Genomic DNA, 60948 nt, shown 5'->3' with positions numbered 1-60948 from the left:
AGGACCTTCCCTCATGAAGTCCTCTCACCTAATTATCTCCCAAGCTCCTCTCTGAAGTCCCGTTGGGAATTAGAGCTTCCACCTGTGAATTTAGGGATAACACAGATATTTAGTCCATGTCACACCTCATTCAGTTGACTTTCCCATATTTATGTCCTCTGTCTCTGAGAGAGAGAGAGACCTAATTGAAAACTTCTTAGTGCAAATTTCCATCTCCATTTAAGCAACTCACAATTGATTTGTGTGGTTTGAACTTACTTTCCAATCCATCACCCTCCTGGCCCATCCCTCTAGGCCTTGGGCTCTCTTGCTTAACTTATTATGGAGATCCCTTGACTCTATTGATGTGGTGACCCCCAATTCCCGTGTCTCTATGATCCCCACTTCCAGCGACTTGAGAGGCCCATCCAATGACCATATGAACCTTACCTCTGCTGACCTACAGCCCTGGCCATCTCTAGTCCTGTGACCCACAGTGGGCCCAGAGTCTCCCGCTTTTGCTGACCAAGTGAATCTCATTCCTACTGGCTCCATTCACCCTACTCCACTGTTCCTACACTCTCTCCTGTGTGACCCCATCCCACTGACCCTTTCACCCTGCCCTCATCTTGATGGCACTACACTCTCCACTACTATCAAGAAAGCCACATTCACACATAGGCATGGTCTGTCAGTCCCAACTTGTTTTTTGCCATTTGAGGTGGGGGAGTTCTGGATACAACTTCTGAATTTCACTTAATAATCATTCTGCTTAAATGCCTGAGGAATTTATCAAAATTTTTTATTGATACACAAGTTTTGCTGGAAATTCAAAGTTAATATATGATGTACAATACGTCTTAGTTAAAAGTTTTAATAGATCCATTAAAGAAATATGAAAGGCATTCAGCAAATGTCAGCTTTGCACAGTTATCAAGGATGCAGTGATATCAGAGACAGGTGCTGTATTATGCATGGGTTCTGTTTTTATCACCAGTACAACTTCGTCCTATTAGTAGGTCCTTCCAACTCTCACTGAGACTATTTGTCAGGGAACAAAAGGCAAACTCTACGTTCAAGAACATCTAATTCCCTTCTAAGTTGTCTGTTCAGGATTTCTTTGGCCATCATGGTCATTTGGCCTGAAACTGAGAGTATGTTAGAGACCCTTGGAGCACAAAGATAGCAGAGTCAGCACTCCTAATTCTCAGCTCTGAGGATTCAAGTCCTTTGACTGCTGTTCTTTGGACTGTCTGTTTTTGCTGGTGGTAGAGGAGTAGAGAGTGTACCCTTGAATGAGAGCCAGTGGATGCCCTTATGTCGGGCATGGAGACATTTTCTTCTTTGCATCAGGATTCCTTCAGGTCACCAGCATTGCGAACCTAGCATAAGTCCCGGTTTCAGAAGCTATAGGTTTGCTGAATGGAGGTTTCTTTTCCCTCTCAGGTGCTTGGTTGTCTTCAGTAGGTTCTTCCTTTTTATTTCTGATCATGACTCTAAAGCTCAAAGAGTGAAAAGTCACAAGGGTGCCTGACTTGGAGATAAGCATTTTATGACATAAAAAGCATTTCTTACTGACATATCACCGCACAAAACTATATATTTTTTGATATTTTAATCTTGAAGGAGTAGTTTTATTTTATACATTAAGATCAAATGATCATGGCTTAATCAATTTTGACCTTGTCTGTAGGCTTGATTAAAAAGTCCCCCCTTTTCCTGGTAATAAATTTTGTTCTGTAAACCAGTCCTTCTTAGGCTTGTACATAGCTCCAGGCTTTGAATACCTAAGCTCTTATGAGTTTTTTCTTTTCTTTTTTAAAAAAACTTGCACAGGTAAGTATCAAGGTGCCAGGGAAGAAGAAGGTAGTCGTCAAATGAGAAAAAGTATGGTAACTTCTATTTTCCATACTTGTTGGATAATGTTCCTGAATTGATTCAAGCTGTATCCTAGTTATGTTTCTGGTATTTTTCTTCCATATGACAGAATATCCCTAAATAGCACTATATTTGAGAATTGGGAATCTTGAACTTTCTGCGTATGTTTTTGCATTCACGTATTAATAACGCTCCCTCTCAATTTCAGATGGCAAAAAATACCTGTAGAAATGAAGACAACTTGTAGCTTTCAGTAAGAACTGGATATTGGTTGAAATATTCAAATGATTAGTCTATAGACCTTATAGTAGTCTGCAACAATTTTAACTTCCCTCTATCAAAATGACTTGCTTGAGACATTATATAGCATTATATATTTAAAAAATAGAAAACAGTGCTCAGAATAATAGTTTAAATGATGAAGTGGCTATTATTAAGTGGTTTTATTTGATTTTATCATATGCTCATATATATTAGTAACTTGCTTTTAAACCAGAAGGAACTGAGACAAAGGAAATGAAATCCTTTCAGAGCAAATCTTCAACTTCTTCTTGTTAATTGATTTAGTTTTAGTTGTTTCATCTGGAAAATCAATACAATGAAGATTTTCATGATAAGGAGGTGGTATTTTCACATTGATCAGTTAAGGTACCTCTTTTATTCAGATCCCGGGGCTCTCTTTTGGGTGTTGAGTATTAGTTTTATTTCAAGTCATCAAGCACATTCTGTTTTGTGATTTTTTCCCATGCATCAGGAATTTTACCTTTACCTATAAATCCCTTTTGATATTTTTCTTCAAGTGTTGATCTGAAGTGGCAGACAAACCACTTCCAGTATGGCTGGGCGGATGTGTCTGGGGTGATGCTCCACGTGGCATAGTCCCCTCCCGCCTGTCGATAATTCTTATATGGGATGCGCCTACCATCGTCCAAAAGGAAGAAACAATCACTTGCCACCAAACTAGTGCAGTAATCAAGGACAAAGTTGTTTGTTTTGTACCAGAACTTTCCATTGACAGCCTGCGGACGATGGAAGGGAACACTGTGGTCTCCGTCATGGGTAGGGATTGTGTTTGTACAAATTGCTCTACAGTAGGGACACTGCTTCCAGCAGCCAGAGAGATGCTCAGAGAGCATTTTCTGGATTTCAGGAACCATTTCTTCTACAGGCATATACAGACAGTTCTGTTCTACTCTGTTCATTTCAGGATCCAAAGCTTTACACATGGCTTCTTTGAGAAACTCCATATCTTTTATCTCCTGGTGCTCGATGCTTACCAGGTCTTTTCGTGGAAAGATCAAGTCACTCCTCAGTTTATCACAGAACAAATCCAACCACCCAGACGCGGGGCTCCTTTTATCTTTAGCTATTTCTGTGGCTTCGTGAATAGCTGAGAGGATGTCATTCTTGATGGCATCTAAACTCATTTTTAAAAAAGTCTTCATTTTTTCACTCCCTTCGTCAGAACAGTAGCTTTTAATCTGGTTTTCGATGTAATTTTTAAAAAACGATTGAGGATTATGGAGGTACTGCCAGTAGTTATTAAAATTTTCCTCTTGTGCCAGAGAGATGAGAATGTGTTTCTCCAGGTTAGACCTGTTTCCACTGAATGCTGGGCAGGTGGCTCGCATGTCCCCAGCAATTTGGGGGGCCATTTTTTTCCTTATGGTGTTGGAGACAGCAGGGGTGAGTTTGTTCCACAGAAAATCGACAAATGTCTTGATTGAGGTTGCTCCTTGACAGGAGATCTTAAAACTCATGAAGGAATCATCTTTCTTGCTTTCCAGATAGTTGACAGGATCATTTGCTCTCAGGAATGCCTTGTGCATCTCCTTAAACTTCACCGATGCTCTTTGGAATAAACACAATGACAAATCTATTTCATAGTTTCTTGTAAATGTGTATCTTTCCTGAGTGGGTGCAGATTTCACCTCCTCATCTATTATTCTCAGGATTTCATGGAAATAGATTGGATCATAATCATGCTTTTGCCTACAGATGTTGTTAATCGTCTCATTAAATTTTGAAAGAATGCGGTCAGTAGTCATATGTATGGATGCTTCATCCTGGGCCTCTAATGTCATTTTAGAAAAGGTCCAATATTTTGTTTTCATTTGGACATGTTTATCATATTTAATCATAAACTCTTTTCCCCAGGCTTTCTTCAGTTTATCCACCATCTTTTTCTCCTTTTTGAAATAATCCAAAAGGATGTTTTCAGCATCCACTTCAATCGCAGGCTCTGTGACTGGAGGGAGAGTCGAGGACACATCATAGACCCATTTTTTCCAAAGTGGGTTGAATTTCTTACGTAGCTCTTCCTCACTCCATTCTGTGCCTTTTACAGTTAAAGCCAAATTTCGGCTTTTTTCCAATAATTCCTTTTCATAACCTGATTTTTTGTTATCCAGTTTTTCTTGATTTTTTTTGAAACGAATAAGTTCTTTGGCTTTTCTTTGGCTGTCTGAAATTAGTGACTCTTTAAGGATCATTAGCTTATTTTCAAAATTTCCCTTCCATTGAACCAGCACTTCACTATCTGGATCTTCACTGAAATATTTTTCAAGTTCTTGCTTGATGGCCTCATACTTGTCTGTGACGGGAGCCGCAAGTGTGTGTGCTTCAAGTGTGTGGATTTTTCCATTCTGAATCTGGTTGATCAGCTGGTCCTGCAGGCTCAGCACATGACTCCTCAGCTCCCACGTCCATTTGTTATACATGGTTTCCAGCTTGCTCATAGCCGTAACCTCTCGGGTATTCCTGAAGCTGAAAACAAAGTTCTCATTCAGCAGGGCTTTCCACAGATCCTGAACTCGGAATTTGACATCTGATATCTTCATGATGCTTCCCCTTGCCTCCTGTTTGGCAGTTGCAAGGATCCTGCTTTTCAGTTCCTGGGCATTGTGGCTGTAGCGAGGATTGGGAGGGGCCATTGGGGGGTTGCCATCCCAGAGGTGAGCGAAGTAGTAGACGTGAGTATGGACATCAAACTTAATGACGTCACTGAAGCGGCCGACGTCAGAGCACTGTTCCTCCTCAGCTGCTGTGGCTGCCATTTCATCCAGTCTCTGCTCTAGCCGCCTCCGTCCTTCCATGGTGTGGTCTTTGGCTGTAACTTCGCCCACATTCTGATGGACAAAGAGGCAGCTGGGAGAGATTTTTACTTGTTTCATCCTCAGGAAGGCTTGGACAGCTATTTGTAGAATATCTTGCATTTCCGATGGATTTTCCCCAAAAATATTGATCACAGTTAAGTTGCCAAGGCCGATGACAAAAGTTGCCAACTCATTGTCACGATTCTGGGACTTGTTGCTGAGTTCAGGTGCCCGAAGGCCTTCCGTGTCCACAACAAGAAGAAAGTCAAAGCCAAGTTCGTCTGTGAACGTCTCCTCCACCTCCAGGAGCTGCATGTAAGCCCCCCGGGTACACCTCCCAGCACTGACAGTGAACTGCAGCCCAAACATTGCATTCAGTAGGGTGGACTTCCCTGAGCTCTGCAGACCAAGGATAGAGAGAACAAAGAGCCGTTTGTCTCCAAGTTTCTCAGAGACCTTGTCAAAAACAGCTGCCACCCACCTCAGGGGCACATATGAAGCATCGCCATCCATCAGCTCAATGGGAACACCAGATAGCATCAGATCTGCGGCCATGTGGGGAAGGGAGAGAAACAAGACATCTTTTGTGGAGGAACCTTCTTCAAGAGCTTCGTAGATCTGGCCAAGTTCTCTGAGAATCTGCTCAACTCCCAAGGTACAGTCACTAATCCTTCTGGAGATAGCTTCCAACTCATTTTGCAGGCCTTTCAGGGAGCTGCTCTCTTGTGCCTCTTGCTTTTCTTTTTGGACCCGTGACCACAGTTGCTTTTTCTTCTCATTTAGTTTCTCCAAGTGTCCTGCAGTCAGGTTGTCTAAAAACACACTCAGCCATTGCAAGAAGTAGAGTTTGGTGTGAGTTTCGGAATGTTTTTGGAGAATTCCCAGGACAGAATGCATTAAGTCATTGAGAGGAAGGGCTTTCATCAACTGTTGACATCGTATCATTTGTTTGTCTGTCTCGATGTCACTCTTGTGCTGTTCAATGCTCCGATTCCCCTTTTCTCTCAGGTGATAGAGTTCTTTGTCTTTTTTGCACCAAAGTTGCCACAGTTCTCCCTGAAGGGGCAGTAGGTTTTCCTTCAACTGAGCTATTTCCATGTCTTCCAGTAGGGCCATTAGAACCTCTGCCTTGGTTTTGGCTTCCTTGCAGTCTTCCTGGTCTTCATCAATAAGCATTCCTTGCTTGCGAGCAACTTGAGCACAGTTTTCCAAGCTGAGAGCAGTGTCAGAGGGTTTTAGCAACCCTCTGATTGTAGTTGCGAGCTCCTCTATGAATTCTGCCTCATTTCTGTTCCTGATCCCAATTCTCACTCTCGGGCCAGAGGTACTGGACATGGCTTTTTCCTTATCGTCAAGCAAACAGATTAAAGGTTTTGGCGACTGACACAGCGCCCGGACAACTTTTCGGCTTTCTTGACTGTCATCAGAAGTTGACATGAGGACCACAATGAGCGAGGAGACCTCCTGCAAAAAGGTGAGTTGCTGTTTGTGTTCCTTCGCATCTCCATGGAGATTGGTGAAGGTCAAGCAGTTGTCAAACCTGTCCTCATCTCCCGCCCCAGGACAGAACCAGGTGACTTCCACCACACCTGCCATCAAGAGACAGTCCCTGCTGCTCCCTTTGCAGTGTCGGTGAAAAAAGACATCGTGCTTCCGTTGACTGAGCAGACAGTTCATGATCTGAGATTTGGAGGCAGAGAAGCCCTTTCCGACTCTGAGAAAGGACACAATGGGGGTAGAGACTCCACACATCTGCTGATTCTTGTAATTATCCTTCTCCTGTTCTGTTGGTTTCCCTGCTTGCTGCCAGCTCCTCCTAATTTGACGGAGGGACCAGAGAGAGAATTCTATTTGAGCATTGCAGGGATGAGGTATGAGGAGGGGGAGGGCAAACTGACAGATGGCAAGTTTGGCGAAAATATACTGTCTGGCAAAGTCATCTGCGCAGTGAAGGATCGCCATCTGAATGTCCATAGGGTGAACACGGGGCTTGACAGCAGTGGCTGAAGGATGAGTGGGACCGTCCTTGTCTTCCACCAGGTCTTCGTACGGATCAAAGTCTGCATTTTCTTGACCTGTGTTGCTTGAGCACACCTGCTCCTCTGTGTACTCCTCATCTCTGATGACCAGGTATCTCAGGCCGTAATCCAGCATCATCAGCTTCTGCAGGAAGTAGAAAGGAAGCTCTCTTTCAGAGCAGGGCTGGGTGTTGTACACGGAAGTCTTATAGATCAGGTGGAAGTTAGATCTGCTCATCTTTTTTGGGTAGTAATGTTCTAGGCCTAGACGCTGGAGTAGTTCTAGGAAGGCTCCGTTCTCTATGACCTCCGGTCTGTTGGGCTCCTTGTCTTCATGGATGAGACTTTGCAGTTGTTTTCTCACCTCCTCCATTTGCAGTGAAGAGACAGTGGCTTCATAATCTCCATCAATGAGCAATCTCAAGTCTTTTTCTAGGTTTTCCCAATTAGAATCTGTTCCCAGTTTGGTGAGAACGTGAATGACTTCTTTAGAGAACGATTGTCCCATGTGATGTCGTATGAATGCCAAGCGTTGTTTTTTCTCCTCTGGAGAAACGGCTTTGATGCCAGCTGTAGCTGTCAGACCTGTGAGCACCAGGAAAGCCTGAGCCCTATAATCGCAAATCGTTTTGAGCTCTTGATACTTATCTTGGGCAGTTTGCATTGTGTGCAGTAGGAAGTCTATGTCATCGTAGCCCAGAAGGCACTGAAATGTATTGTTTACCACGTGATATCCTGCCCCAGCTGCAATGGAGAGTAGCAGGATGTATGTGTCTGCCTGCCCCATTTCTTGGAGGTGATTGAAGAAGCAGCCGAGAGACATGCTGACCTCGTAAGTTGCCTTTCTTTGAGCTTCCTCCAGGGATTCTGTGGACTCCGATGTGGCCTTCACTTCCAGTAGGTCATCCTGGGTTTTTTTAAAGGTTTTAATTAATTCAGAGAACTGGGTGATGGTGACAGGTTCTTGCTCTGGTTCTGGCTGATATATCCACTGCATAATGGAGTGAACCTGCGGAAAGTTTGACCCTCTGTAGACGTGAGGATCCAAGAGGCTGCACAACTGAGATTTAATAAATTTCGTCTCAGAAATGGAAGACGTTTTGCAAAAGTTGACAGTGTTCACCAGAAAATTCTGCAGACCCGAATCTGTGAGGCATATATTAGTCCAAGTGTCATGACTTTTGGTTTTGTGGCTCAAGGTTTGCCTGAAATTTCTTAGCTTTTTAAGCTGCTCTTCAGGATCAGATACCTCCCAGGATCTCACATCCTCTAGGAAAACCCTGGCCTCCTCCTCCGCACTCAGTAGTTCTTCTCCCTCCTGGATCTGGGCAGTCAGACCAGTCAGCGCGGCGTAGCTGTCTTTCAGGCAGTTGGCCACCTGAAGAGGATCCTTAAAGTCGCTTCTGTGGTTAAAGAGGATCATGTCCCAAATGGGCACCAGCTGAAGTCCCCGGTCAATGACGCACCAGGTTTGGTTACTGGCGACCAGGCCAGCTTTCCACTCCAGCAGACCGTTTGCTTCAGGTGGGCCACCTGTGTGGGCCACAGATAAGTGGACCTTGGTTTGAAGATTTTGGACGTTTGTTCTCTGAGAGCCTGTTTTTGAATGAGCGTCTGACACATCCACACCTGCAGCAACGTTCACCCCAAAGCCATTGTAGCTGCCCGTTATGTAAGCATCCAGGGCCTGTGCTGACTGCTGCTTCACTTCTTCCAGCTGCTCTCTTTGGAAACCCTCTGAAACTGCTTTCCACCAGTAGATTCCTCCCAGGTGCAGAGGGCCCTGGTCAGCATGAGAGCCAAACCTGCGGAAGAAGGCTTCAGTCCTGCGCCTCAGCAAGGGGAGTCTGTCTGGGTCCTCGGGCTGACCCATTAGGTCCTCAATGCATTTCAGTTCCTGGAGCGCAGCCTTGGAGAAGTGGAGCTGATCAAAGGGAAAGTGGTAGGAGGCCAGTGGGATGTAGCTGAACTTGGTTGAGCAGAAGTAAGGGAGCTCAGCCTGTGACTGTTGGGTTTCCTTGGATTCTGAATGTTTTCTGTGATCCGTACTAGATTCCAGGCTCCATCCCCAAGCTCCACCCTTTGCTGAGGCAGTTACACTGAAGCCCAGCTTCTCCATAGTCTCTGTGAACATGGATTCTGCTTGAGAAGATGTAAATTGTTTTGTTTCCATCCGTGTACCCTGCTGGGGGCCACAGAGGGAGAACTCCTTAGGGACACTGAGTAGCTCCTCCCTTTTCTCTATCAGGGCCTTTTGGTCACTGGTTTTGTAAATTCCTTGCAGGGCTAGTCCTCCAGATGCCCATCTCAGCAGTTCTCTATCTGAGAGTATTTTCCTGGGAGACAGTCTCTTCTGCATGAGGTCGAGTTGTCTCTGCATGTTTTCCATGACTTCTCTTAGGGGATTTTCAGGAGGTGGCCAGAACTCTTTGGGGATCTCCACTGCCTGCCTCAGCTCTGCCTCCTTTCTCCTCACTGCCTATTCATTTCGCTGCCTCCCTTCTGACAGCAAGTCTCTTAGCTCCTCTAGTTCCTGTTCTGCCTGCTTTTGCTTTTATTTATTGTTTCTACCCGAGATTCTTGTAACTCTGAATGATTGAGTGTGACAAGTTAAGAAGCAGCTTGTCCAGGGCCCTTTTCTCCAGGGATGTTGTGCCTAGTATTTCAGCCTTCGGAAGTCTTTCTCGTTAGGCCTTGGTACAGGTCAATCCCAGGTGATCCTGCAGCTTCGGCAACCCGTGCTAACTTCTGGTCCTGCTTCTCTCTGCATGTCTTGGAGTTTTTCCTCTTGTTGCCTCTGAGCAGGGGCTCATTAGGGGTAGACTCTGCTGTGTCTATGGCTGTGGAAAGAAAATACACTCAGTTTGTGTTATGATGTGAAGAAGTGTTAGCCACTCACAGAATAGTGAGTGTACTAAAGTACAAGTCTCCAAGGCCTCATCATCCCCTCCTTTCATTGTTCCAACAAATATATTTCGTGAACACTGTTTTCAGGTTTTTATTGTGTGTTTGCAAGATGTCACATTAGTGGTCTCATCACGGATTGTCTTTTTGTTTTGAGTTTTGGCACTTCTTATTACATAGAACCACTTGTATGAGTAGCATTAAGCTGAGGATAAGAGTTTGAAAATATGCTCGATTTTGATAGCTAGATGCTTATTTCTTAAAAAGACTGTACCACCAATTATCTTTTCTCCATTAGTTTCTGTCAAGCCAGTGTTAAATGGTTCTCACCCAAAACTTCTTCTCTGTCAATTCTTCTTAGTCCTTCTAATTAATTACTCTCGCATACTTTAAAACACACTGGTTAAAAATCCTCAAAAAGTACTATCAAACTGAATCCAACCGTAGAGTAAGAATTATACACCGTGGAACCATCAGCTTTTGAGTTTGATCCCTAGCCTCGCTCAGTGAGTTAAGGATCTGGTGTTACCGTGAGCTGTGTTGGTTGCAGACATGGCTCGGATCCTGTGTTGTGTGGCTGTGGTGTAGGCTGGCAGGTGTAGCTCTGATTTGACCCCTAGCCTGGGAACCTCCATATGCTGTGGGTGCAGCCCTAAAAAGCAAAAAAAAGGCAAAAGTTATACACTTTGACAAATTGGGTCAGTTGGGATTTATCCCAGGAATGCAGAGATTCTTCAGTTTTTGCAAATCATTCAGTGTTTTATATCATGTTAACAAAGTGAAGCATAAAAATCATATGATTATCTCAATAGGTGCAGAAAAAGCTTTTGACAAAATTCAGTGCCCATTTGGGAACCTACCTCAACATAATAAAGGCCATATATTAGAAAACCCATAGGTAACATAATACTCAATGGTGAAAAGCTGAAAGCATTTCCTCTAAAATCAGAACAAGACTTTTATTCAATATAATTTTGAAAGTCCTAGCTGTGGCAATCAGAGAAGTAAAAGAAAGGAATCCAAATTGGAAAAAAAGTAAAACTGTCACTATTTGCAGATGACATGATACTACACATATAAAATCCTAAAGATGCTACCAGCAAACTGCTAGAGTTCACCAGTGAATCTGGTGAAGTTCCAGGATACAAAATTGATACACAGAAATCTATTTCCTTTCTATACACTAACATTACAAGATCAGAAAGAGAAACTAAGGAAAAAAATCCCATTTACCATCACAAGAGAAAGAGTAAAATACCTAGGAATAAACCTACCTAAAGAGTCAAAAGGGCCTGTACTCTGAAAACTGAGATGCTGATAAAGGAAATTGAAGATGACACATACAGATGAAAAGATAATACCATGTTCTTGGATTGGAAGAATCAGTATTTTCAAAATGACTATACTACCCAAGGCAATCTATAGATTTAGTGTAATCCTTATTAAACTACCAATGGCATTTTCAGAGAACTAGAACCAAAAGTTTTTAAATTTTTATGGAAACACAAAAGACACTGTATAGCCAAAGCAATTCTGAAAAAGAGAAATGGAGCTAGAAGAACCAGGCTCTCCGACTTCAGATTATAATATAAAGCTACAGTCATCAAAACAGTATGGTACTGGCACAAAAATAGAAATATCGATCTATGCAACAGGATAGAAAGGCCAGAAATAAACCCACGCACCTATGGTTTATTCTGTGACAAAGTAGGCAAAAATATACAATGGAGAAAAGACAGTTTCTTCAGTAGTTGTGCTGGGAAAACTGGACAGCTTCATGTAAAAGAATGAAATTAGAACATTCTCTAACACCATTCACAAAAATAAACTCAAATTGATTACAGAAATATTATAAGACCAGATACTATAAAACTCTTAGAGGAAAACATGGGCAGAACACTCTTCAACATAAATTATAGCAGTATCTTTTCAGATCCACCTTCTAGAGTAATGAAATAAAAACAGAAACAATTGCATCATCTCAACGTGGATTTCCTTTTTGATTCACAGTGTGAGCTGCAACTTTAATAACCTGGCTTTTGGCACTCTTATTATGTAGAACCAGTTGTATGAAGAACATTAAGCTGACGGTTGGAGTTCAACAACATTTATGATTTTGATAACTAGATTTTTTTTTTTTAAGGACTGGTACTTCCATCTATTTTTCCTCCATTAGTTTCTGTCAAATAAGTGTTGAATGATTCCCTTCCTGTCTGTCACTTCTTAGTCTGTTTATTTACTCTCCTGTCCTTTAAAGCACACTTATAAATGTCAATGTCATGGTAACAGAAGATGTTCTTCCTTGGAGTTCCCGTTGTGGCTCAGTGGTAATGAACCATACTAGTATCCATGAGTTTGTGGGTTTGATCCCTAGCTTCACTTGGTGGGTTAAGTTTCTAGCATTGCCGTGAACTGTGGTGTAGCACACAGACATGGCTTGGATCTGGCATTGCTATGGCTGTGGTGTAGGTTGGCAGCTCTGATTTGACACTTAGCCTGGGAATTTCCATGTGCTACAGGTGCAGCCCTTAGAAAAAAAAAGTTGTTCTTCCTTTTTGTCCCCCCTTTAAAACAACAAATTTGACATCCATTCATGAACAAAAATGCCTCTTTGGGTGTTGTGGGCTTTAGACTACATGCCAAGGGATGCAGGAGGAGTCTTGCCCACCTGTGCATCTGATAATAAGACCTGGTATGGGCTGTAGAAAGAAGGGAGTCAGTGAACCGTCCCCAGAGCCAACTTCACAGATGGGAAAAACCTACAGAGTGCTTTCCCAGGCATATATCCACAAATAAGAAAGAATTAGGAGAAGTCCATTCTTCCCAAGGGGAGATTCCAGCACAAGCTTGGTGACATCGCATGAAACTAAACTATCTGGTAACAGTGACCACTCCAGGGGGAAAAAGGAGAATCATTATTGAATGCTCAGCTATCCGAGTTATTTGGGACCTGGCTGGTGAAACCCATTTCTCTCCAGCAGCACCCCAAGAACTGAGGCAGGACTTCTGTGACTGCCAGGACGGGAGAGATAGGAAATATCAGAGACAGGAATATCAAAGGGTGTTTAAGGGATGCAGTTCCTGCTGATTTTTCTCAGGACCTCATCAGGAAGTCTCCCCATGAATATTTGAGAGAACTTTACTTGATTGCCCTCTAGGGATGTGGGCACCCCTAATCTCCAGAGTGGTAAACCTGCAACTCCTCCAACTCTGTGGCCAGATACTTGTGTGCACTCCTGAGTTTATCAGCAAGGGCTAGTCTGAGAAATAGAGTGCTACCAGAAAATAGGCTGGGATTTTTGGGGAAGAGAGAAACCACATACTTGAGGTATATTGCCACCTTCTAGAAAACAGAAGTTTCTAGTAGTCAGCCTGGTGAGTTGTAAGAACCAGAGAAGATATAAAAGTTAAGGGGGGGCTGGCAAGATGGCGGAAGAGTAAAAGGACATGCTCACCCTCTTTCACAAACACATAAAAAACCCACAAACACATCTGTATGTAAAATGATTCACACAGAACATCAGCTGAATGCTGGCAGAAGAACTTAAGCCTCCAAAAAGGCAAGAAACTCTCAACAGAACTGCATAGAATACAAGAATAAAGAAAGAAAAGGAATCAGGACGTGTCTAACACTCCAGTGAGGGAGTTGTGAAGCAGAAAGGGAACCTACACCCTGGGAAGCCACCTAACCAATGGAGAGATCAGCTGAGTTGGAGGGAACTCCACAAAGCCGTCTGATATCCAAAAAGCAGAGAGAGATATGCACAGACCATCTGAACCACTGGCATAGACACCACAGACTGAGATGCTCGGTGGGGGCTGGGCACTGAGACTTAGGCTCCAGAGGTCAGTCCTGGGGAGCGGGCTGGGGTTGGTGGTATGGAGACAGCCTAAGGGACTAGGAAGTGGTGTGCTGCTGGTGGGGGCAGTGGTACGCTAAGGGCTGGGGAGTTGAAAGCCATGGCAGAGGGAACCCGGGAGTAGGTCCAGACCTGCAGGAGAGGCAAGCCACCACTGTTGGGAAGGGGAGAGAAGGAGGGGCAGGCCGCCATAGAAAACTCCTTGGGCCCCAGTGTGCACACTTGCCCACTGGATCGCAGAGAGCTGAGCACTCCTTCCTGGTGCTTGCGCCCTGCCTGTGCAGATCCTGCCCTGCCGGCACACTAGTGCGTTCCTGGTGCCTGTGCCCAGCCTGTGTGGATCCAGCCTGCCAGCACCTTCGCGCACTCCCAGTGCCACGCCCCACCCTCACGGAGCCGGCCCCGCCAGCCCACCCTGGACTGTGCCAAACTACAGTTTGGCTTCCCCAAATTTGCAGAAAAAGAAAAACAAGCATGGTGAAGAAGCTCAGAAACTATTCCCAGTTAAAGCAACAGGAGAATTCACCTAAAGCAGTCAACAATGAAATAGACCTCTGCAGTCTGACAGACTTTGAGTTCAAAAAGAGAGATACTGAAAATGCTAAAAGAATTAAGAGAGGATATGAATAGTAATGCAGATTCCCTCAGAAAGGAGCTAGAAAATATAAGGAGGAGCCAAGATAAACTAGAAAATTCATTTGCAGAGATTCACACCGAGCTAAAGGCAATAAAGACCAGAGTGAGTAATGCAGAGGAACAAACAAGTGACGTGGAAGATAGAAAATGGAAGTCACCCAAACAGGACAGCAGACGGAAAACCAAGTGAAAAAACATGAAAGCAATATAAAAGACCTATGGGATAATATAAAGCAGGCCAATCTATGCATAATAGGAATTCCAGAAGGAGAAGAAAAAGAAAAGGGGGTTGAAAATATATTTGAAGAAATTATGGCTGAAAACCTTCCAAATCTAAAGGATACTGATATCAAGATACAGGAAGCACATGGGCCCCAAACAAATTGAACCCAAACAGGCCCACACTAAGACATATTATAATAAAAGTGGTAAAAGTTAAAGAGAGGATTCTAAAGGCAGCAAGATAAAGGCAAAGTGTTAATTATAAGGGAACCACAATAAGGCTATCAGCTGATTTCTCTACACAAACACTATAGGCCAGAAGGTAGTGGCAAGATATATTTAAAGCACTGAAAGGAAAAAAATATGCAACCTAGAATACTCTATCCAGCAAGAATGTCATTTAAAATAGAAGGGGAAATAAAGAATTTCACCAGCAAACAAAAGCTGAAAGAGTATATAGCAATACGAAACCCATTCTAAAAGAAATACTGAGAGGACTTCCCTAAAAAAAAAAAAAAAAAAAAAAAAAAAGAAGAAGAACTAGGGAGGATGAAACCACAACTGGAAAGCAGTAACTTAAATAAGCCAGCATACAGATCCAAACATGAAGATGTTAATAAAAAAAGATCAAAATCGTGCAATGCAAGAGAAGTAAGAACAAATACATGTATATTTTTTTATCTTAATGATGTGTTTGAGCCTATATGATTATCAGGCCAAAGTAAGCAGATATAGGAAGGTGTTAACATACTTAAAAATCAGGGCAACCACAAATCAAAGCCAAACATTACATTCACAAAAACTGAAAAGAAAAATACTCAAGTATAAAATAAATGGAAACCATCCAACCAAAAAAAGAAAAGAAGAAAAGAGAAACATAGAGTCAACTGGAAAACAAGGCTTAAAATGGCAATAAATAAATATATATCAATAATCACCTTAAATGTGAATGGACTGAATGCTCCAATCAAAAGACAGAGAGTGGCAGATTGGATAAAAAAGCAAAAACCTTCAATCTGCTGCCTAGCAGTAACTCACCTTAGGGCAAAGGATACAGACTGGAGGATATAGACTGAAAGTGAGGGGATGTTAAAAGATATTTCATGCCGGAGTTCCCGTCGTGGTGCAGTGGTTAATCAGTCCGACTAGGAACCATGAGGTTGCCGGTTCAATCCCTGCCCTTGCTCAGTGGGTTAACGATCCGGCGTTGCTGTGAGCTGTGGTGTAGGTTGCAGACACGGCTCGGATCTTGCGTTTCTGTGGCTCTGGCGCTGGCTGGTGGCTACAGCTCCGATTCGACCCCTAGCCTGGGAACCTCCATATGCCGCTGGAGCGGCCCAAGAAATGGCAAAAAGACAAAAAAAAAAAAAGATATTTCATGCCAATGGACAAGACAGGAAAGCAGGAGTTGACTCATATCAGACAAAATAGACTTTAAAATGAAGGCCATAAAAAAAGACAAAGAAGGACACTATTTAATGGTCAAAGGATCCATTCAAGAAGAGGATATTACAATCATCAATATATATGCCCCTAATATAGGAGCACCCAGATACCTACAACAAATACTAACAGACATAAAAGGAGAAATTGATGGGAATACAATCTTAGTAGGAGACTTTAACACCCCACTCACATCAATGGACAGATCCTCTAGACAGAAAATCAACAAAGCAACAGAGATCCTAAAGGAAACAATAGAAAATTTAGACCTAATAGATATTTTCAGGACATTACACCCCAAAAAATCAGAATACACATTCTTCTCAAGTGCACATGGAACATTCTCAAGAATTGATCGCATACTGGGGCACAAAGCTAACCTCAACAAATTTAAGAGTATAGGAATTATTTCAAGTATCTTCTCTGATCACAATGGCATGAAACTAGAAATCAACAACAGGGAAAGAAATGAGAAAAAACCTACTATATGGAGACTAAACAACATGCTACTAAAAAAACCAATGGGTCAATGAGGAAATCAAGATGGAAATTAGAAAATACCTTGAGACAAACGATAATGAAGACACAACCACTCAAAATCTATGGGATGCCACAAAAGCAGTGCTCAGAGGGAAGTTCATAGCAATACAGGCCTTCCTCAAACAAGAAGAAAAATCTCAAATTGGCAACTTAACCCACTACCTGAATGAATTAGAAAAAGAAGAACAAGAAAAACCTAAAGTCAGCAGAAGGAAGGAAATCATAAAGATCAAAGAGGAAATCAATAAAATAGAGATTTAGAAAGCAATAGACAAAATCAATCAAACCAAGGGCTGTTTTTTTTTTTTTTGGGGGGGGGGGGAGTCTTTTTGCCATTTCTTGGGCTGCTCCCACGGCATATGGAAGTTCCCAGGCTAGGAGTCGAATTGGAGTCATAGCCACCAGCTTATGCCAGAGCCACAGCAATGTGGGATCCGAGCCACATCTGCAACCTACACCACAGCTCATGGCAATGCTGGATCCTTAACCCACTGAACAAGGCCAGGGATTGAACCCGCAACCTCATGGTTCCTAGTCAGATTTGTTAACCACTGAGCCACAATGGGAACTCTTAAGAGCTGATTCTTTGAAAAGGTTAACAAAATTGACAAACCTCTGGCTAGATTCACCAAGAAGAGGAGAGATAAAACCCGAATAAACAAAATCAGAAATGAAAAAGGAGAAATCAAAATGGATACTACAGAAATACAAAAAACCATACGAGAATACTATAAGCAATTATATGCCAACAAATTTGACAACCTAGAAGAAACAGACAACTTTCTAGAGACTTACAACCTGCCAAAACTGAATCAAGAATAAATAGATCAGTTGAACAGACCTATCACTAGAAGTGAAATTGAATATGTCATAAAAACACTCCAAGACCAGATTGCTTCACAGGTGAATTCTACCAATCATTCAAAGAGGAAACTATACCCATACTCCTTAAACTTTTTCAAAAGGTTGAAGATGAAGGAACACTCCCAAAAACATTCTATGACATCAGCATCACCCTAATTCCAAAATCAAAGATACCACCAAAAAAGAAAACTATCAGCCAATATCTTTGATGAATATAGACGCAAAAATTCTCAACAAAATTTTAGCTAACCGAATGCAACAACATATCAAAAAGATCATACACCACAACCAGGTGGGATTCATCGCAGGTACACAAGGATGGTTCAACATACGGAAATCAATCAACATCATACACCAGGTGGGATTCATCCCAGGTTCACAAGGATGGTTCAACATACGCAAATCAATCAAGATCATTATCCACACATTAACAAAAGAAAAGTCAAAAACCACATGATAATCTCAATAGATGCAGAGAAAGCATTTGACAAAGTCCAACATCCCTTCATGATCAAAACTTTCACCAAAGTGGGTATAGAGGGAACATTCTTTGACATAATTAAAACCATTTATGACAAACCCACGGCAAATATAATACTCAATGGAGAAAAGCTGGAAGCCTTCCCACTAAAATCTGGAACAAGACAAGGATGCCCACTCTCACTACTGTTATTCAACATAGCATTGGAAGTCCTAGCCACAGCAATCAGACAAACGAAAGAAATAAAAGGCATCCAAATAGGAGGAGAAGAGGTAAAACTGTCACTGTATGCAGATGATATGATACTATATATAGAAAACCCTAAGGACTCAACCCAAAAACTACTTGAACTGATCAACAAATTCAGCAAAGTAGCAGGATATAAGATTAACATTCAGAAATCAGTCACATTTCTGCATACCAACAGTGAAATATTAGAAAAGGAATACAAAAATACAATACCTCTTAAAATTGCACCCCCCAAAAATCAAATACCTGGGAATACATCTGACCAAGGAGGTAAAGGACTTATATGCCGAGAACTAGAAAACATTCATCAAGGAAATTAAAGAAGATGTAAAGAAATGGAAAGGTATTCCATGCTCCTGGATTGGAAAAATTAATATTGTAAAAATGGCCATACTACCCAAAGCAATCTACAGATTCAATGCAGTCCCTATCAAATTACCCATCGTATTTTTCACAGAACTAGAACAAACAATCCAAAAATTTATATGGAAGCCACAAAAGACCCAGAATTGCCAAAGCAATTCTGAGGAACAAAAACCAAGCAGGAGGCATAACTCTTCTAGACTTCAGGCAATATGACAAAGCCACAGTCATCAAGACAGTGTGGTACTGGTACCAAAACAGACAGACAGACCAATGGAACAGAATAGAGAACCCAGAAATAAACCCAGACACATATGGTCAATCAACCTTTGACAAAGGAGGCAAGAACATAAAATGGGAAAAAGACAGTCTTTTCAGCAAGCATTGCTGGGAAACCTGGACAGCTGCATGCAAATCAATGAAACTAGAACACACCCTCACGCCATGCACCAAAATAAACTCAAAATGGCCTAAAGAATTAAATATAAGACAAGACACCATCAAACTCCTGGAAGAGAACATAGGCAAAACCTTCTCTGACATCAACCTTCAAATGTTTCCTCAGGTCAGTCTCCCAAAGCAACAGAAATAAAAGAAAAATAAACCAATGGGACCTAATCAAACTGACATGCTTTTGCATAGCTAAGAAAACCAAAAAGAAAACAGAAAGACAGCTTACAGAATGGGAGGAAATAGTTTCAAATGATGCAACTGACAAGGGCTTAATCTCTAGAATATACTAGTAATTTATACAACTCAACAGCAAAAAAAAGCCAATAATCCAATTGAAAAATGGGCAAAAGACCTGAATAGACATTTTTCCAAGGAAGATGTACAGATGGTCAACAAGCACATGAAAAAATGCTCAACATCCCTGATTATTAGAGAAATGCAAATCAAAACTACCATGAGATACCACCTCACACCAGTCAGAATGGCCATCATTAATAAGTCCACAAATAACGAATGCTGGAGGGGGTGTGGAGAAAAGGGAGCCCTCCTGCACTGTTGGTGGGAATGTAAATTGGTACAACCACTATGGAGAACAGTATGGAGGTACCTTAGAAATCTATATATAGAACTACCATATGACCCAGCAATCCCACTCTTGGGCATATATCCAGATAAAACTTTCCTTAAAAAAGACACATGAACCCGCATGTTCATTGCAGCACTATTCGCCATAGCCAAGACATGGAAACAACCCAAATGTCCATTGACAGATGAATGGATTAAGAAGATGTGGTATATATACACAATGGAATGCTACTCAGCCATAAGAAGAACGAAATAATGCCATTTGCAGCAACATGGATGGAAATAGAGACTCTCATACTGAGTGAAGTAAGTCAGAAAGAGAAAGAGAAATGCCATATGATATCACTTATATCTGGAATGTAATACATGGCACAAATGAACCTTTCCACAGAAAAGAAACTCATGGACTTGGAGAATATACTTGTTGCCAAGGGGGAAGGGGAGGGAGTGGGGTGGATTCGGAGCTTGGAGTCAATGGATGCAAACTATTGCCTTTGGAAAGGATTAGCAGTGAGATCCTGCAGTGTAGCACTGGGAACTATGTCTAGTCACTTATGACGGAGCATGATAATGTGCAAAAATAGAATGTGTACATGAATGTGTAACTGGGTCACCATGCTGTACAGTAGAAAAAAATTGTATTGGGGAAATAATTTAAAAAATTTTTTAAAAGATATAAAAGTTAAGAATTCTGCCATAGAATACAGAAAGAAGAGTGGAGTAGGTGTACTCACACAAAGGCAACAGAATTACTCCACTTGAAAGCTTATGGTAAAGATTTAAGGGTATGTCTGCTACTTCAAAAACTAAAACAACAATGCAGAACTACAAGGACATGAAAAATCAAGGAAACAGTTCACATTGAAAAATAATAATTCTCCAATAACCTAGCTCAAAGGCACAAAATTTAGTGACTTAGATGATCAGTAATTCAAAGTAGTTCTTTTGAGGTAACTCTGTGAGGTACAGAAAACTCAGAAAGAAAATGATGAAATAAAGTGAAGTAGACAAATAAGTGGAAAGATATCCTATGTTCATGAATTGCAAGGACTAATATTGTTAAAATGTACATACCATGCAAAGCCATCTATAGATTCAACATAATCTTTATTATAATTCACATGGCATTTTTTTTTCCCCACTGAAGTGATGAAAAATAGCCGTAAAATATGTTTGGAATTACTAAAGATCCCATACAGGCAAAGTAGTCCTGATAAAGAAGAACAAAGACAGAGGCATCACAATACCTGATTTCCACCTATATTACAAAGCTGTAGTAATTAAAATAGCACTGCTCTCTAGGCCCTCAGGCTGTCTCCACATAGCCAGCCCTAGTCCTCTCCCTGGAACTGACCTCTGGAGCCGGAGTCTCAGTGCCCAGCCCCTGCCCGAGTGTCTCAGGCTGTGGCATGTGGGTAGTAGTACAGATGATCTGTGCGGCTCTCACTCTGTTTTGGCCTCCTCAGCCCAGCTGCTGTGCCGGTGACTTTGAGGTCCCTCTGTCTCAGCTGATCTCCCCATCAATAAGGTGGCTTCTCAGGGTGTGGGTTCCTTTTCTCTTTAACAGCTTCCTCTCAGGAGTGCCAGTCCCTTCCTGATTCCTTTTCTCTCTCTCTCTCTTTTTTCTTTTATTTTACTCAGTTTTGTAGAGGGTTTCTGCCCTTTTTGGAGGTGTATGTTCTTCTGCCAGCCTGCAGCAGTTGTTCTGTGTGAATTGTTCTACATGTAGTTGAGGTTTTTTTGTGTGTGTGTTTGTGGGAGAAGGTGAGTGTGACCTCTTACTCCTCCGCCATCTTGATCCTTCTCCTGAAAATAGGATTTTGAAGAGATACATGCACTTCCATGTTTATGACGGCATTACTCACAACAGCCAAGATGTAGAAATAGTCCAAGTGTCAGTCAAGTGCCACATGGATAGTGAAGAGATTATACAGTCTCCATGAGAAAGAATGAAACCCTGTCATTTGTTGTGATATGGATGAGGGCATTGCACTAAGGGAGATGTCGGCAGAGAAAGACTCTTACTATGCAATATCACTTATATGTAGAACCCAATAAAGCCAACCTTGTAAAAATTTAGAGTAGAATGATGGTTACCGGGGGTTGGCGAGTGTGGGAATTGTGGAGATGTTTTTAAGGGTTCACACTTACAGTCAGCAGATAAATAAATTCTGGATATCTAATGCTTATGATATTGTCAACAACAATACTGTATATAAACTTCAGTGTTGCCAAGAGACTAGATCAAAATGGTTTCGATTACAGTAATGAAATTATAACATTGTGATATGATAGATGTTTTACTATCTACCCTGGTAATCATATTGTAATATATAAATATATCAGATAATCACATCATATACTTTATATTTACACAAAAAAACTTGAATAGCTACAACAGTCTTGAGCACAAAGAATAGAGCTGAAGGAATCAGAGTCCCTGACTTCAGACTATACATACTACAGAGCTACAGTAATCAAAGTGTGTAGTACTGGTACAAAAGCAGACACATAGCTCTGTGGAAAAGAACAGAGAGCTCGGAAATAAACCCACACGCTTTTGGTCAATTAATCTTTAACAGAGGGGGCAAGAATATACAGTGGAGAAAAGACAATCTCTTCAGTAAGTGGTGCTGGGAGAACTGGAAAGCTACACGTAAAATAATGAATTGGAAATTTTACTCACACCATGTAGAAAATTAGGCTCAAAAGGATTAAAGATCTAAATGCAAGTCCAGAAACCATAAAACTCCTAGAGGAAAACATAGAACAGTCTTTTACATGATAATAGCATTTTAAAAATTTGTCTCCTAAACTAATGAAACCTTATTAAACTTAAAAGTTGGAGTTCCTGTCGTGGCCCAGTGGTTAATGAGCCTGACTAGTAACTATGACGTAGAGGGTTCGATCCCTGGCCTCACTCAGGGGGTCAGGGATCCACCATTGTTGTGAACTGTGGCGTGAACTGTGTAGGTCACAGACGCGGCTCAGATCCTGTGTTGCTGTGGCTGTGGCGTAGGCCGGCAGCTGTAGCTCCAATTGGACCCCTAGCCTGGGAACCTCCACATGCTGCGGGTGCAGCTCTAAAAAGCCAAAAAAAAAAAAAAAAGAATGGTAGGGGAATGTTGTATCATTTTTACTTGCCTTTGGGCCACCTCCTCCCCTGCTTGACCAAGGTCTTGAAGATATCAGTGCATATCTTCAGTGTGAGACCGTGGTCCCTGCTTCCAAAAGGAGAGCTGACCTTGTCCTCAAAGAATTGTGTTTGTGTGTTTCGAGCTCTCTGGGGACTAACCAAAGGACTTATAAAAGGCAGCCCCTCCGCTCCCTGCCCCAGCACAGAGCTTCTTTAGGCAGAAAAGCAGCCAAGCGGAGGGCACATTTCTTGCTAACAAGAAAGGCGAATGAATAATCCCTGCTGTCTGGGGGAAGATACTAAGGTTCAGACAAATAATAGACATGCTGCAAACTTGGGAGGAAAGACTGGGGAGAGAGATTATGTGTGGAAGTAGAACATTAGATAACTACCTCTAAATGGCAATTTAGAAAGTCATGTGCAAAGTCTGGGTAGAATATATGCTCCGAAAATTCCAGACAGACCAAAGCTTTTATTTCTAACTAATTCTTAGGCTCAGGGTAGACAGAAAGGGTAATGCAGAGTCCTAAAGGGCTTGTCTAGGCATTGAAAGAATGTTAAAGAGTGAACCAGTATGTGAAGATTTTTTTTCCTCCATGTATTTAGGAAAATCTCTATCATAAACTCATGACCTGCACCTAAGCTAAAGGAAGGCACCTCAGAGATGACACACCACAAATACAGTCCTGTAGAAAAAAGTGGGAAACCCCTGAAGAACTAAAACTCAGAGAAACCGATGAAAACAATCTCTGATCATGAACAATATGATTCCCAGAGTTACCACCTTATAATATTTAGTGTCCATTTTCCACAGAAAAATCTAAAAGCATATGAAGAAACAAGAAAGAGGGCCCATGTATAGAAAAATTAACAGAAACTGTCTATGAGAAATCAAGTCAGAGGATTTAATTGTCCTGGCCTCTGTCCTCTGCTCACTTGTATGATTCCAAAGCTGTTCCTTGCTTTTAGGTAGTATAATCTAAAAACCAGGTTCACCTCTTGATTGGCTTTGAGCCACATGAGACAACCAAGCCAAAGTATGGGAGAAGGAAGGGTTTATTACTTCCAGCAAGTAAGGAGAATACTGGGGGTCTTTCCCAAAGCAGTGTCTCCCTGAATGGCAAAATTGGAGAAGTTTTAAGCTAAGGGTACATGGATATTCATAAAGGGGATTGGGAGGCTGATAGAGTCCAAGCTTTAGTTGATTGAAGTCCTGAGAGTCAGAAAAGATCAGCGTTATCATCCCTCAGGTTCCAGCTGATCTAGTGATTAAACTCTTGAGGCTAACTTTTACTGTTGAAAGAGAACTGGGAGTTTTGCTAATTTGCTATTGTTATTTTTCTTGCTGGATAACAGCCGTTCATTTCTGCATTCTTTTGTTCTCTTAAGACCATTAATTACTGACACCATCCAAGGGCAGGCATTGTGGCCAGGCTTAGATCACAAAATGGCTCAGGCCAAAAATGGCTTCTCTTCTGTCAAGAAAGCCACGCCTGTTCTCTTTCTCCAGGGACCCCCTACTCTATCGGCTTACAATACCACTTCTAGCTACTAAAATCTGTGTTATTTTTAATTGTTTACAATAGATCACCACAAATTTAGTATCTTAAAACAACATGCATGTTCTATCACAGTTTTTGGAGTCATGACTTAGCTGGGTCCTCTGCCCAAGGTATCACAAGGCAACAACCTAGGTGTTGACTGAACTGTATTCTCATCTAGAATTTCAGCTGGAGAAAAGCTGCTTTTAAGCCTATACATGTTGGCAGAATTTATTTCCTGGTGGTTATAGAGTCAAGGTCCCATTTTCTTGCTGACTCTCATTGGGGCTACTCTTAGCTCTTAAAGACTACACAGTTTCTTGCCATGTGGCCGTCTCCATAGGCCTCTCTCAGAATGACAGCATACTTTTCAAGCCAACAGGAGGGAAAATTATCTGACCTAAAGAGAGTTCCAATCCTCCTTTAAAGGCTTTCACCTGATAAAATCAAGCCACTCAGGGTAATCCTCTGGTTAACACAAAATCGCCTGATGTGGGACCTTATTGCATCTAAAAAATTCTGTCAACTTTGCCATAATCTCTTGGCTAGAAGCAGGTGGAGGGCATCATGGAGCTATTGTCATCTGTGTGCCAAGTGACAAAATATATAGAGTGCTCAGGCCAGTGTCTGACCTACACTAAGGGTTCAGTAAATGTTAACTTCTCCTGTCTTTTAATTTTCCTGAAGCCCCTGTTAGAACCATTATCTCAGTGCCTAGGGGACCTGGGATTCACTGAGGGGGAGGAGGTCGCCACACCAAGCCAAGGGGGAATCTGATTCTCCTGGTGACAACAGCGTGCCTCAGAGTTTCGGAAAATCGGAGAGAGGAGCTGTTTTCGGGAACTTTAAGAGCTAAACCAGAGAACTTAGAAGGAATATGTATGCAGATTAGGCTCCAGGGAATTTTTCAGTGCAAAGAGGTGGTGTGCAGAAAGGATTAAGAGAATGAAGAGAGAAGCATAGCTCTAAGGTGTGTATCCCATTGAAACAAGTAGGATGGTTGTTATCTGGAGATACATATAACCTTCAACACATCTTTTATCATTCCTAATCTGATGTTTAGTTGGCAGGATGGACTTGGGGTTTAAATGGCTCTGGAACTGGAGCTGGGTTATTCTGTACATGGAATTCATTTGGTGCCTACACCTCTTCCAAGTGATAAAGGCAAATTTTCAGAGATGCTTTCTGGCTGAGATTATCCTAGGATCAAAAGTAACCAGATAACTGGCAAGTGTAGCAGGAAAGAAAAACCAGCAACATTATGAAATGACAAGGGCTGCTCGAATTGGATAAATGAGGCCAGAGGACCAGAGGATCCTGTAGGGCTGAGAAGGGAATTGTAGGAAAAAGAGAAGATCCCAAGATAGAGGAGCATTCTCCAGTCTCCAGGAGATCCTGAAGAGTGAAATTAGAATGGCAGCTCAGCCACTCCAGGGAGCACACATATAGGATTTTTATGACAATTATGTCAAGCTACTGTAAAAATTGAAAAGCTTATCTTGTGGAATGAAAGCAATGATTAAGCCAGAAAGGCCTAAATTAAGTCCATGCTCCTCCCCCTCCCTTCTCCCCCCAGCTTTAACTTGAAACCACATACCACAGTGGCTGTCAGGGCTGCTGACTTTTGGAGTTAGTTTCCCATCTTCTGGTGCTTCTGCCATGAGATAATAGGAAATATTAGCCATGGAAATTGCTGCAACATAGACAATAACTTTTATCATTTTGGTATGGCCTGAAAGTTAAGGGAGATGCTGTGTCTCTTTTCTGCTAAATCTTAGAAAGTCCTGTTATTTTCTTGTCTCAGAATGGGGAGATGCTCTCCTCTAGGACATTTGAGAGATTGTGACCCAAGAAGGCATCTTAAGCCTTTGAAATCTCATAGCCATTTCCCCAGATCGGTTAGAGAGGAATCAAAAAGGTAGGATAGAAGCTGCAGCTGCTTTTTCTTCCCAAGACCTAGGACTCAGCCGACTGACCTAGAATTCTCATAGCTGTCAATTCAATGGCACAGACAAAGGCACACAGGGAGGAGGCAGGCTCCTCAAGAGTGATTATGTCCACCAGACTCTCTGGTTCAGATCTGGCACTGGAAGATGGAGAGTCAGTATGTGTCCTGTTTCACTGTCAGGCTCCTCTCACTCTGGAGTCTGCATGAGTAAGCTCTGCTGGGTGTTGTGCAGGAGTTGAATGTGTCAGAAGATATTCTGTAGGACGACCTTCCCTGCCGGGCGCTGGCAGACTGTTGATTGGTCTGCACATTAGGGGATGATCTACCAGTGATTTGGGAGTGTTGATTTATACCCTAATGGAACCAAACTTTGATCACCAAGCAGAATGCTACCAATAAGTTTCTTTCTTTTTTTTTGAGGGCCACACCCATGGCATATGGAAGTTCCCAGGCTAGGGGTCGAATCAGAGCTACAGCTTCCAGTCTGCACCAGAGCCACAGCAATGCACGATCCAAGCCATATCTGTGACCTGTACCACAGCTCATGGCACGATCTGAGCAATGTCTGTGACCTGCACCACAGCTCATGGCACTATCCAAGCCGTGTCTGTGACCTGCACCACAGCTCATGGCAACGCCGGAGCCTTAACCCACTGAGCGAGGCCAGGGATTGAACCTGTATCCTCATGGATGGTAGTTGGGTTCGTAACCTGCTAAGCCACGATGGGAACTCCCTCCCCTTTAAAAAGATTTTTGATTAAGGAAATTATAATATGGAAAACATTGTATATATTTAGTCTATGCTAAAGATCTAGTCCCTGGTGTTTACAGAGCCTAATAAGATGATTTCTGTGAAGAATAATGCAAAGCCCTTTATTAGGTGTAGGTAGGTCCAGAACATACTAGTGTTTTCCTCAGGAAGAAGTCATCTTTACACTTAAGGAGTATATCAGAATCCCTCCTTCCTACTCCCAACTAGAGTGTCTGGGAAGAAATACTTTGAAGTCACATAGAAAGTCAACTTTGTGGAGTTCCTGTTGTGGCTCAGTGGGTTAAGAACCTGTCCAATATCCATGAGGATGCGGGTTCAGTCCCTGGCCCTGCTCAGTGGGTTCAGGGATCTGCCATGAACTGTGGTGTAGGTTGCAGAGGCTGGGATCTGGCATTGCTGTGGCTGTGGCTTAGGCTGTGAGCTGCAGCTTGGATTCAACCCCTAGCCTGGGAACTTGCATATACCACACACGCGGCTCCAAAAAAAAAAAAAAAAAAAAGTCCACTTTGTCAGTTCCAGCAAGGATCTATTAACAGTCACACAATTACATCCATGTTCAAGATCATGTTTTGTCTTTTCTCTGACTTATTCTCTAGAAAAATACGTATAAAATAGTGTGTATATCTGAGCACTGTGTATAAGGTGCTTGTTCTGATAGTTTCCAAAGTCAACAAGCTGTTCTTTGTAGCTTTGTGTGCCTCAGAGCTGATGTTGGGGTTGTGTAAATGAAAAAGTAGAGACGGGTGGTAGGAAGAAGGATGAGAAGCAAAAAAGTGTTCCTTAGTTTTTGTCAACTTTACTATTGCCTACAGAGAAGGACTTGTGTGCGGGTGGTAAGATTATTTGCCCATACTTTGCAGTGCTGAAAGATTTTGGTAATGGTTTCTGTTCAGTGCTTATTATACCCTTTGGTCTCTTTGTGAAGTGATGGGGAGAGGTCTAAGATGGCAGACTAGCAGGACATGAGGCTCACCTATTCCCACAGACACACTGAGAATGCAACTACACATGGAACTATTTGCACAGAAAATGTGCCAAAAACTGACAAAGGACCTCAGGATTATGACAGAGCAAGAAAACCTTTACAAAACCAGGTAGAATGAAAGAAGAAAAACAATTGAAAAAGAATGGGAAGGAACTGAGGCCTGCTCTTCCAGGAGGGAGCTGGAAAGAGGAATAGCTCCTGCACCCCAGGAAGTTCCCCCACCAGTGAGGAGATCAGTGAGAAACAGAGGAGGAACTCTAGACAACAGTGTACAGCAATTAAAAAGGAGACAGTCCTCCACAAATGGTCAGCGCTGTGGGCAGCACGCAGCCATAGGCGAGTGCCAGCAGGTGCTGGCAACTAAAACTCTGGTGTTAGAGATCAGGCCCAAAGAGGAAGCTGGGGCTGGCCATGTGGGAAAAGACCAGGGCTGGCTGTGCGGAAACAGCCTGGAGGGACTAGAGTAGAGGGTGACCACAGTGGAGCGCATCTAAGTGGAGGCAGCCCAGTTGGGCTTAGAGACTAGACACCATCATTTGGGGTGCTGGAAGGAAGAGGCGGGATCCAGCACTACAGCCTTGTTCCCTGCGTGTGCTTTCTCAAGCTGCAGGACACTGCCTGCTTCAGGTTGGGGAGCCACTTGGCCCTAGCGGCTGCCTAGCAACAGCTGGGAAGCAGCCCCACCCTAAGGGCTACAGACTCCTTGGAGCAGGTGGAGTAACTGTCTGGGGGAATGACAAAAGTTCCTGGTTCCTGCCCATAGCTCCCTCACTAGTGGAGCCCAGCCTGTGCCACAAGAGCTGCCGGTGTAATCTTCTTGAGCAGGGAAAACACAGGCATCCTGGCTCTAGCCTGAGGCTGTGCAGAGGCTTGTGCCAGAGGTGCCTGATCAGCACCAGAAGAGCTGCTGGTGGCAGTGTCCATTCCTGCAAGAGGGCCACTGGTGCCTGCTCCCTGCTGGAGCTGTGGGCTGCCTGACTGGAGAAAAGCACAAGATACAGGGCCTCCACCAGTGGTCCCGCAAAGGCCCACATCTATGGCACTTATTCCACACCAAGGAAGCCAGGTGAGGCCCATTAACCCATGTTCTGATCCACAGCAGCTACAGAGAGCACTCCTACCAGCAGCAAGGCGGGGGGAGGGACCACCAGGAACACATATCATGCAACTACAGAGAGAGCCTTTTAGCAACAATTAAGGAGAAGCCCCCCCCACCCTTGGGGCTTTAGAGAGCGATCCCTAGAGTGGCCAAGCAAGGGGAGTGATGGCAGAACAGCGGTACCTGTCCTTACAGTTACAGAGAGCAGTCCCTAGAGTCTTGCAGCAAAGGGAGGGGCGGCAGGAGAAACTGCTGACATTGAAAGGCACAGAAAATAGTCCTGAAAGCTACCTGCTAGCAGGAGGGACTGCAAGAGATGCTTCTACCTCTGTGAACTACAAAAGCAGTCCCATAAATGGTGAATCACTGCCACCTGCCTCACAGATCTTATCCCTAGTGGCCACCCAGCTCCAGGAGAAGTGTGAACTGCTGCTCCCAACACGTGCTCTGGGTACACGTGAACCACTACCACCCCCGAGAACTCCAGGACTGGGCACCTGCTGCTCCACCTACGTAATTACTCTCAAGGGGATGATAAACAGAAATGTGAGACAAAAAATAAGCAGCTTTCAGGCAAAAGGAACAAGACAAAAATACACAAAACACTAAATGATGAGGAGGTAGGCAATTTACCCGAAAAAGAATTCAGAGTGATGATAATAAAGATGATCCATGATCTTGGAAAAAGAATGGAGACAGATTGAGAACTTAAAATAAATGTTTAACAAGGAGCTAGAGGATTTAAAGAGCAAGATGAATAGCACAACAACTGAAATGAAAAATAATCTAGGGGAGATGGGATTAAGATGGCGGAATAGAAGGACTGGAGCTCAACTTCTCTCCTAAAAACAGAGTTTACAACCAAATGCTGAGCAATCTTCAACCAAATGGACTGGAAGCGTTCAAAAAGATATCCTACTCCAGAAGACAAAGAGGAGGACACATCAAGAGGTAGGAGGGGCGATTATGAAATATAAGCAACTCCATACCTCCTGGGTGGGAAGCCCCACAGACTGGAAACTAACTGGTTCACAGAGACTCACCTACAGGAGTGAGAGTTCTGAGCCCCACATCAAAATCCCATGTATGGGGATCTGGCACTGGGAGAAAGAGCCCCCAGAGCACCTGGCATTGAAGGCCAGTGGGGCTTGTGTACAGGAGCTCCACAGGAGTTGGGGAAACGGAGACCCCATTCTTAAAAGGCGCACACAGACTTTCACGTGCACTGGGTCCCAGGGCAAAGCAAAGTCTCTGTAGGAATCTGGGTCAAACCTGCCTGCAGTTCTTGGAGGACCTCCTGGGAAAATGGGTGAATGTGGCTTGTTGTGAGGGAAGGACATTGGAGGCAAAGCTCTTGGGAATATTCAGCAGCGTGGGTTTCTCTGGAGGTGGCCATTTCGAGAAAATCTGGTGCCACCCATCAGTGCTGAGAAGTCCCAGGTCAAAAAACAATCCAGGTAGGATCACAGCCCTCCCCATCAGTAAACAGGCTACCTAAAGAACCCACAGGCACACAGCTCTCTCTAATATCACCCAGAGACAAAGCCCAACCAAGCAGAGGGATAGGAATCAGCTTCACCTACCAGTGGGCAGATATCAGTCCCTCCCATCAGGAGGCCTAGAGCAGCCCCTATACCAACTTATATCAGCCACATGGGGGCAGACACCAGAAGTAAGAGAGGCTACAACCCTATTATCTGTAAAAAGGCCACCACACCAAAAACCTATAAAAATGAAAAGACAGAGAACTATAACTCAGATGAGGGAGAAAGAAAACAAACCCAGAAAACCAGCTAAGTGATCAGGAGATTCTCAGCCTCCAGGAAAAAGCCTTTAGACTGATGATGATGAAGATGAAGATGCTGCTGCTGCTGCTGATGATGATGAAGATGATGCAAGACACTGGAGGCAAAGATGGATAATTTACAGGAAACACTGAGCAAAGAGATAAAAGATATAAAACTTAGGAAGAGATGCAAAATAGAATAACTGAAATAAAAAATTCATTAGAAACAGCCAAGAGCAGAACAGGAAGCAGAAGAATGAATAAGCGAGGTGGAGGAAAGATGAGTGGAAATCACTGATGAGGAACAGAAAGGAGAAAAAAGATTGAAAAGAAATGAAGAGGGTCTGAGAGAATTCTAGGACAACGTTAAACACATCAACATCTGTATTATAGGGGTGCCAGGAGGAGAAGAGAGAGAAAAAGGGACAGAAAAAATATTCCAAGAGATAATAGCCAAAAACTTCCCTAACATGGGAAAGGAACCACTCACTCAAATCCAGGAAGCACAACAAGTACCATATAACATAAACCCAAGGAGAAACACCCCAAGACACATATTAATCAAACTGACCAAAATTAAAGACAGAGAAAACCTTGAAAGCAGCTACAGAAAAGAAACAAACAACATACAAAGGAACCCCGATAAGGTTGTCAGCAGATATTTCAGCAGAAACTCTGCAGGCCAGAAGGGAGTGGCATGATATACTTAATGTGATGAAAGGGAAAATCCTCCAACCAAGATTACTTTACTCAACAGGGCTCTCATTCACATGTGAAGGAGAAATCAAAACCTTCACAGATAAGCAAAAGTTGAGAGAATTCAGCAACACTAAACCAGCCTTAAAACAAATACTAAAGGAACTTCTCTAGACAGAAAAGAAAAGGCCGCAACCAGAAACAAAAATACCACAAATGACGAGGTTCACCAGTAAAGCTACAAAATTATTCATGCACAATCATGCCACCAAAATCAGAATCATGAGAAGAGGAGAGTACCAATGCAGGACACTGGAGATGCACTTGCAGTTAAGAGACCAATAACTTAAAACAATCTCATATATATATATACAGAGTGACTCATATCAAAACTTCAGAGTAACTGCAAATCAAAAATCCACAATTGATACACAAACCAAGAAGAAAAATCAGCTGAAATACAACACTAAAGATAGTCATCAAACCACAAGAGGAGAGAACAAGAGGAGAAGGAAAGAAAAAAGAACAACAAAAATAAATCCAAAGCAATTAATAAAATGGCAATAAGAACGTACATATCAATGATTGCCTTAAATGTTAATGGACCTAACGCCCCAACCAAAAGACAATGACTGGCTGAATGGATAAAAAAACAAGACCCATATATATGCTGTCTTCAGGAGACCCACTTCACTTGTAGGGACACATATACATTGAAAGTGAGATACTCCATGCAAAATGGGAATCAAAAGAAAGCTGGAGTAGCAATACTCATATCAGAAAAACACAGACATTAAAATGAAGAATATTTTAAGAGACAAGGAAGGTCACTACCTAATGATCTAAGGATCAATCCAAGAAGAAGATACTATAACAATTTTAAATATCTACACACCCAACATAGGATCACCACAATGTATAAGGCAACTGCTAACAACCTTAAAAGGACAAATCGACAGTAACACAATCATCGTGGGGGACTTTAACACCCCACTCCCAGCAAAGGACAGATCATCCAGACAGAAAATCAATAAGGAAACACAGGCCCTGAATGAAGCATTAGACCAGATGGATGTAATAGATATTTATAGGACATTCCATCCAAAAGCATCAGAATACACATTCTTCTCAAGTGCACATGGAACATTCTCTAAGATCAATCACATCCTGGGCTACAAATCCAACCTCAGTAACTTTAAGACCATTGCTATCCTATCAAACATCTTTTCTGACAACGCTATACGACTGGAAATCAACAACAAGAAAAAAACTGCAAAAAACACTAACACGTGGAGACTAAACAACATGCTACTAAACAACCAAGGAATCACTTAAGAAATCAAAGAGGAAATTTAAAAATACCTACATGCTAATGATAACAAAGACACAACTCTCCAAAACCTATGGGATGCAGCAAAAGCTGTTCTAAGAGGAAAGATTATAGCAATACAAGCCCACCTCAGGAAATAAGAAAAAGCTCAAATAAGCAAGATAACCTTACATCTAAAGCAGTTAGAGAGAGAAGAACAGACAAGACCTAAAGTTAGTAGAAGGAAAGACATCATAAAGATCAGAGCAGAAATCAATGAAATAGAAACAAAACCACAGAAAAGATCAACGAAACAAAAAGCTGGTTCTTTGAAAAGATCAAGAAAATTGATAAACCCTTAGCCAGACTTATCAAGAAAATAAGAGAGAGGACTCAAATCAATAAATTAGAAATGAAAAAGCAGAAGTAACAATGGACATCACAGAAATTCAAAAGAGCATAAGAAACTACTATATGCACCTAAACGCCAATAAAACAGAAAACCTAGAAGAAATGGACAAATTCGTAGAAAAGTACAATCTTCCAAGACTAAACCAAGATGAAATAGAAAAGATGAACGGACCAATCACAAGTACTGAAATTGAAACCATGATTGAAAAACTTCCAACAAACAAAAGTCCAGGACCAGATGGCTTCACAGGCGAATTCCATCAAACACTTAGAGAAGAGCTAACACCTATCCTTCGGAAACTATTCCAAAAAAAATGCAGAGAAAGGGACACACCCAAACTCATTCTATGAGGCCACCATCACCCTGATACCAAAACCAAAGATACCACAAAAAAAAGAAAATTATACGCCAATTTCACTGATGAACATAGATGCAAAAATTCTCAGCAAAATACTAGCAAACCGCATCCAACAATACATTAAAAGGATTATACATCATGATCAAGTGGGATTTATCAATGGGATGCAAGGATTCTTCAATACCCACAAATCCATCAGTGTGATACACTACATTAACAAACAAGAATAAAAACCATATGATCCTCTCAATAGACACAAAAAAGCCTTTGACAAAATCCAACACCCATTTCTGATAAAAATCCTTCAGAAAGTGGGCATAGCAGGAGCCTACCTCAACATGATAAAGGCCATATATGACAAACCTGCACCTGACATCATTCTTAATGGTGAAAAGCTGAAAGCATCCCTGCTGAGATCAAGAACAAGGCAAGGATGTCCACTCTCACCACTACTATTCAACATAGTTTTGGAAGTCCTAGCCACAGCAATCAGAGAAGTAGAAGAAATAAAAGGAATCCAAGTTGGAAAGGAAGAAGTAAAACCATCACTATTTGTGGATAATGTGATACTCTACCTAGAGAATGCTAAAGACTCTACCAGAAAACTGTTAGAGCTCATCCATGAATTTGGCAAAATTGCAGGATACAAAATTAACACACAGAAATTGACTGCATTTCTATATACTAACAATGAAAGAGCAGAAAGAGAAATTAGGGAAGCAATCCTGTTTACCATCGCATCCAAAAGAATAAAATACCTAGGAGTAAACCTACCTAAAGAGACAAAAGACCTGTACTTTGAAAACTATAAGACACTGATGAAAGAAATCAAAGACGACACAAATAGATGGAAAGATATACTATGCTCTTGGATTGGAAGAGTCAATATTATCAAAATGACTACACTTCCCAAGGCCATCTGCAGATTCAATGCAATCCCTATCAAATTACCAGGGACATTTTTCACAGAACTTGAAGAACATATTTTAAAGTTTGTTTGGAAGCACAAAAGACCCAGACTAGCCAAAGACATCCTGAGAAAGAAAATTGGAGCTGGAGGAATCAGGCTCCCTGACTTCAGACTATATACTACAAAGCAACAGTCATCAAAACTGTATGGTACTGGCACAAAGACAGATACATAGATCAGTGGAACTGGATAGAAAGCCCAGAATTAAACCTGCGCACCTACAGTCAACTAATCTATGACAACGGAGGCAAGAATACACAATGGAGAAAAGACAGCCTGTTCAATAAGGGGTGCTGGGAAAACTGGACAGCCACATGGAAAAGAAGGAAATTAGAACACTCCCTAACACCATACACACAAATAAACTCAGAATGGGTTAAAGACCTAGATATGAGACCAGATACTATAAAACTCTTAGAGGAAAACATAGGCCAATCACTCTTAGACATAAACCACAGCAACATCTTCTCAGATCCATCCACCTCTTAGAGTAATGACAGTAAAAACAAAAATAAATAAATGGGACTTAATTAAACTGAAAAGTTTCTGCACAGCAAAGGAAACCCTAAACAAAACACAAAGACAGACCACAGAGTGGGAGAAAATCTTTGCAAATGAATCGACTGACAAGGGATTCATCTCCAAAATTTATAAACACCTCCTAATGCTCAATACCCCAAAAACACAAACAACCCCATCAAAAAATGGGCAGAAGATCTAAACAGACAATTCTCCAAGGAAGACATATGGATGACCAAAAAACACATGAAAAGATGTTCACCATCACTCATGATTAGAGACATGCAAATCAAAACCATGATGAGGTACCACCTTACACCAGCCAGAATGGCCATCATCAAAGTCTGCAAACAATAAGTGCTGGAGAGGGTGTGGAGAAAAAGGAACCCTAGTACACTGCTGGTGGGATTGTAACTTGGTGCAGCCACTGTGGAAAACAGTATGGTGATGCCTCAGAAAACTAAACATAGAACTACCATTTGACCCAGCAATCCCACTCCTGTGGGCATCTATCCAGAGAAAACCATGACTCAAAAGCAACTATGTGCTCCAGTGTTCACTACAACACTATTTTCAATAGCCAAGACCTGGAAACAACCTAAATGTCCATTGACAGAAGAGTGGATCAAGAAGATGTGGTGCATATACACAATGGAATATTACTCAGCCATTAAAAGGAACGAAATGCCAGCATTTTTAGCAACATGGATGGAGCTAGAAATTATCATGCTAAGTGAAGTCAGTCAAACAATGAGACACCAACATCAATTGCTATCACTTACATGTGGACTCTGAAAAAAAGGACACAGTGAACTTCTTTACAGTACATACTGACTCATAGACTTTGAAAAACTTATGGTTTCCAAAGGAGAGAGTTTGGGGGGTGGGGGGATGCGCTGGGGTTGTGGGATGGAAATCCCATAAAATTGGATTATGATGATCATTGTACAACTATAAATGTAATACATTCATTGAATAATAGATAAAGAAAAAGTGGTACATATATACAATGGAATACTCCTCAGCCATTAAAAAAGAACAAGACAATGCCATTTGCAGCAACATGTTTGGACATAGAGAGTCTTAAGTCATAAGCCGAAAGACAGACATCATATGGTATTACTTATATGTGGAGTCTAAAATATGGCACAAATGATCCATCTACAAAACAGAAAAAGATCATGTACTTTTTCTGAGGAAAGACTTGCGTTTGCTGTTGGGGGAGAGGGAGGTAGTGGGATGGACTGGGAGTTTGAGGTTAGTAGATGCAAACTATTACATTTGAAGTGGGTAAATAATGAGATCTTGCTGTATAGCACAGGGAACTATATTCAATCACTTGTGATGGAAGAGGATGGAGGATAATGTGAGAAATAGAATGTATACACATGTATAACTGGGTCACTGCTGTATAGCAGAAACTGGCCGAACCTTGTATATCAACTATAATAAAAATAAAAAAATAAGTAATAAACTACTTGCCCTTTAAAAAAATTATGGGGATAGATTTAAAAGTCAGGGATCTATGTCAACAGAGGTGAAAATTGCAGCAAATAATGGATGTGTTAAAGATTGAAATGTGTTCACTCCTCTGACTGATTGAACTGGACTTGGCTTTAAACCACTTTAGAGTTTAAAATATGGGTTCATATTCCAAAGTTGTTATTCTCAATCTTTATTTTGAGTAATGGACGTATTAAAACTCAAGGGCATATTAAAAATGTGGATTCCCAGCCCCACTTACAGAGAATCTGACATTGGATGTCTAGTTTTTTGCAGAGGAACTATAATTCTTTTTTTGCTTTTTTATTATATGGCCACACCTGTGACATATGGAAGTTGCTGGGATATGGGTCAAATCAGAGCTGCTGCTGCCAGCCTATACCACAGCCACAGCCCCACGGGATAGGAGCCATTTTGTGACCTACACCACAGCTTATGTCAACACTGGCCCCTGACCAATGCCAGGGATCAATACCACATCTTCATGGATCCTAGCTGGTTTTATAACCTGCTGAACCACAATTGGATCTATAGAGTTTGTAAACAATCCAACTTTCCTTTTATTAATGCTGCTAAGTTTCAATCACATTTCAAAAAAACACTATTTTTTTTTTGCTTTTTTGGGCCGCACCTGTGGTATAAGGAGTTTCCCAGGCTAGGGGTCTAATCGGTCAAGTCAGAGCCACAGCAACATGGGATCTGAGCCACGTCTGCAACCTATACCATGGCTCACCGCAACGCTGGATCCTTAACCCACTGAGCAAGGCCAGGGCTCGAACCTGCAACCTCATGGTTCCTAGTCGGATTCGTTTCCACTGTGCCATGAGAGGAGCTCCGAAAAAACACTATTCTAAGGAGATATTTTAAGTGGAGAAAAAGTGAGAGTGTAAAAAATTAATTTGCTTCTCCTGTTGGCCTAAACATTAAGATAATTGACTTGAGACTTTTTGCTTCCTAGTTTCCAACTGAAGCATTCTTTCTTTCTCAATGTTTGAATGAATACATCTGAAGGTTCATCCACTATGCTTGAATGTTCAACTGAGGGTTTTTTCAGGATTTAGTTTCAAAGTATAAGGAAATAGAAAGGCCTATAAAATGCCAGAAAGGTCTTTCAGGAAACATGTAGGCTAAATACAGAAGTGCTGTAGTTCTATTTTTAGTGTCTTAAGGACCTCCATACTGTGCTCCACAGTGGCTGTACCAGTTTGCATTCCCACCAACAGTGTAGGGGGGGTTCCTTTTTTTCTCTATCCTCTAGTGGGCAGGGCCATCTAGGGGCACCTCTAGTGGCAGCTGTGTGCTCAGGTCGTCCTGAAGCAGCCTCTTTGCTGATAGGTGGGGTTCTGTTCCTGTGTGGTGGTTTGTTTGGCCTGAGACATTCCCACTACTGGAACCTACAGGCTCTTGGGTGGGGCTCGGTCTTTGGTGCCAAAATGTCGGCATCCAGGAGAGCTCACACAGCTGACTAGTACCAACACCTCCATCACCAAGGTCCTTGTCCCCAGAGTGAGCCACTGCTTCCCCCTGCCTCTGAAGGAGCCCCTCCAAGACCAGGAGGTGGGCCTGGCCCAGGCTCCTGTGAAGTCACTGCTTTTGCCCTGGGTCCCAGTGTGCATGAGCCCTTGCGTATACCCTGCAAGAGCAGAGTCTCTGTTTCTCCCAGCCCTGTGGAGCTCCAGCAGTCAAGCCCCCTGGTCTGCAAAGCCAAATGCTCTGGGGGCTCCTCCTCCTGCCAGACCCCCCAGGCTGGGGAGCCTGATGTGGGAATTCCTGATCAATTGAAAACTCCTGGAAACGAAGCGTTAGTTCAACTTCTTTCCTTTCTCCAGTCCCTTGAACTTGGACACACCCTCCTCCTGATCCCGCACGGCACGCAGCCCTTCCCAAGAGTAAAACATTCCCTGAGTATCCCGCTCCCTCTACCTTCTTCCTGTTGCCTCTTTCCCATTAAAAGAAAATTCCTTTCTGTCTAGCCTTTCAGATGCTTACAGCTCTATGTTCGTACTATTTTCTCCATTACGATAGTCTCTTTTTCCTCATTGCAATAATCCTTTCAAAGAAAGTCTCTTTTAACCTAAGTCTAGATTTATTTTTATTTGATAATGGGAATTTCCAAATTGTTTAATTGTTTCAATAGTGTCCTCCCTTTCCCCCAGATTTGGAGCCGTTTGTTGGAGCAACGAGAATGCCGGATTTATATTTGTGTTCTTAGCATGCCTTAATCTGCCTCTCTCTCTAACTGTGCCTATTTTCATCATTTTCTGTTTCTGTTTTAATCTCTGAGCATGTTGTTCTCTCTCTGTCTGCCCCATCTCCCTCCTTTTTCTTCACGTACCTGTCTCCTTGAGGCCAGCCTCCTGTCTTTAGTTTGCTCCAGGGAAGAGAAAGTAGACTAGGTTCTTCCCCCGAGTCTGCTAGTTTGCCGACTGAAATCTTCAGCCTAGAACTTCAGCTCCAACTGTGGTAAAAGGGCCTGATTTTATCTTCCAAGCAGGAACTGAAAAACTGGTTTCACTTTTGTATTTCGTTTTGTTTTGTTTTTTCCTTTTTGGGTGGCACCTGGGGCATGTGGAAGTTGCCCTATTAGGGGTGGAAGCAGAGCTGCAGCTGCTGGCCTAGACCACAGCAACAGCTACACTGTATCCGAGTTGCATCTACAACCAACCAGCAGCTTGTGGCAACACAGGACCCTTAACCCATTGAGCGAGGTCAGGGATCGAGCCACAACAAGAACTGTTGTTTTAGTTTTTATCCTTAAAAAAATTCAGCTGATTTAAAGGAATACTGCTTGCTTCTTTATTTCTTTATTAAATTTATTCGTATTGTGTTTCCTGGGTGTTGAAACTATGCAGATAGAAGACTAATGATGCGTGTGTCTCTCAGAGATGGAATGGGGTGAGCAACAGGTAGTGAACATAGCAGAACAGGAAAGGGAAAAAATTGGGGAGGAAATATTGGCACATTAGAGTTTTTCCTCAGAGAAATTGTTTGAACTGCTTTATTGTTTTCATTCCTAATTCACCCAAAGACAAATAGAGAAGTATGCTCCCACTACTAATTAAATGTTTTATTTTTCATTTCCCATAAAATATCTTTTTCTCCCTTGAGTTAGGTATGGTCACTAAAAAAACCATACACACACACACACACACACACACACACACACACACAACTTAAAAGTTGACAGTTATGTTTTATTTGGTGAAAAAACTAAAACTTAAGCCCGGAACACCGCCTCTCAGATAACTCTAAGAGATTGCTCTGAAGAGGTAAGGGAGGAAGCAGGAGATATAGGAGTTTTTGCAACAAACACCAGGTAGTCAGAACATCAATAGATTATTATGTTTTGGGGGAGGGGAGGTTATTCATTCATCTCTTGCACGACTGCTATGGCCAGACACTTCGGTAAGATAAACAGCTCTTTCAGTGTTCCATCCAATAGGAGACTTGTGAATTTAACTTGTATCTGACCTGCTTAAAATCCTTCAATGGCTTAGCTCTGTGTATTGCTTTACAACAAATTGGGTCAAAATTATGCCAAAATTTTCTAGCTTAAAACAACAGTTATGTCATATCTCAAGATATTGCTGGTCAGGAAGTCAGGCAGGGCTGGGCTGAGTGGTTCCTCTACTGCAAGTAAGTTGTATCAACCAAGGTTATTCAGTGGTGCTCATCAGATGGATAGACATTGTACCGCGTGAAATGGCTTCATTCATGTATTTGGTGCCATAGACGGATATTTGGAGGATTGCTATCTGCTCAGGAATGAGGAAGAGGAGTTGTCCTGTGGTGCAGTGGGTTAAGGATCCGGTGTTGTTACTCTTGTGGCTTCGGTTGCTGCTGAAGCTTGGGTCGGATCCCTGGCCTGGGAACTCCCACGTGCCGTGGGTGCAGCCAGAAAATTAACAAAACAGGGAGGAAGAAGGTGGTCTTTCCCTTCTGCCTGCTTTCCCTCTGATTATGAACCTGTAGCCCACTTAGGTCTCAGGGCAGTGCTCGCTTGCTTGCCTGCCAGTATCTCTCACGAGGGTCCCACACCAATGAACTTTCTCCTTACCTATTTCTCTGCCTCTCACTGGATGCTTTTTGCACAGAGACAGTAGAACCTATGTTTTCCTGAGTCCCCAAATGTGATGTGTAGCCTCAGTTTGAGTCTAGGATCCAGTCATTTCTAGCCATATTTACTTAAGTCTTGGGTGGGTGTGTGTGTGTGTGGGGGGGGAGGGTTGGGGGCAACTGAGCAAGAAAAGGCAGCCGAGTGATGGAATGAATTTCTGCCATAGCACTAGGTACCTCACCTAACATTAATAAGGATAAAATGAGATAGGTTAATCTCTTCCAGTGCTTGGCCTGAGGCAGGGCTTCGAATATGAATTCTTTCCTTCCCTGTACATAATGGTTTGAAGATGGAATCTGTTAGAACAAGAGGCATCAAGTGGAGTGTGTGCAGCTGCCGTGTCCCCCCCAGTGTTTCCCTGGGACCTGAGTACAGTTTCTTCTGCATTCGTGTGCTGGGCCTTGTATCAGCACCCCTGTCTTCCCTGTTGCTGTGCTCTGGGTCTAGAGATGACAGTCTGTGTCTGAGCCACCTCGGGTTCTCCCACAGCGTCAGCAGTTTTCCGTGTGTGGCAAGGATTCAGTAACTGCGTAAATTAAGGAAGGGGAGAAAGCAATCCCATGGACTTAAAGTCAGATTCACAAACAGGTTCCTTTCACTACACAGCTGCCTCCTCTTACTCAGGTCAACTCCCAAAACTGAGAACAGACTTTTGGTTTCATTTCTCAGTCATATCACTTCCCAGAAATGTTTGTTTTTAACACGAATGTTTAAGTGATTAGCAAATGCCTTTTGTAAATTTTTTTCTCTTTGCTTTCCTGTTCCCTTTTCTTTTTTCTTTCTTTCTTTTTTTTTTTTTTCTGTCAGTTTCCCAACCCAAGTTCTTTTTCTTCTGTTTTGTTTTCTTTTTGTTTTTTAGGGCTACACCCAAGGCATGTGGAGGTTCCCAGGCTAGGGGTCCATTCAGAGCTGTAGCTGCTGACCTGCGCCACAGCCACAGCAATAGCAACATGGGACCGAGCCACGTCTGTGACCTACACCACAGCTCACGGCAACGCTGGATCCTTAACCCACTGAGCAAGACCAGGGATCAAACCTGCATCCTCATGGGTACTAGTTGGGTTTGTTAACTGCTGAGCACAATGGGAACTCCCCTGACCTAAGTTCTTTTTGAAAAAGTCTAACCTTTTTCTGAATAAACCGAGGGAAAAGGAATTCACCCAGACCTCTCCAGTCAGATGCAAGTTTTCTAGATATGAGGAGATGCAAGAAGTGGGCTCATAAAATCTTCTCCTAAAAAATATCTGACCATCTGAAGGCCTGTTCTTCCAGTTTTCCCAGAGCACAGAGGGCCTCCCTCCTGGTCTCCACCCTGAGCTCCACTCAGCGGGGGCTGCATGTGGGCAGCTACAGTGGCTCATGTTTCACTCCGTGAAGAGGCTGATGGCGAGTGCCAAACTTCATTTCACAAACTTAAATGACATGAGGCAGATTACCAGGAGAAAATAAAATTTAATACATACATATAGGGAATAAACGTAAGCATGAAGAATTCCAAAGACAGTGAGGCAAGATGAGGTCTATTTATATGTCATCTTGGACTCACGAGAAGGGAGGAAGGGCCTGGAACTTCACATAGAAGCAAGGTAATTCACAAGATGAGGAAGAATTGATTTTTGTTAAATAAATGTTTGCTGTGGAGTTCCCATCATGGCTCAGTAGAAAAGAATCCAACAAGGAACTGTGAGGTTGCAGGTTTGATTCCTGGCTTAGCTCAGTGGGTTCAGGATCCGGTGTTGCTGTGAGCTGTGAGGTAGGTCACAGATGTGGCTCGGATCTGGTGTTGCTGTGGCCGTGGTGTAGGCCGGTAGCTACAGCTCCGATTAGACCCCTAGCCTGGGAACCTCCATATGCCGAGGGAAGTGGCCCTAAAAAGACAAAATAAATAAATAAATAAAATAAATAAATGTTTGCTGAGACATTTAGGGACACTGGGACATGGAGAGGACTTTGATCAAACCTGCCTTGCCAAGTTCCTCCCTGTCTGCCACAGCTGGTTCATAGGAGGCTGTAGTTACCTTCCATCTTAAATTCTTCTAGGCAGTTAGGGTTCAAAGGTTTTTCCTGTTTTCAGGCCTTGCTTGTTTTCATTTTAAAATAATTCTTATGCCAGAGTGGCATATCTTGGGGCAGCCTTCCCTGAACCCTGCAAAAAGAGAGAGGGAAGAAGAAAAATCAGATAACCCAGATGTTTGAGTCCAAATCCAGTTTTCCTTTTTTTTCCAACACCAGATGCGTGGGGGTCTTCCCCACACCAAGCAATTGTGAAGCACCACCAACCGGGTAGCCTACATTGTAACTCAAGTCTGACACGATGTCTACCTGGATATGGTGCCACATCCCGCAGGGTGAGGTCTTAGTTCCATGAGACTCCCCCAAGATTCAAGAGGTAATGGTGCTAATTGCAAGAGGTAGTGGTGTCGTTAAGACGTTACCAGAATCTGCTTCCTTTTCACGCAGCGGAAGAATGAACTTGGCAACACACACAGGCAGCAAGCAAGCAAAGTCTCTATTACAGGAAAGCAAATAGCTCCCGGGACAGCTGCGAGGGGGGAGAAGAGCCCCCTCTCTCTATTGTCTTACAGGGTTTTTTATCCCTTAAAGATTGGGGGGGGGGTACCAACATGGGGTCCAGAAAGATGTGGTTTTCTCCCGTTGGCCTTGCCCAGTTACCTACACCAGTCCTTGTCCAATAGGAGTCTTGGGGCGGAAATGTCCATAAGTCTCACGGTTTCTTTGCCCTTTGCTTCCCATAAACTGAGTCACAGGGGATTAGGGATTAATGTCCATGTGGGCGTAGGTACACTCCCTATAGTAAACAAGGCCTGTGGGGATGTTACTCCTTGGAGCCCTTAAACCGCAAATGGTCATCAATAGCCATATCAAAGAACGCCTGGAAGCCCATGCTATGCGCCTCCACTGCCCCCTTGAGGTAGTATTCTGCCTCAGTAGTTTTCCAGGTTACCCTCAACTTCCAACTTGGCTACAAATTGGAAGGCCTGCAGCCCCACCCCACCTGATTTCATAGAGGCAGCAGTGGGTGGTGGCTTGAAGCAAGACCTAATTCTCTGCTCAGGAATTGAACCTGGGCAGCTCAGACGAAAACCAGGAATCCTAGCCACTAGACCAGCTAGAGGCTAGGAGGAGAATTGCCCTGATTCTTGCCCCCGTTGAAAGCAGGAATGTTTCAAGGAGGCAAAGACTGTAGAAACAGGTAGAAAGTGTATAATTAGAAACACAGTACAACATGTGGGAGAGCAGAGGACCACAGAGTATCAGCCTCTTTGAGGCAGAAGTAACGCAGTCACGCACACTCAAAGTGAGGGTGCGGGTGTCCCCTTGAATGAGGAGTGTGCCAGAGAGGTGATTTAAATTACTTATAGGAGTTCCCATCGTGGCTCGGTGGTTAATGAACACGTCTGATATCCATAAGGACTCAGGTTCGATCCCTGGCCTTGCTCAGAGGGTTAAGGATCTGGCGTTGCCATGAGCTGTGGTGTAGGTGGAAGTCGTAGCTTGGATTTGGCATTGCTGTGGCTGTGGTGTAGGCCGGCAGCTATAGCTCTGATTGAACCCCTAGCCTAGGAACTTCCTTATGCCACAGGTGTGGCCCTAACAAGACGAAAGACAAAACAAAATAAAAATAAGTTACTTATATAACATGGTTCTTCCAGGTCTTTGAATTCCTTTGGCCAATGAACTTGTTTTATCTTTCACACCTGGCAAGATCTAGGGCCCTCCCCTGATCTGCATGTGCATCTTTTGGCCAAGATAGATTCCAAAGTAGAGCATGGTAGGAAAGTTATCCAGATTTATTATGGCCTGGCACCCCCCCCCCCTTTCTGACCCAGAGGGGTCTCTCTGCACATGTGTAGTTGGGGTCTCCCTGATCTCGAGGATGGGGAGGACGTGACCTCTTTGTTCTGCCCCAGCAGGGCGCAGCCCCTCTTCTGATCCTGTCATCACCATTGTTGAACAAGTTCACAGGAGACGAGCGCCAGTTATTTGCCTTGTGCCTGTTGTTATTTCTGTCTTGTAGTGTAGACAGGTGGCTGGTTGTAAACGGCTATCCTAGAGTCCACCTGTCTCCTGCCTCCACAAGTGTATGTTCGAGGCTAGTTGCAGTTGTTTATCCTGGAGCCCATCTATTTCCTGCCTCTCAACCTTGGGCTTAAACTCAGGGAACGCTCACTAATGTTTACCAATTGGCACAACATTGTAAATCAACTATGCTTTAAAAAAAATATATATTTAGAAAAAAGTAAAATGGCAATAAGGAGAATTCTAAAGGCAGTAAGAGAATAACACAGGAATCTCCTGTAAGGCTATCAGCAGATTTCTCTGCAGAAACTTCATAGGCCAGAAGGGAGTGGTGTGATATATTCAAGCTGCTATATGGGAAAAACCTGAAACCCAGGATACTCTACCCAGTAAGACTGTCATTTAGAATAGAAGGAGAGATAAAGACAAAAACAGTGCAATATTAGACCTACCCCAAAAGAAATGTAGAAGGGTCTTCTCTAAATGGAAAAGAAGCGAGCATCTGTAGGAAAGCGGAAGATCAGTAGGAAAGACAGCTATAAAGAATTGAGATCACTTAAGCCAGTATGTAGAATTTTTTCCTTTTTTCTTTTTAGCTCAGCATCTGCAGCATATGGAAGTTCCCAGGCTAGGGTCAAATTGCAGTTGCAGCTGCTGGCCTCTGCCACAGCCACAGCACCGTGGGATCTGAGCTGAGTCTGTGATCCACACCACAGCCCACAAGCTGCAGGATACCTACTTCACTGAGCAAGGCCAGGGATCGAACCCACATCCTCTTGTATTTTTTTTGGTCTTTTCAGGCCTGCCCCCATGGCATATGGAAGTTCCCAGGATGGGGGTGGAATCACAGCTGTAGCTCCCGGCCTACACCACAGCTACAAAAACACCAGATCCTTAACCCACTGAGCGAGGCCAGGGAACGACCTGAGTCTTCATGGATATTCGTTGAGTTCCTTAATCACTGAGCCATGAAGGGAACTCCTTGGATATTAGTTCTTAACCCACACAGCTACAATGGGAACTCCTTAAACCAGTATGTAGATTAAACAAACAAACAGACAAAAATTTAAAAGTAGCTATAACCAAAAGAAACAGCAAGAGGATAAGCATGAAGGTGGAAGATAGGACATCAAAAAAAAAAAAAAAATGACAAGGGAGTAAAACATGTAGATCTTCTAGAACGTACTTGAACCTGAGTGACTATCAGTTTAAAATGGATATAATTTTTGGTCAAGAAAGAAAATAAAAAAGCAGTCCTGTGTAAAAATCACATCAAAAAATAAAATACACAGGAATAAGCTTAATGAAGGGGGCAAAATACCTATACTCTGAAAACATAAAACATTGATGAAGGAAATTTAAGGTGATATAAAGAAATGGAAAGATAATTCATGCTCTTGGATTGAAAGAATTAGTATTGTTAAATACATGTTACCACTCAGAGGCCTTTTGCTTTTTGCTTTTTACTTCAAAAGGGAACTCCTTCAATCTCAATAGTTTTCAAAGGGCAATCTCTGCTTCCTTTGTGATATAACTGAGGGCTCCTTCATGGGCATATGCATTTGCAATCACATTTTCTTTGCCACCAATACAAATACCTGTGCTATGACATGGGGAGACAAAAGTATTTGTTCTTTGCTTTAGTACGTGCATCTTGTAGACCCAGAGAGTAGTAAGCATCTTTTGCCAGGGACATTGGGAACTGTCTCTTGTAAACAACTACCTGATAAATTTTCTCTTCCCGAATGGATGAGATAACTTTTCTGCCAAAAAGTTTCATGTTGGAGTTCCCATCATGGCTCAGTGGTTTAAGAACCCAACTAGTATCCAAGAGGATGTGGGTTTGATCCCTGGCCTTGCTCAGTGGGTTAAGGATCTGGCATTGCCGTGAGCTTCGGTGTAGGTCACAGATGCAGCTCAGATCCGCATGGCTGCGGCTGTGGTGTAGCCCGGCAGCTTCAGCTCTGATTCATCCCCTAGGCTGGCAACTTCCATATGCTGCAGGTGTGGCCCTAAAAAGAAAAACAAAAAACTTCCATGTAATTGCCAAGATGGGACAGTTATTTCCCCCAACTTTGAAGAGCCTAGTGAGACATATTTACCTTGTGGTAGATGTCCCTGCTGTTATCTGTCTGCTAAGTGGACCGGATCTTGCTGTCTAGGTAATCAAATTATTCCTTGTCAAATCTTTAAGCAGACGGTCTTCTTTTCTCATCTGAACTACTATGTTACCTCTGATTTAAGTTTTCTAGACACTGGATGATCCAAAAGGTCCATGAAGACATGTTGCAGCTATAAATCTAGTGCAGAAGCCCAGCTGCAGAGGAGGCCGTGACATTTGGTTCTCATCAAGTTCTTAGGAAGCCTTAGAACAAATGGTTCAAAGATTGGGAATACATTGAAAAGATGACTACTTCAGTGGAACATGTGTGGGCAGCCTTTTTGCTAGAGCTACGGCTGTGGGGGCCACTCAGGAAGTTTTCCAAAACACCTTCATTTTTCATGTTGTGCTTTGGGAAGTAACCAAGACTGTGAACAGTCTTACCAAAAACACCAACTTCATCACTAGAGAATTATGGAAACTCCAGAAAGTGGTCCTCTGCGGTCGTCTGGCATTGGCCGTGATTCTGGCTTTATGAGGGGGAATGTGCACGGCAGTCAGAAGAGACATCTGTTCATATGTTCCCTGAAATCTTTGTGATGTCTGTGCCATCACCAAAATGATCAGACTCTAAACCAGGAAATTTGTCAGATGAAGACTGCTGTTCTCATTCCATCACCTAAGGATGCTTTGGGCCTGATGTCCTGGAGTAGGTTCTACTGGCTCCTTCCTAAATTCAAGTCTTGGGTTTATTCCCTTAGTCTAGCTCTAATAACTATTCTTTTTTATTATTTTCTTAGGTATACTTCTCATTAAATGCATAATCTCCAATACCTTCCAACAAATGTCAGACAACACCCTGAGCAGATGATAAAGCAAGTCCATTTGGGTTTATAAGAACACAAAGGTCACCCAGTCCTAAGAACTACTGGGACCAGTCTCAACCTCGCATGGGTCTGTTTCCAACCCTCATCATGTCAAAGGACAGGACTTCGCCTATTTTGAACAACAGGGGGTGTTTGCACTCACCCATTTACCCACTTATCCACTTTTTACCCTCTGCTTTGTCTTGACCAAACTTTAGTTCGGGCTTCTGTCTTTTTCCCAGGACGCCCGAGCCTGCTCACCTCCAAGCCAGAGCAACCACAGGAAAGGGTGGAACGTGTCTTCTTTGGTAGCTTTTCCTGGGACTCAGCTGCCCACAGCAAGACCCTTTTCCTGTTGGCCCTCACCGATCATTGCTTATTCCTTGTTCAGCTCCCAGGCCTTCCTAAGAGTCTCCTGTCTCTGGTTGCCTCCTCTTTACATTATGCAAAAAACTCTTCCTTTTATTCTGTTTACTTTTGATGCTTGCCAATTTCCAAGATAGAGACATTCTACCATTTTAATTAAAGTATCTCCTTGTCTAAAGTCTAGATGTTTTTTGGAGTTCCCGTTGTGGCACAGTGGGTAATGAATCCGACTAGGAACCATGAGGTTGCGGGTTCGATCCCTGGCCTTGCTCAGTGGATTAAAGATTCAGCGTGGCCGTGAGCTGTGGTGTAGGTCGCAGACGTGGCTTGGATCCCGCGTTGCTGTGGCTCTGGTGTAGGCTGGTGGCTACAGCTCCAGTTGGACCCCTAGCCTGGGATCCTCCATATGCCGTGGGAGCGGCCCAAGAAATGGCAAATAGACAAAAGTCTGGATGTTTTTATATTTAACATCTCTTTGTGGTTATCATTGTCTCTGATACAGAGAGCAGTCTCTGTCTTTGTTTCTAGCATCTTAATTCCTTCTCTCCTTCAAACTTGCTGTTTCGGTATTGCTGATTGATTGCTTTACTCTGTTACTGTCCATGCATCTTTTTCTCTCTGCCCTTTTTCGATTTCTTTCTCTCCATAACTCCCACAGTTCACCCCCCTTTTTCCTCTCATCACCTATCTGTCTCTAGGGATAAACTCCAGGCTGCAGGGCTGCTCCACTCTAGAAACAGAAGTGGAGAAACAGTCTCCTCCCAGGCACAGCCCTTTAGTTCCTTTAGTTCCTATAAACCCCAGGCTCCACCCAGTTTATAACGGTTTTCCTCTGACCACAGGCGGGGCCTGGTTTTATCTACAGGTTAGGAAATGAGACTGATTTTGTTCACCAAGGATTCCTAGACTCCTGTACCTCCTGCCTGGAGTATTTATACCTGACATGGGGCAGAGAACAGAAGAAGAGAGTAAGGAAACATGAGGAATGGCTGTCTGTGGTGCAGGGACAGGGAGTCCTGTTAGTTCTGGGAGTCAGGGGACATCGCAGGAGGAGGTGTCGTGCGTTTTTTCCACTCATTGCTCCAGGATCCACAGCAGACTTGATCTGTGGAAACATGAATGTGTTTTTGTTTTATTTTGCTTTCCATTCATTCTTGCACCTATTGATACTGACAGTATAGTTTAAAATGCTGATGCATTTCTTCTCTGAACTATGTTTTAGGCAATAGTTCTTCATTCTTTCATTCTGTATTTCTAATATCCAATTTATTGGATTATAGAAAACATCTTTTTACTAAATGAATAATTTCATACATTTGTTAATTATTAATGTCTCTCAATGAATTGTGTGGCATGATGACAAAATGAGTTTTACGAAGTCACTTCTTTGGCCCAAATAATGTGTCTGGCTTTGTTCTAAAGAACAAGTATAATCTGTCAAATCAAAACCTGAGAATTCTTCAAACAGTATGATGCTTACTGGTTATCTGTTGTGGCCAACATGTATCTTCATCAAGGCATCCATGGGGAAAAATATATATATAAAATAATTGTTTAGGGAATATGAATGACGTTTTAGGAAACTCTCCAATATTAACTGGATGCGTGAAGTGCCTCTTGTAAACTGACTTATTAACTTGCTCTATGGTCTGAATGTTACAGTGTTTTCCTAATTTATTTATTTATTTATTTTATTTTATTTTATTTTATTTTTTGTCTTTTTAGGGCTGTACCCATGGCATATGGAAGTTCCCAGGCTAGGGGTTGAATCAGAGCTGCAGCTGCCTGCCTACACCACAGCTACGGCAATGCCAGACCCAAGCTGCATCTGCAAACTACACCACAGCTCACAGCAACGCTAGATCCTTAACCTACTTAGTGAGGCCCAGGGATTGGACCCTCAACCTCACGGTTACTAGTCGGATTCATTTCCTCTGAGCCACAACGGGAACTCCCCTTATTTTTAAAGTGTGTCCTAAAGTAGTATTCACGGTATGATTCTATTTTTTGTTTCCTTCTTTCTGTTTTCATTATTTGTGTGTGTATTTTCCATACATATTTGAAATGTAAAATATTTTGTTTAAGTTGTTTTCCATATTCTCTCATTTATTTCTTCAGTTATTTAATATGCTTTTGTTATTTATTTATTTATTCATTTACTTATTTTTAGAGTCACACCTCTGGCATATGGAAGTTCCCTGCTAGGGGTTGAATCTGAGCTGCAGCTGCCAGCCTACACCACAGCCACAGCAACGCCAGATCTGAGCCGCATCTGTGACCTATGCCACAGCTTGTGGCAATGCCAGATCCTTAATCTACTGATGCAGGGGTGGAATCTGCATCCTCATGGACACTATCTGAGGTTCTTAACATGCTGAGCCACAAGGGGGAACTCCTGCTTTTGTTATTTTACATACCACTTGGTGGCTGATGAGTTCCAAATCTTTATTTACAGATTCTGTAATCAGTTCCTTGATATTATTTCCCAGGTCCTTCAAATATGTAGAATTTTTTTCACCTACTCCTGAAAACATTGCCTTCTTTACTCTGGTGCAGAAATGTCATGGTACTCAAAACATAACAAAGACTTAAAATATCTTTCTGGAAGGGATGATTAAATCATGAAGTGGATTGAATTACAAAGCAAACAAATGAAAAAATAGAATTGCTACCAGAGCCAGAGATGAGAGTACTCAGTTTCATTCTGTGATGATCAGCCAGATTTTGGAGTGTTTCATTTAGTTCTAATCTCTCCATTTTAATGGATCCAAATACATGGAAATTTTCTAGGCAGAGTGAATAGTATAGATAAGGAATTAAAAATCACTTCCCATGAAAAATAGTTGAAGGAACTGGGGTTTCCGCAATACAGTAATTAGGACTGGGAGTTTGCACAGGTATTTTTGAAGAATCATAGGGATTTTCCCATTAATGTATATTTCCATGATTTAGATAGGTTTTATTTATGATGATGATGAAAGTATAGTTGATTTATAATTTTACACTGATCTCACATGTACAGAATATTTATATGCAATATTTTTATGATTATACTCCATGTAAAGTTTTCATAAAATAATAGCATATTCACTGTGTTATTCAATATATCCTTGTTTCTCATTTATTTTATATGTAGTAGTTTGTATTTCTTAATTCCCTGCTACTATCTTCCTTCTCTCCCCTTCACTCTTGCCACTGGTAACCACTAGTTTTGTTCTCTATATCTGAGCATCTGTTTCTGTTTTTTAATATTAATTTTTTGTCTTATTTTTTAGATTCTACATATAAATTATAATATACAGTATTTATAATTTCCTGTCTGGCTTATTTCTCTAAGCAGAATACCCTCCAGGTCCACTCATGTTGCAGCAAATGATAAAATTTTATTCTTTTTTTATGGCTAAGTAATATTACTTATGTAGTATGTAATGTATGTAGTATATAATGTCTCTACATTGTTTCATACTTATTCCTTACTTCTCTTTATTTAATGTTTCCAAATTTTCTAAAGAACATTACTTGAATAAACATTTTCAATTAAAGAACTGAAAATTTTGAATAACTTTCTTAAGTGTCTCTACATTGTTCAGTGGTAAATGTTGATCTCACAGTAATTCAGTGTTTTTACTTGGTTGTGTCCCAGTGTGTGTGGGGGAGGTGGGCGGGGGGGCATATGAAGGGATATCCAGCAATAGTAGCATCTGTTGCTTCTCCTGTTATAAAGCTCTTGGCTTTTGTCAGTGTGACATGATACCTTGTAGTTTTGATTCACATTTCTATAATAATTGACACTGAGAATCTTTTCATGTGTTTTTTGGCTATCTGTATGTCTTCTTTGGACAAATGTCTATTTAGATCTTCCCATTGGTTGGGTTGTGGTTTTTTTTTTTTTTGATATTAAGCCGTTTGGACTGTTTGTATATTTTGGAAATTGATCCCTTGTCAAGTGCATTGTTTGCAAATATTTTCTCCCATTCTGTAGATTATCTTTTTCCTTAAGGTTTCTTTGCTGTGCATGGGTTTGATGAGGTTCCATTTGTTCATTTTTGCTTTTATGTATTTTGCCTTGGGAGCCTGGACTAAGAAAATATTGCTACAATTTGTTTGAGAATGTTTTGCCTGTGTTTTCTTCTAGGAGTTTTATGATATTATGTCTTATATTTCAGTTTTAAACCATTTTAAAGTTTACTTTTGTATGTGGTGTGAGAGAATGTTTTAACTTCAGTGATTTACATGAGGGCGAATGAGAAAGAAATTTTAAGGAAGCATGGGAAATAAGAACAGTAACTCACAAAGGAATTCCTCCCCACCCCCAAATGGTCATCATCAGAGTTCTCAGCAGAAACACTACAGGCCAGGAGAGATAGGAATGACATACTCAAAATATGGAAAGATAAAAACTGTCAGCCAACAGTACTCTAATCCAGCAAAGTTATCATTCAAATATGAAGACAAAATAAAGGCTTTGCCAGACAAATAAAAATTGAGGGAACTCATCATAACTAGTCCTGCTTTACAAGAAATGTTGAAAAGCTCTTCTATCAGAATCAAGAAGGAAGATTACGTAAAACTTTCAGTAAGGCAATAACAAGACAAACTGAATCAGAACATTGTAACTATAGCTATATAACTATGTATATAGTTATATATATATAGTTTTATATATATATAAAACTATCAGAATAGGTTGTTAAATAATTATAAAATTCAAAGGAAAAAGAGAAGTAACAATAACTATAGCCATTTAATTTTGGTAACAAATCACAGCATAAAAAGGGGTAATTTGAGAGAATAAAAACAAAGTGGGAAAGGACAGGACAGAAATAGGATAAGAAAATGAAGATAAGCTTCTACCAGCATAAAAATGACAATTTTATCCATGAGATGTTCTATTCAAACATCTGGGTAACCACAAAACTCAAATCTAGAGTAGACACAATCTAGACACAAGAAACATTTAAAAAGAAGAAACTGAAAAAAAATTATAGAATACCACCAAACTGAAATTGCAGACAAACACACAAGGAAAAATAAACAATGGAGCTATAGAAAGCAAACAGAAAGCAAAAGATAAAATGGCAATACTAAGTCCTCTTTGACCAGTAATCACCCTAAATGTAAATAGATTGAATGCATCAATCAAAAGACACAGGCTGGATGGATTAAAAACCAAGACCCAATTATATGCTGCTTCCAGGAGACTCACTTCCGCTCTAAAGACAAACAGATTCAAATTAAAGGATGGAGGTTGATACTCTAAGCAAATGACAACAGAAGGAAAGTTTGTTTAGCTGTACTCATATTAGATAAAATAGACTTCAAGGCAAAAACATTGTAACAGAGAACAAAGATTGACAGTACTTAGTGATATGAGGGACAATTCATCAAGAATACATGATAGTCATTAATGTATGTGAACCTAATGTAGGAACACCAAACTACATAAAGCAATTAAAACAGACCTAAAGGGAGAAATTGATAGCAACACAATAATTTTTGGAAACTTTAAAACCTCACTTAGATCAGTGGATAAATCATTCAGACAGAATGTCAACAAGGAAACAGTGGCCTTAATGGAACATTAAACCAGATGGACTTAATACATTTCTGAAGAATATTCCATCCAAATGCAGAATACACTTTTCAAATGCACATGGACACATGGAGCATTCTCAAGGATGAACTGTATATTGATACACAAAGCAAGTCTTAATAAATTTAAGAATGTTGGAACCATATGACCACAGTGGTATGAAATTAGAAATCAGCTATGAGAAAAATGTTGGACAATCACAAATATGTGTGGACTAAAAAACATGCTCATAAGTTTGATTAGGTTGCATTTGTTTATTTTTGCATTTATTTATTTATTTTTGCCATGGGAGACTGAACAGGAAATATTACTGTGATTTATGTCTGAGAATTTTTTTCCTATGTTCTCATCTAGGAGTTTTAAGGTGTCCTGTATTGTATTTAAGGCTTTAAGCCATTTTGAGCTTAAGTGTGATTATAAGTGAGATTGTTTCCTTAATTTATTTTTCTGACAGATCACTGTTAGTGCATAGAAATGAAACAGATTCCTGTGTGTGTTAGTTTTGTGTTCTGGAACTTAACCAAATTCATTTATGAGCTCTAGTAGTTTTTTGGTAGTATCTTTAGGATTTTTTTATGTATAGTATCATGTCGTCTGCAAACAGTGGCAGTTTGTTTTCTTCCCAATTTGGATTCCTTTCATTTCTTTTTCTTGTCTGATTGCTTTGAAGAGGATTTCCAATGCTATGTTGAATAAAATTGGTAATAGTGGGAATTCTTGTCTTTTTCCTCATCTTAGAGGAAATGCTTTCAGGTTTTCACCTTTGAGCATGATGTTGGCTGTGGACTTGTCATAGGTGGCCTTTATGATGTTTATATGTCTTATGTGGCCTCTATGCCATCTTTTTAGAGAGGTTTTGTCATAAATGGATGTTGAATTTATCATCAGCTTTTCTACATTTATGGAGATGGTCATATGGTTTTTATTCTTCAGTTTGTAAAGGTGGTGTATATCACACTGATTTGCAGATATTGAGGAACCCTTGCATCTGTTGGACAAATCTCACTTGATTCTAGTGTACGATCATTTTGATGTATTGTTAGATTCAGTTTGTTAACATTTTATTGAGGATTTTTGCATCTAGGCTCATCAGAGATATTAGCCTGTAATTTTCTTTTTTGTATATGTGATATCTTTGTCTGGTTATGCTCTCAGGGTGATGCTGGCCTTGTAGAACGTGTATTCTGGGATTTTGGATGGAATGTTCTGTACATATCTATTAAGTCTATTTGGTATAATGTGTCATTTAAAGCCAATATTCCTTTAATTCATTTTCCGTCTGAATGGTCTATCTATTAAGTAAGCAGGTGTTGAGGAACCCTCCTGTTACTGTGTTACTGTCAGTTTCTACTTTATATTTGTTAATTTGTGTTTTATATATTTAGATGCTTCTATGTTGGGTGCATATATATGTACAATTGTTACATCTTCTTGGATTGATCCTTTGATCATTATATAATGTGCTTCTTTGTCTATTATTTTCAGACTTTATTGTAAAGTCTATTTTGTCTGATGTAAGTATTGCTGTCCTGGCTTTCTTTTGATTTCCATTTTCATGGAATATCTTTTTCCATCTCCAAACTTTCAGTCTGTTTGTGTCTTTACATTTAAAATGAGTGTCTTGGAGTTCCTGTTGTGGCTCGGCGGTTAATGAATCTGACTAGAATCCATGGGGATGCATGTTCAATCCCTGGCCTCGCTCAGTGGGCTAAGGATCTGGTGTTGCCATGAGCTGTGGTGCAGGTCACAGATGCGGCTTGAATCCTGCATTGCTGTGGCTGTGGCAAAGGCCAGTGGCTATAACTGCGATTTAACCCCTAGCCTGGGAATCTGCATATGCTCTGGGTGTGGCCCTAAAAAGCCAAAAAATAAAATAAAATAAAATAAAATAAAATGAGTTTCTGGTAGGCAGCATATATGTGTCTTGTTTTTATATCTTTAGCCACTCTGTGTTTTGATTGGAGCCTTTTGTCCATCTACATTTAATGTAATTATTGATATGTATATTCTTATAACCATTTTGTTAATTGTTTTGGGGTTGTTTTTATAGGTCTTTTTCTGCCTTCTTTTTTTGTTCTCTTCCCTGGTGATTTGATGACTCATCTTTAGTATTGCATTTGGATTCTTTTTTTCTTCTTTGTGTGTGTATCTATCATAGATTTTTGGTTTGTGGTTACCATGAAGTTTTATATAGCAATCTCTCTTTATGTAAATTATTGTTTTAAGTTGCTGATCTCTTAATTTTAAATCCGTTTTAACACTCCTGTATTTGTACTCTCCTCCCCTCATGATTACTGGTTTTAACATTATATTTCCCACCTTTTTTTTTTTTTTTGGCAGTACCTGCAGCATATGGAAGCTCCTAGGCCAAGATCAAATCCAATCCACAGCATCATGCTGTGGTAATGCCAGATCCTTAACCCACTGTGCCAGGCTGAGGATCAAACCTGCCCCTCTGCAGCAACCGGAGCCACTGCAGTTGGTTATCCTTAACACACGGTGCCGGTGCCATAGTAGGAACTCTCTCCACTGAACTGTTTTGTGTATCTCTTAACTACTTAATGTGGATATAGATGGCTTTACTCCTTTGCCTTTTAAGCTTCCTACTAGGTTTATGCATTGATGGTTTCCTTCTTTTTCTTTATATTTGCCTTTACTAGTGGCCTCTTTCATTATTTTTATTTTCTCATTGTGACCTTCTCTTTTGGCTTAGAAGACCCTTTAACATTTCTTGTAAAGCTGGTTTGGTGGTACTGAACTCTGTTAGCTTTTCCTTGTTTGTGAGGCTGTTTATCTCTCCACCAAATCTAAATAAGAGCCTAACTGGGTAGAGTATTCTTGGTTGAATGTTTTTCGCTTTCTTCACTTTGAACATAATATGCCAGTCTCTTCTGGCCTTCAGAGTTTCTGCTGAAACGTTGACTGATGGCCTTCATGGGAGTTTCCTTGTATGTAATGTGTTTCTTTTTCCTTGATGCTTGCTTGCTTGCTTGCTTGGTTGTTGAATGATCTTTAATTTTTCCTTCCTATAAGAATACTGAAAAATATAGAAAAATAAGGCATCAGTTCAAAGTTCATCAGAATCCTTTTAAAGATACATTGTCTACTAAAGTGAATTACACAAAAGCCCCCCCCCCCACTAAATTTTAAAAAGATATACCTGGGGAGTGGATTGGATGTTTAACATTTATAGAACTGATATTTTCATTTTAGATGCAGGAGACTGTGCTTTGTGTGTAATTTATAGTCTACTGGAATATCTTCTAAAAGTTGTGTACATTATTTATCTGCACTTCTATTTTATGGGACTTGGCAAACAAATGCTTCCAGTGGTGTTTTTGCTTTTTATAGTTGTACTTTGGACTTAGCTTTGGTTGACTTGCTATAGGAACAAACATAACTGCAATATAAAACTCCATTCAACCCTGTCTTTTATGGTAGTTCTTTTATAGTTAGAGAATGGGGCCAAAGTCAGGAAAAGGTTACCTTCTGAAATTAAAACCAGTAAACTGTTAATACATAAAAACTAAGACTATTCATTTCTAGTAGCACTCAGTTATAAGAGATGCTATAATATGATTATAGTTTAAAACAGAAATAGATTATGTGAAATACTTACGAGGTAATTATACATATTGTTATAACAGAAGGAGTAATCTGCATTGAATATTAAGGATATCCAGAGAATGGGAATTTGCCAGTGTTTATACAGCACTGTGTGAACCAGATTCTGTTTATCATGATAAAAGGACTTTACTGATTTGGTTTTTTAGCCACTTCAATATGAAGTGTAGGGTTCCATAGATAATATCCACTCAGCTAGTTTGTGTTTTCTGGCTGGAGCATTTTACCCTTTTACATTGAAGGTAATTGTTAATATGTATGATCTTATTGCCATTTTGTTAATTGTTTTGGATTTGTTTTTGTGGGTCATTTTTCTTCCTTTCCTCTTTTGTTCTCTTCTCTTGTGATTTGATGATTGTCTTTAGTGTTGCGTTTGGATTCCTTTTTCTTTTTTGTCTGTCTGTCTGTCTGTCTGTCTGTCTATCTATCTATCTATCTATCTATCTATCTATCTATCTATCTATCTGTGTATACCACATGGCTTGCAAGATCTCAGTTCTCCTATCAGGGATTGAACTCAAGGCATGGAAATGAGAGTACCAGGTCCTAACCACTGGACCACCAGGGAGCTCCCTTGTGTGTATATATTTCTGATTTACAGCAATCATGAGGTTTTGATATAGAAACATATATGTACATGATTAAGTTGCTGATCTCTTAAATTCAAGTGCATTTCAAATATCCTGCCTTTATATTCTCCTTCTCTCATGATGAGTAATTTTGATATCATGTGTGTGTAGGTAGTTTCCTTCTTTTTTTTTTTTTTTTAGTGGACACACCTATGGAAGTTCCCAGGCTAATGCTTGAATTGGAGCTGCAGCTACAGGCCTACTCCACAGCCACAGCAACACAGGATCCAAGCTGTATCTGCTACCTACACTGCAGCTTGCAGCAATGCCGGATCCTTAACCCACTGAGTGAGGTCAGGAATTGAACCCACATCCTCATAGAGACAGTGTTGTTTCTTATCCCACTGAACCACAAATGGGAACTTGTCATTTCATAATTTTCTTGTTTCTAGTTATGGCCTCTTCTTTTATACCTAGAGAAGTTCCTTTAGCATTTTTTTGTAAGCTGGTTTGATGATGCTTAATTCTTTTAGCTTTTCCTTGTCTGTAAAACTTTCGATTTCTCTGTTAAATCTGAACGAGATCCTCGTTGTCTAGAGTATTCTTGGTTACAACCAACAAATTACTGTTTTTTTCCCTTTCAACACTATTGATTTATAGAGCCACTCCTTCCTGGCCTGCAGTGTTTCTGCTGAAAAATCAGCTGATTTTGGAGCTGATTTATGGAGATTACCTTGTATGTTATTTGTTGCTTTTCCCTGTTGCTCTTCCTATTTGCTCTTTGTCTTTAATTTTTGTCAGTTTGATTAATATGTGTCTCAGCACGTTCTTCCTCGAGTTTGTCCAGTATGGGACTCTGCACTTCCTGAATGTGTATGGGTATTTCCTTTCCCATGTTAGGGAAGTTTTTGGCTGTTATCTCTTCAGGTATTTTCTACAGCCCTTTCTCTCTCTCCTCTTTTGGCACCCCTGTATTGTGCATGTTGTTGCATTAATATTGTCCCAAGGGTCTCTTAGGCTATGCTCATTTCTTTTTATTCTTTTTTACGTATTCTGTTCTGCAGTAGTGATTTCTACCAGTATGTGTTCCAGTTCACTTATTCATTTTCTGCTTCATGTATTCTGCTGTTGCTTCCTTCGAATGTCTTCTTCATTTCAGTTATTGTGTTGTTCATCTCCGAGGTCTTGGGTCATCTTTGCTATTACTACTCTGAATTCTTTACTTCACTTAGTCTTCTGGAGTTTTTTCTTGCTCCTTTGTCTGGACCGTATTTCTCTGCTCTCTCATGTTGTTTATTTTCTGTGTTTGTGGTCTCCGACCTGCAGGCTTTAGCACTGTGGTTACTCTTGCTTCTGGTGTCTGTCTCCTGGTTGATGAGGTTGGTCCAAGGGCTTGTGCAGTCTTCATGGTGGAGGGACTGGTGCCTGCCCATTGATGGGTAGAACTGGGTCTTTTTCCTCTGGTGGGCAGTGTCATATCAAGGGGTATGTTTTAGAAATGGTTGTGGGCTCAGGAGGACTTGAGGCAGCCTGTCTGCTGATGGGTGGGGCTGTGTGCTCATCCTGTTGATTGTTTGGCCTGAGGCCTCCCAGAACTGGAGCCTTCAGACTCCTGGGTGGGGCCATGTCTTAGTGCCAAAATGGTGACCTCTGGGAGAGCTCACACTGATGAATATTCGCTGGGGCCTCCACCATCGTGTCCTTGTCCACACAGTGAGCCACATCTGACCCTTGCCTCTCCAGGAGACCCTCTAAGACCAGCAGATAGGTCTGGCCCAGGCTCCAGGGCAAAGTCACTGCTTTGCCCTGGGGCCCAGTGCATGTGAAAACTTGTGTGTGCCCTCGAAGAGTGGAGTCTCTGTTGTCCCTAGTCCTTTGGATCTCCTGCAGTCAAGCCCAACTAAACTTCAAAGCCAGATACTCCAGGGGCTCCTCTTCTCGATGCCAGACTCCCAGGCTGTGTGGCCTGATGTGGGCCCAGTCTTTTTTGTTGATGGATATTCAGCAGTTAGCAGTGATTTTGGTGCTTCTGCGAGAGGAGGTGAGCCTCCTACCCTGCCATCTTGTCTTCTCAATCTATTGAACTTATGTTTATTTTTAGGGCTGACTTGAGCCTTCTAGAGTCAGTATAGTTGGGTCCTGGTTTTTAAATCATTGGGCTGCTCTGTGTCTTTTGATTGATGAGTTAGTCCATTTATACTTAGAGTGATTATTAAAGTACTGCCTTAGGACTAAGTCCTACTTAGGACTTTGTTTTCTGGTTCTATATCAGTTCTTTATTGCCATGTTGCTTTAAACATTTTCTTTGTCATTGACTTTTGACAGTTTTATTATGATATACCTTGTAGTAGAAGGTCCTTTTACATTGAAATAATCAGGTGTTCTCTTAGCTTCATGGACACACACATCCAGTTCCTTCCTCAGATTTGAGAACGTCTCGGTTATATTTCTTTAAATACAGTCTCTGATCCCTTTTCCCTCTCTTTTCCTGTGGGATAACACTATCCTTGTGCTGCCTTTCCTGGTAGAGTTAGAGAGTTCTCATATAATTTCTCTATTTTTCAAATTTTAGTTCTCTTTCCTTTTCTACCTGTGTAATTTCTGGATTTGTATCTTTGAGCTTGCTAATTTTCTCTTCAGTATTGTCTACTCTATATTTCTAGTGTTTCTGTGTCCTTCATCTCATTTATTGACTTCTTTAGTATCAGGATTTCTGCTTTGTTGTTTTGCAGAGTTTAATCTCTTCGATCAATTATTTCTTCTGTTAATTAATTTTATTCCTGAACTCATTGAACTGTCTTTCTGAGTTTTCTTGTAGCTCATTAAGTCTCATTATGAGAGTTATTTTGAGTTCTTTGTCAGTTAGATGACCTTAATTTGGGTATTTATGTTTGGTTTCTGGAGAACGTTCATGTTCTTTTTGTGACACTGTGACCACGGTTTTTCATGGTGCTTGATGAGTTATTTCTTTGCCGGTGCATTTGAAGTAGTGAATACCTTTGTTCTTTATGTAGACCTTTTTTCACTTGATGCTAATAATTTGACAGTTTAGTAATTAGAGCCTTTC

The 60948-nt window shown here is 41.5% G+C and overlaps 1 protein-coding gene across 2 annotated transcripts; it reads right to left on the bottom strand.

Moving 5' to 3' along the window:
* Positions 1-764: 764 nt before the first annotated feature.
* On the bottom strand, positions 765-39134 carry LOC125111666 (interferon-induced very large GTPase 1-like). 2 transcript variants are annotated; one of them, XM_047753689.1, is made up of 3 exons: positions 38940-39134; positions 25845-25901; positions 765-9810 (listed from the first exon to the last, which is right to left on the bottom strand). In XM_047753689.1, exon 3 carries the CDS (start codon positions 9357-9359, stop codon positions 2559-2561), a length of 6801 nt encoding a protein of 2266 aa, XP_047609645.1. In that variant the 5' UTR covers positions 9360-9810; positions 25845-25901; positions 38940-39134; the 3' UTR covers positions 765-2558. The 2 variants fall into 2 exon arrangements, with proteins under 2 accessions (XP_047609645.1, XP_047609646.1); XM_047753690.1 differs by lacking the exon at positions 25845-25901.
* Positions 39135-60948: the final 21814 nt, after the last annotated feature.

Source organism: Phacochoerus africanus, chromosome 11, assembly GCF_016906955.1.
Source record: "Phacochoerus africanus isolate WHEZ1 chromosome 11, ROS_Pafr_v1, whole genome shotgun sequence".
Lineage (NCBI taxonomy): Eukaryota > Metazoa > Chordata > Mammalia > Artiodactyla > Suidae > Phacochoerus > Phacochoerus africanus.
The sequence above is the reverse complement of the archived record's forward strand: the minus strand, read 5'-3'. Positions and strand labels throughout refer to the sequence as shown.

Bases quoted from the DNA above. Each gene is read 5' to 3' on its own strand.
- LOC125111666 (XM_047753689.1), bottom strand. From the start codon at position 9,359: ATGGAAAACATGCAGAGACAACTCGACCTCATGCAGAAGAGACTGTCT.